This window comes from Cricetulus griseus, chromosome 8 (assembly GCF_003668045.3).
Source record: "Cricetulus griseus strain 17A/GY chromosome 8, alternate assembly CriGri-PICRH-1.0, whole genome shotgun sequence".
NCBI classification, from domain to species: Eukaryota; Metazoa; Chordata; class Mammalia; order Rodentia; family Cricetidae; genus Cricetulus; species Cricetulus griseus.
The window spans coordinates 46,143,897-46,215,985 of record NC_048601.1 but is presented as its reverse complement, the minus strand read 5'-3'; the positions used below and the strand labels follow the sequence as shown (position 1 = coordinate 46,215,985).

Sequence of the window (72,089 nt, the reverse complement as noted above, 5' to 3'; positions counted from 1 at the left end):
CCCTTGAGTTCCTTTACATCCCTCTCCTACCTGCTTTCTACTGTGTGGTGCTGCTATAAGTCAGATTTCAGCACACACTTCTTTGGTTTTCCAACATTTTAGGACATAAACTGTGTTAGGTCTTCTATTGTTTCCTAAGAGTTCTTCTGCATATAATGAAACCAGACTATGGATGGTAACTACGTATTAGCGGTAAATAAAATCCACTAGTGTAATAAAGATCCTTGGCTTTGTAAAAACAGTGTGGCAGCCGTGTGGTGGAGAGCGGCTCATATGCTCCAGGGACTTTCAAATAGGCTGAACTCCAAGACTTCCCCAAATATCATCTCCATAGTAAAGAGAATGTGCTACTGTCTAGACAGGTTTGCGAAATCTACTAGAACCTGGAGGATTTGTGTCACTGGCAACGTTTCCAAAAAGAAATGAGTGCTTAGATTTTCCCAAAATTCATGCTTGTGAACAAATTTGTAGCCAAATCTGAAAACATCATGTGTAAACTTTCACACCCAATGGATTCCAAGTACTCCATGTCTCCAGATTTCTTTTTCCTACATACTGAGCCCATGCTAATTTTTCTATGATTAAGAAAAATATTATATATTAACAGTAGAGTGAAAGATGAAGGCCTCTGTTATATAACAGTTTCCTCTGAGACTGATGCATTCCGTCCTGGAGGGATACATTTTAAACACAAATGTTAACAACTCAAAAAAGCTTCAGGAAGTTGCTGAAATCGACAAGATTCACTAGGCCGCTCCCTGCCAAAGTAAGCATTAGAAGCTAAGAGGTCCTCTCAGACCCAGGGAAGCTGAGTTGCAAAGAAGGCTCTGAGATCAGACCAACTGCTTCAAAGAAGCAGGAACCAGCCAAGCCTCCTAACAGAGGTTTAGACCAACCGAGTCACTTGGAAAGGACACTTTCCAACCTGTTGAACTATCTGCAGGCTGTGCAATCTGTTCCTGGTTCTCAGCTTTTGTGAGCTGTCATCCACGCCAGAGTGGCCTTGATGGAACAGCTGTCTGAGTCACAGAAGTCAATGTCTCTCATTCTCAACTGTGTTAGTCTGCAATCATTAATAACACTGCAAAAGACACTTCCTTGCCCTCTACAACCAGTAGTAGCACGGACCACAGACTTCCACATGGTTTCTGGTGACAGCACAGGACCATGGAACTTAACGTTGTCTCCCAGTGGCAACACAGACCATGGACATCAACACTGCCCTTGGCTGCAGCATGGCCCTCAGCACCATCATGGCCCTCTGCAGCAGCATAGACCACGGTATGTCCTTATTCTTAGGAGACAAAGAATGAGGACTTAGCAGCTGAAGTATGTGCTGTCTGCAGTAAGACATGAAGGTTGGAATAAAGGAAGGAAGAAATGATCTATAGTGTTAGACATTGGAAATACACATGATGAGTAAATGTATGTTTATCGTATTGCTTCCTATAGTGGAAATTTACCAATACGGAGTTAGGTAGAAATACAAGGGTATTTAATAGGGAAAAGCCTTACTTACAGAGCGACCTAGCCAGCCTGCGTGGCAGCAGTCTGTACGCAAGCCCAAAAGAGAAACTGCAAGCGCAAACGCAGTCACACTACATCATTCTGACCACGCCCTCACAAGCGTGGTCAGGCATATCTGTAGCCAGCCCCTAAGAAGGTAAGAAGGGCTGGCTACAGCTTCCTGTCAACTTTTGTGAATTAACAAGAAATTTGAAGAAAATCACATAGGATTTAGGCTGCTTTCCAGCTCTGCCTTGTATCAGCTTAATAAGTTATTGCAATTCTCTGAATCTTGATCTTCTCATCTGTAAGGATAGAATCACAATAATTTTTATTTCAAAGGATTGTTATTAAATGTACACCAGACAATGCCTAAAGCATTAGTGTGCTATATAGACTGGTATCTATTGCTGTCCATATGACCATTGATGCTTTTTAAAGACATAAAGGGGTCATGGAGAGCAGCTGAGGCTTGACATTGCATGATGGCATCAGTCCCCCTGCAGAGAGGTCAGGAGAGACCATTAGTGAAAGTGCAGGCCTCAATTCTATGGATGTGCTAAGATCGAAGTAGTCATGGGAAGAAGGCAAGGCACATGGCAGTCTTAAGCAGATGAGGCCTGGGTGTGCAGGAAAGGTAGCTGAAGAAGCCATGGGGAGCAAGCCAATGAGCAGCTGTCCTCCACTGTCTCTGCATCCCTACTCCTGCTTGAATTTCTGCCCTGACTTCCTTTGATGATGGACTGTAACCTGAAAGCCAAATAAACCCTTTCCTTCCCCAAGCATCTTTCAGTCATGATGTTTATCACAGCAATGGAAAGGAAACAAGAAAATGGCTACACTTATAAATCAGATACTAATGGATTTGAGCAGGTTTCTGAGACACCAAACACTGCTGTCATTAAAAGGCTGCATGCACAAAGGTTAGAGATATTTGGGAGCCAATCATTGGCTTTAGTCTTGTTAAGGTCACAGGAAATGGTAACAATGGTAACAGCGGTGTTCTGGTTGGTCTTGTACATATTTAAGTTTGTTTTCTTGTCAACGTCACACAATCTAGAGTTATCTGGGAAGAGGAACCTCAATTGAGAAAATGTCTCCACCAGATTGCCCATAGGCATGACTGTGGGGCAATTTCTTTATTAGTGATTGATGTGAGGGGATCTAGCCCACTGTGGGTGGTACCACCCTTGGACAAATGGTCCTGGAGTGCATAGGAAGGCAAACAGAGCAAGCCACAGAAAGCAAGCCAATAAGCAAATTTCCCCCAGCTCTTCCTTGGTCTCTGCTTGAGTCCTGTCTCTGGGTTTCTGCCTTGAGTTCTTGCCTTGACTTTGCTCAGTGATGGAGTATGACCTGAGAGTTGTAAACTAAAAGAAACCCTTTACTCTCCAAGTTACTTTTGGGCCTGGTGTTTTATCATAGCAATAAAAACCAAGGACAAGCAGCTTCTACCACTTGAAGCCTGCTGTGTGCCAAGTTATGTTTATATTAACTAAGTTATGTTTCTTCTCTAACTTTGGATGAATATAGCTGGGCCTAATATTTCTTCTCTGATAAAACTGAGCTATTAAGAACTGCCAAAGTGCTCCTTCCTCATGTGAGGCCCAAATGAGATAAGTGAATGTGTTTGAAACTGTAAAGTGCTCTGCAGATGCAAAGTGCCATTAGCCTCCTTTGAAATATCACCTGGAAGAAGCAGAGGGAAGGTTGTTTGCAGCCTTCTCTAGAAACTCTTCCTGTGGCAGCCTGTGAAGACAGATGTGCTGGGAACCTGGTGTGAGATGAAAAACATGTTTTTCTGGTGAAATTGCAAGAGATGTACTGTCTGTTGCTTCCCAGTGTTCTACAATTTGAGTCTCTCTGCCTCTGTTCTTTTCATCACGAGAACATCATTTGCAGCTAGATTCTAGAAGTCTGCTATATTATTTATCCTGACGGAGCATCTTGGGAGAATCATATACACCACTAAGGACCTGGCCAGAATGAAAATAAGTAAACAGCCAGCATGTTGTGTTTGTATTGGTAATAAAATATTATTGCTATTTTTCAACCTCAAAATTTATGGGTGTCTTATTTGTCACATCACTAAATCAATCACTTTTTAAAAAATCATGACTTGAAGATTATTTTTCCTGTTTCTCAGTATTTGTATCATTTTAAATGCTGCTGATTTTCTACAGCCATATCAAAACGCCAAAAGGCAGGTGTGACGAAAAGGCAACCCCAAATTGAAATTCAATGACACTGAGTGTGTCACATAGAAAATATTATTTTCCCACATCCCTAGTATTTATACTTGGTGGTTCTGTGCAACCTAGGACTCAGAATCTGAAAATTAAGTCAAAAATTTAAGGTATTACTAAGATCATAGTCCATGGTGCTATTTATCTTCTTATTACAGACCAATGATGTTTAGCGATATTCACGAAGTCCCATATTTTAAAACTACACTTTAATATATCTCACTAGCAAATTAAAGGAACCGCATAAAAACAGGCACCTTTAAAAAGAATGCTGGTGTGTGGAGCAGCTCAGTGATAAACGTACAGTCAGTGGGTGGAATCTACTGTCCCATAAAAATGCATCAAATGCTATTTTGTCACTGTCAGCAAGAAAGTTAACATGGTCATGATGGCTTAACCTGGGTTCCTGGAACTTAGAAATCTGAGGAGAGAGGATTGCCTCAAGTTCAAGGCCAACCTGTACTACATAGATTTTTCAAGATCCTGCCAACAAATAATAAATAAATTTGGTTTAAAAATCCAAATGCTGGCATTGCCTAGAAAAGTTTATTGGGTTTGTTATTATTTTTAATTGTGCATGCGTGTGTGTGTGTGTGTGTGTGTGTGTGTGTGTGTGTGTGTGTATTGCACATGCAAAAGCCATAGCCACAGTGCAGATGTTGAAGTCATAGAACGACCTCAAATAAATGTTGGTCTTTGCTTTCGACCTTCTTCAGACAGGGTTGCTTGTTGATCATTGCTGCATTCACCAGGCCAGCTGGTCCTCCAGCTTCAGGGATTGTCCCATCTCCATCTCCCATCTTGCTGTAGTAATGTTGGGGCCACACACCTACTCTGCCATATCCAGCTATACAAGGGTTTTGAGGATCCAAACTCAGCCAGGTCCTCATTCTTGTGTAGCAAACTCTACCCATTGGGCAACTTCCCAGTCCCAATGGGTTCATTTTTAAAATTGAGCTACTGAAACATGTTTACTAGAATATTATGTCTTATATATTAATGCACCACATTCCCATATGCACATTAAAAACTCACAGGCAGTTGAAAGTAGAGGAACTGTGGATTTCTAACTGGTGATCATAAACCATTTGGTTTATGGATGAAGAAAACTATTTTTTAAAATATTTTTAATTTTTTATTAATTTATTTTATATTCCAATCCCAGTTCCCCCTCCCTCCGCTCCTCCCATTCCCCCACCCCCACCTCCCATCCATTCCACAGAGAGAGTAAGGCCTCCCCTAGGAAGTCTACTAAGTCTGTCCCTTCATCTCATTGAGGCAGGACCAAGGCACATCACCCTGGACATCCCTGTGTCTCAGTTGAGCAAGGAAGGTATCTCTCCATATAGAATGGGCTCCACTAAGTCAGTTTGTGCATTAGTGTTAGATCTTGGACCCACTGCCAGTGGCCTCATATATTGTCCCATCACACCATTGTCACCTATATTAAGGGAATCTAGTTCTGTGTTATGCAGGTTCCCCATTTGTCAGAGCTGAGTCAGTGATCTCTCACTAGCTTGGGTCAGCTGATTCTGTGGGTTTCCCCATCATGGTCTTGATTCCTTTGTTCATATTATCACTCCTCTCTCATTTTGATTGTACTACAGGAGCTTGGCCCATTGGTTAGCTATGGATTTCTGCATCTGCTTCCATCTGTTTCTGGAAGAGGGTTCTAGCTTCTCTAGGGTTGTGGATGGTAGGCTGGGTATCTTTTGCTTTATGTCTGATATTCACTTATAAGTGAGTACATACTGTTTGTCTTTCTGGTTTTGGGTTACTTCACTCACTCAGGATGTTTTATTCTAGTTCTGTCCATTTGCCTGAAAATTTTAGCATGTCATTGTTTCTTACCACTGAGTAGTACTCCATTGTGTAAACATACCACATTTTCTTTATCCATTCTTCAGTTGAGAAGCATCTAGGTTGTTTCCAAGATCTAGCTATTATGAATAATGTTGCTATGAACATAGTTGAGCAAATGTCCTTGTGGTGTGAATGTGCCTCCTTTGGGTGTATGCCCAAAAGTGGTATTGCAGGGTCTTGAGGTAGGTTGATCCCTAATTTTCTGAGAAATTTCCATACTGTATAAATTTGCACTCCCACCAGCAAGGGAGGAGTGTCTCCCCTTTCTCCACATCCTCTGTCATAAGCTGTCACTGGTGGTTTTGAAGCTGCTGCTCCGGGCCTAGAATGAAATATTTTTAATAATAATGGATTGTTCTGTATGTTCTGAGTGCATGGTCCATGCATCAGGCTAGCTGGATCTTTTGGCATAATTGTTATGTGTTTGCCATGAACAGCACACAGGTGGTAACTTCAAAAGGCCAACCTGACACTTCCTCTCCCGTAAAACACCAAGTGCTACACTCTGGAAGTGAAGACCTGTTTGGAAGTCCTGAGTAATTTATTGACGGAGATGTAGAAAGGGAAGTTTGAGAATCATAAATCGAGGGAACCCCTGATAACATGTGGTTTCACCAAATGACACAATATCCAGCCGGGAAGGATAAGCCTTCTTCATCCCTCTCAGAGAGGATACTTACTTTTGTGGCCAGTTGTTGCCTCTGTTTTGCAAGTGGTCAGCTTTGCCTGAGCCATGGTATAGCAATCCCCCTCTCTCATCTGTAATCTGCTAGAGTTCATGGAGATTGAGGTTAGAGAGCCCCTGCTGTGTGGGGCTGCAACCACAGTCTGAAGTCCCAAATTTGTTAGGAGCTCATGGAGCATGCCTTTCTATCAAGGATGCTGCAGTCTGAGAACAGCTAGCTGTTTTGTTCCATAGATAAAGATTACAGACAGGATACATAAATTACTGTAGAGCAACAGCCTCAGAAATGCATACATTTCAGAACAACATGGAAAGGGTTCATTTTGTACTAAATGTCATCAACCATCAACCTTAGAGAGACCTTCCTTCCCCGATTGCAACAGGATCCCTCAATTGTGTTACCTGAGATCCAGGGTTCAGTATCTGCAGGTGCTGAACCAGTATTTCAGAGTGTGGCTATCAACTTGCTTTAACCCCTCTGACTACTCTCCTTAGGAAACACAAAAATGGGAGAATGAAGGACAAAAAGGAGAGGAGGGAGGGATAAGTCCTGGGGGAGGAAGGGTTGTGTTCCCTGCCTTTGTTTACTTAGGAAAATTATATCCACACAATACACGCTTTCAGCTCTCCCTTGTCTACCAGAAACCAGAAAGGAACTGGAAGGCCCCTACTCTCATGTTGGAGCAATCTGTTATATAGACATTAAGAACCTAACTAGGAATCAAGCTGTAACACATGCATATTCTTTCATTTAGCAATTCCACATGCATGAGTTTCCCCTAAGGGAAACTCAGGTGATTCATCAAAGGGCCTCACCGAATTTTGTACCAGAGCAAAGGAAAATAGTATGATATCCATCAATAGCCGGGCATTGGTGGCGCACACCTTTAATCCCAGCACTCGGGAGGCAGAGGCAGGAGGATCTCTGTGAGTTAGAGACCAGCCTGGTCTACAAGAGCTAGTTCCAGGACAGCCTCCAAAACCACAGAGAAACCCTGTCTCGAAAAACCAAAAAAAAAAAAAAAAGTATGATATCCATCAACAGAGGATTGATTAGATAATTATGATTAGCTGACCTGTGCAGAGATGCAACAGCATGTTATATTCATTTGGATTTTAGTTAGCTAATAATTAATTAAGATGAATGTTGATGAAGCAGTAATTGCTAAGTGAAAAATACAATATAGAATAAAAGGCTGCCAAGCCAGCCCACTGTGTCTGACTCAGTGACAGGAGAGCTAATCTGTGATATGCGGGTCACTGCCCTTCTATGAGTGACAGTGGTGTGATTTCAATTTTCTTTATTTTGACTCACCATTTTCGGAGGGTGTTAGAAAGACTATGTTGCATTTTGATAATTAAAAATTTGTATTCCAGACCAGTCTGGTCTACAAGAGCTAGTTCCAGGAAAGCCTCCAAAGCCACAGAGAAACCCTGCCTTGAAACCCCATCCCCACCCTCACCCCCACCCCCGCCACCAAAAAATGTGTTTTTATTCAGAAAAATAGTGTTCTCTCTATAAAATTCACACTCTCCTTAAGTACTTGCTTAGAGGAGGGAAAGCTATACAGCTTGGCTATGTTGACATCAGAAAACTCCAGGGCCTACGAGGTGAGGCTGTGGCATAGGCTGAACTTTGTGATTATATTGCTTGGCCATAAAGATCATAGGCATTAGCTTATGCATGTCATGAGATGTTAATTCTATTCTAAATTTTATCCCATTTATATTATTAGTGTCACTTCCACCATGTCCCCAATGCTCACCTGATGCTGCAGGGATATTGTAGCATTCCTGTTTTATAATGAGGAATCATGCTCCATTTCCTTGTTAAAGACGATTGAGTACTATACTTACGTCAAGAGTTCTTCAGAGAGGACAATAAGCTGAGGACATAAAATGCTCAAGACACGGCCTGTATATACTGAGTTCTCACGGTGCGAGCTGTTATTGATGTGGTCAACAAGACTAATTCGGCTTAGCTTCACAAAGCTCAAATGAGCCTTGTGTTCCTAATCACACTGTTGAAATTCTCTTTGAAATGACAGAGCTGTGGCAACTCCCACTGGAAGCAGGAAGTTCTGTGAAGTGCCATTTTATCGATGAAATAACTCAGTTAAGTTTTGTTTGACAGTCCAGAGATTATTAGGCATGTGACTGTTTCCGGATATTCATCGTATCCAAACTGGACTAATGCAATAGTGTTGGGACTTGCAGCTAAATAAGAGGGAATGGTTCCCTGGGAATAGTTCACTTATCACAGGAGTGGAGTTGTTATCCAGTGTATGGTTCTCACTTGCTTCCCTTTATAGTGTGGAGGGCCTCATCAGATGATAGTGTTGGGTTCTTAGATTTCCCCACCTCCAGAAAGGGGTGAGCCAAATGAATTTCTACTATTTATAAGCTGTCTAGTCTGTGCCACTCCGTTGCGTCACAGCAAACAGAAATGCATTAAAACTTCTTATGGAAGCTGGAAATGTGCACTTTGTAGGGAATGCATGTTGATCTCCTCTTCTGCCCTTTCCCCTTAGCAAAAATAACTTGCTTTTTAAATCTAAATTAAAGCTAAAGAAAAAAATCCTAAGTTTAGATCCATACTGCTAAGCGTATAGCAACTTGAGTAATATTTCTTCATGTTTACTCAGAAAATTAAATAAGATGGAGTAGATACTAAAAATCACATTGGTAACTATATTATCTATCCAATGGAATTCTGTCCTATTATTCAATTTTAAATTAGAAATATATTCCTGATATGAGCAAATGATCACAGCATGCAATAGAAATTAAAAACTGGCAGACAACAAGATAACATAGAACTGCAAGACAAAATGGGAATAATAAATAATGATATTTATTGTTTACCTTGTGACAGGCAAATGTATTAGGTGATGTGTGTGTGTTTGTGTGTAGATACAAACATACATACATACATACATACATACATACATACATACATACATACATGCATACATAGACAGACAGATAGATAATAGATAGATATAGATATTTCCTGTTCACTCCACAGAACAACCCTAGGGGGTAGGGGGGATTGTTTTCCCCCACATTAGAGCTGAATAAAGTGAACTATGAATAATTTGCCAAAGGTCCAGCTGGAATCAGAATATAAGTGTGAATATATCTGAGTTCCAAGTATTTGACCGTATAGGGAGGATGAGTGTATGTGGGGGAAAGGTGTGTCTGGAGAAAGAGAAAAGGGAAGAAGTGGAGAAGGGAGGAAAAGGAAGAGGAAGAGGAGGAGAAGGGGGTAAAAGAGAGAGAGAGAGAGGAAGGAAAAGAGGAAGAAGGAGGGAAGAAAAGAGGCAGAGGAGGAAGAGTTGAGGAAAGGTTGGTGCCACAGCAGACGATAAACATCAAGAGGAGACAGCGCTTCTCATTGTCTTTCCAAATCAGTTTCTTATCACTGCTAAACCCAGTTACTTAACAACAAGTTGTTGAAGTCAGCCCCCTAGGAATGGCATTTTTATAGACAGGCCTGGTATTCTGTGCAGTCTGGGGAAACCATCTTCGATAACTATGCTTTGGGTTTTGAGTGAGTGAGTTTATTAAAGAGTATATAGAAAGAATTGTTGTGGAGTATTGTTGTGGAGTTGAAGTTGTGAAGTATTAGTTGGAGATGTGTTACATTTGTTCATGCTGTGGAATATTTGTTAAATGATGTAAAGATGTGTCACATTCTTTATGTTACATTTCTTTAACTGTGAAGCTGTGTTACTTTGCCTGCCTGAAACACCTGATTGGCCTAATAAAGAGCTGAATATGGGCAATAACTAGGCAGGAGATGGATAGGCAGGGTTGCCAGACAGAGAGAATAAATACAAGCAAGAAGAGGGAGGAGGAAGGAAAGGAGAAGGAGAGGAGGACATCAGAGGCCAGTCACCCAGTTACACAACCAGCATTGTAATAAGAAAGAAATACAGGTAATTAGAATAGAGGAAGATAAAAATCCAGAGGCAAAAGGTAGACTGGTTAATTTAAGAAAAGCTGGCTAGAAACAATGCAAGCGAAGGCTAGAAATTCATAAGAAGGAGTACATCTCCTTGTATTTATTTGGGAGCTGGGTGGTGGGCCCCTAAAGAGCAAAGAGAAAAAAAAAAAAGACTCAACTACAGAGATGGAAGCCACAAATAGATAACCAATCATCAAAATAGGAGTATACACTATACAGCAAACATGACTGAAGTAGCCTGATTGACAGAGCAAATAAAGGTGCAACAATGAAATCAGGAACTTATAAATACCCAACAAACATCTGTAGCATGATAAATAAAAGACCCAGAGACTGATATTGGGGTTCAAGCTTCAAGCTGAAGATCAGAAAAGCAAAGCATATGGCTACTAGCTCTTACCTTAATTCAAACCAAAGGGGCGACCCCCAGACTGCTCCTGGCTTCACTGCTCCTCAGATTCACTCAGACTGCTATGCTCTCCTCAATGTGACTAGAGACTAATTCTCAGACTGAATGCCTCTACCTTTTATACCTCTCAAATCCTGAGATTAAAGGCATGAGCTCTGATTCACTCTCCAATAGCCCAGGGTGGTCTTGGACTCAGAAATCCATCTGCCTTTCTCCTGAGTCCTGGGATTAAAGGTGTGAGCCACCACTGTCTAGTTTCAATAGTTGCTGGGATTAAAGGTGTGTATCAACTCGGCCTGATCTCTATATCTTTGATTTCTTATTTCCTCAGGCAAGCTCTAATAAATCATAAATGATATATCACCACAAGAAGCTGAGACTGGGTTCCTACTGAGCTTTCTTGCCACTGGTGAACTTACTATTGCTGAACTTTTCCATTGTAGACATTTTTATATCATAGGATACATTCTGTTGGAAATGGCTTGTCTTCTGTCTGTTCCCAGTGACACGATGTTTTCATTCTTGGGCTATTTTGCCATTCAGTTCCTTCCCTGCTAGAGTTATGCAGACCAGCCTATCACCTGTTACGATAAATCTTTTTGCCAAAAGCCGCCTGAGCCCCACAGCCACGTGTAAGCTTTACACCAGCCGTCTGCCCAAGTTAGGCCCAAATGAATACACAGAAACTTGTATTAGGTACAAAGCTGCTTGGCCAATGACTAGGACTTCTCATCTGCTAACTCAGTCTTAACTATCATAAACCTATATATTTTATAAGACTTATCTTATCGGACACCTTATTGGCATCCCTCCTTGCTGGGATCACATCTTGCCGCTGGAGCAGGAGGGGAAAAAAAGGGGCACTTCCTGTTTCTCCTTTGCTTAAATATGAGTCTCCTTGCTATGTCACTTCCTGCCTGGATCACATTTCTCTACTACATTTCCCAGAATCCTCTTTGACTCCTAGTCCCGTCTACTTGCTGTCTCATTGACCAAACAGTATTTTATTTAACAATCAATAAGATAAATATACACAGAAGTACTTCCCCATCAATCACCAGATAAGAGATCTTAAGAGTTCAACTTGAGACAAATAATCTCAGATCTAACAGTGGGGGGTATGCTGCTTCCAAAGCCAGCTTCTCTATAAATATGACAATTCACTGGTATAATGTACATCATGACTGGTGGTGAAGACTTCCCTTGCAACTGACCAGGGAAGATCTCCCGGCCCCTTCAGCAGTGGGGAGACCTTAGCTACCTGTCACCCCAGCAGCTGGAGGGCCTACAGGAGTGGCCTCAGAGAATGACCTTTCTGTGACCCACAATGACAGTTTATGGAAGCATTCACGTGGACCTAGCGGTATCTAGGATCCTGTCATTAACTGTGTCTAGTTTTCCAGACACCCTCTATGGCATCTTGCCTTCCATGGAAGTTCCTCATCAAGTCTTTGGTCATCAACAAGTTCCATATGCCATCTCCACAAATGTAACAAGTGTTCAAATGTAACAGCTCTCTAATGGACTTCCTTAAATACCTGTGGGGAAGTAAAAGCCTACCCTACCTTGTAAAAACAAGTCACAGTTCAGGACGTTGTTCCAGGCACTTATTACCGTCTGAGCTGTAAGACAGGCTGTGGGTTAATAGTAATGTGAGGCTCTAGGAATTGCCTCTCTTCTGGTAAAGCTAGTTATTTTCCTGCTTCAGACAGTCTATTAGAATTCAACAAATTAGATCACAGTGGGAGCATCCTCGAAGCTCTTCCAATTTTAGCTTTTAAAATTGCACTTATTAGTGAATTACTGCATTAAAAAATAATGTTTACAGTGATGGCCACATCACGTATTCATTCAATCTATGAAAATTTAAAATATATTAGTATAGTGAAATTAGCACAAATTTACATGTTGGTACCCTTTTAGTAACCTTGTAGGATACAGATGGTATCTATAAAAGATGAGGCAGTAATAGTCGTAGGTATACTCCTTAATCCCAGCAGAATCTCCACTGCTTTGGGAGGCAGGCCAATCAGGGTCATACAGTGAGACTCTGTCTCAAAATAAATACATAAATAGACTGAATACATACTGTACTTCGGGAATAAATTTAATTTTTTCCAGAAGTAATTTTGGTTTTGAACATTTTGGGGGGGACAGAGTCTCACCCTGTCTCAAGATAGACTAGAATCCACTGTGTACCCCAGGATGACCTTGAATTTAAGGCAATCCTCTCGCCTTAGCCACCCAATGCTGGAATTACTGGTGCTAGCCACCAGGCCAATCTGCACCCAATTGTTTTAAGCAGCATCTCCTTCCTCTTATCTTGTCCATCCTCATCACTAGTACCTTAAGGCAGTGGTTCATTACCCATGTGGGTCAATTTGTAACAATGAAAATACATCCTGCATATCAGATATTTACATTGTGACTTAAAGCAGTAGCAAAATTAGAGTTATGAAATAGCAACAAAAATAATCTTATTTTTGAGGTCACCACAACATAAGGAGCTGTATTAAAGGGTTACAACATTAGGAAAGATTGAGAACCACAGTTTTAAGGTATGACTCTATTGTTATTATAATAAATTAATTTCCATGTTTCCCAGATAGATGGCTACCAGTTAGTGTTAAACACTATTGGCAATGAATTCAAGGGAGCAGCTGCTTTTCTTGCTTAGATTTGTGAAGCTTACGTCATCTTCTGTTAATATTGCATGTCCATCTCCTCAGGGGACCCAGTGGTGCTTTACTCCAAAATATCTTTCCTTTCCACTAGGCTTTCTAAGATATCTGAAAACTCATTTTAACTGAGCATGTGTATAAGTGTGTGTCCATGGGTCTGTGTGTCCGTGTGTGTGTGTGTGTGTGTGTGTGTGTGTGTGTGTGTGTCTGGGTGTGTCAGTAGCAATGGAATATGAAGCATGGTGGCAGTTTCAATGATATTAAGAGGACTCAGGCTTGTTTTTCCTACACAGAATTTTAACATTGACTTTGTAAAACAGAAATCTGAATATGTTGTTTTTCCATGCTTCACATCCCCTGGCAACTTCCTGTTATAAGGAAAAGTCCAAATTTCATGGTAACAAGACATTGAAATTCTCAGATTCTTCTGGTTTTCATCCTTCCTCCCAGATCATCCCCCTTTGCTCCAGACAGAGGTAGCCCTTGCTCCAGGCCGCCCTCTGTGTCTTTGGGTTCTGCACTGCACATTCCATTGGCCTTGAATTAAAAATTGTATTTGTAAAGATCATTTTAGCAATTGTTGTTTTAGAAGCAGGGTCTTATATAGTCCAGGCTAGCCTTGAAATCACTGCATAGCCAAGATTGGCTTTGAATTTCTGATCCTCCTGCCCCCACCACTTCAGAGCCAGATTTACAGACATATGCTACTGTGCCCAGTTGACGAAGTGCTAACTATTGAACTCATGGGTTTGTACATGCTAGACAGCATTCTACCAACTGAGCTACACTCTCACACCTCATAAATATTATTGTTGCATCGGGACTCAATATATACAGGTATGTTTCTAGTCATAATTCCCCAATAATATAGCAAAGCAAGAATTTGTATAACATTTCCATTGTCAAAGCAGGACAAATAACTTGGGGCTGAGTTAAAGTATGCAGGAGGATGTGTGTAGGTGATACACAGACATAAAGACGTGTTATACAATGGACTTGAGCATCTGAAGATTTTAATAACCCAGAAGGAATCTAGAAGAACCAAACCAATATATTGGCACATATTCCTGGTACATGGTGCTAGATTTCAAAAAGATGGTTTCTTCCAAATTTCTCATGTACTTTGACCATATTGGCATACCCACCCCTCTTCTAATCCCTCCTTTCCCCCTTTATAACCTCCTTCCCACCTCATTTCTTCTTTCATGACATATATATGTGATTTGATGTGTCTATATAGGATCCAGGATGCACAAATAAGAAAAGTCTTTTTCTGAGTCTGGCTTATTCTAGTTAATGTAATGATCTGAAGCTGCATCTGTTTTCTTTAAGCAATACAGTTTCATTCTTCTTTATGGATGGATGAATTTCTTGTTGTCATAAATGTCACATATTCTTTATCCATTCCTCTGTTGATGGACATCTAGGCCGATTCCATAATGCGGCTGATGTCAATAGTGCCCCAATAAACACAAATGTGATATGTGATATGTACATCTTGAACATAACACTCTAATGTCACTTCCTCTGTCACAACATCTGTGACCCCCCTGAGCCAGATTTAGCAGTGCTTTCTCTTCCACATCTTCAGGATATCTTAATGTGTCTATAGGCAGTTATCAACCCATAAAATGAAACAAGCTCTTTAAACATCCAAATACAAACACAGCCTAAGTTGAGGCAATTGCTTTATATACTTTCCTAGTCCCAAGACTTAGCACAGTTCTGGAACACAGTATTCCCATAAATGTGGTGAATAAGTGGCAGACAAAGATATAGTCTTAGAATTCAAGTTACTCTTGACATGAGACCAAAAATAAGCAGGACTCCAATGAATTTCCCATCAAACAGGAATGGAATTCCTGTAGAATCGCTGTGTATATATTTGAGCGCACATTTATGTGCTTAGCATCCATCAATTTTCCCAAAGGAAATTGGGATGCAGGTTACAAGTCTCCAGTATAACTCAGTCTTCTCAAAAAGCTAAAGCATATCATTTTTCTGTCGCAAGATTAAAACAAAAACAAACAAAGGAAAAATAACAAAACAAAACAAATAGCAGAGCACAAAGGGACTTTGGCTTAAGTAGCTTGCAAGGCCCTGAAAGTCTAGAACCTGGCTCATTTACTCCCATGTCCAGAGTGGGATTATCAAATGACAAGGGGGTGTGGGTGGTGGCAAGTGAGGTAGATTCTTCTCTCTTCCTGTTGAGTCATGGCTCCAACCAGAGGAAGTGACCTTAATTTGTGGATAGCGTGTAGTTTGAAATTGGAAGCTACATCACAGCCTCACTCGATCGTTGTGGCTTTTCCTTTCTAGCCTCATAAATTTCCCTTATGTTTGCAGCCAGAGTGAGTTATTCACCATTTCCCAATCTGGTGTTTGTGCAGCATCACAGGCAAAAGTTAATATGCGCTCTGGCTGCCCCAGGGACTCCAGTGTAGCAGTAATGATAGAATTCATCTATCAGTGTGGTCTCTAAAAAGCACCTCCAGGCCAGATTCTTGAACAAAAGGCAGAGGGGAGCAGAAAAGATCTGTTGGTACCACCACCATTATCTAAATGGATGCAAATGAAGCCAAATTGAAAATGTCTGGCCTTAGCAGACTGATAAGAATCAACAAACCTGCCATTTGCATGTTTTATTGTAATGGTGAATCCAGACACAATGATTGAGCAGGGATACAAGCGCATCAGGAAGGTAATGGATCCTCACATTTATTTTCAGTCTTGATGGGGAGTGGAAAGCGGCTAGGCTTTCTGAACATTTGTGAGCTTCCAAGCTGGGAGAGTGTGTCGACAGTTTAGAAGAACTTGGCATCTGTGCCAGTGAGCTGAGTCCCACTAGCCATCTTTTCCTGTTAGTTCATGTCAAATGGTGGCTTTCTGTGCCGAGTAACTAACTTTTATTGAACACTAAGTCTAATTCTGGTACAGCACTAAGTTCTTTACACACATTTCATGGCTCAAGTCTCCTGTCACTGTGGCAGAGTCCATCTTCATTCCAACTTTACAGGGAGAAGGCGAGCTAGTAACCCAGTTCACATAGTAAATGGGTGACTCCAGATATATACATTTGGCTGATTCCAAAGTCAGAATTGTGGGCACATTAAGTCATTTCTTTTTTCTACTGTCAAATCATCTGTTTACCAACTATTTCATTTGGTAAAATTTATTGAGCATTTATCATAAGGTAGTTATTAAGTACATGAATAAAAGGCAATATAAATACTGCACCAGACTCCAAATCCTTATCTGTAGTAAATATGCTAGAAATAACAAAAAATTAGATTTCTTTATTTTATACAAACATCAGCAGGAATATTTTCTTGTCATCTTATTCCTTCTCAGCTACGTCATTGTTCCTCCTCCTCCTTCTCCTCATTATCATCATCAGCAGGACTTTTTATTGAATCTTTAATATGTGGCTGGCACTAAACAAATTGCCTTTTGCCTCCGGTAGCCCCTGAGGTAGTCTGAGTACACAGTGTGAGTAAAGAAATTATCACACAGAACCTGTGCCACCCAGGTCCTAATGGCAGAGGCAGCGTTTAATTCCAGGATTGCCTGATCTTGAAGCTTCATATATTAATAACACATATGTACATAATCACATTTGTGCATTTTCATGTGGGCATATTCATGGGTATATGTTCATGTGTGCATATCCATGTTTGTGCACAAGCATGAGGAGATCAGAAGCACAAAGGATAACCTTGAGTATCCTTCCTCGAGTGCTGTTCACCTGTTTGTTTTGTTGTATTCTGAATCACAGTCTGGCCTGGAACTTGCCAAGTGGGCTAGGATGGATGGCCAGTGAGCCCCAGAGAACCTACTGACCCCATATCACCAATTCTGGGATTAGAAGTCAGCACCACCACATCTGGCTGTTTGCACATGGGTACTGAGATCAGACTCAGGTCTTTGTTGTTGTAATTGCAAGCACTTCACTGTCCAAGCTATCTTCTTTGTCCCCAAAGACCCATATTTTAATAAGAGTATTCCCTGAGGATGCAGAGGACGTGCTAAGAAAATAATATCCAGTTAAAGATTTTTTTAAGAAAATGTATTATTTGAGAGTTTCATATATGTGTATAATGTGTTTTGATCAAACCCACACTCTACTCCCTCTCCTCCAACTCCTCCCGCCCCCACCTCCACTTTTCTCTCCCAGCTGCATGTACTCTTTTTAAAATCCGCTGGATACGGTATGTGCATGGGTACAGGACCATCCACTGGATCATGGGCAGCCTAGCACAAGTCACATCCTTGAAGAAAACCGATACTCTCCTTCCCCACAAAGCCAATACTCGCCAGTACTCCTTAATCAGGGGTGGGACTTCATGAGTCTCTCCCCTTTTTATTGTGGCAATTTGACTGGCTTGATCTTGTACAGGTCTTGAGCATACAGTTATAGCTGCAGTGACTTCACACGCGCAGCGGCCCTGTTGTGTCTGAAGAAGTCTGTCTCACAGGAGTCCTCTACAACCTCTGGCTTTTACAATCTTTTGCCTCCTCTTCTGCAACAACTCCTGAGCCTTGGAGGTGGGATGTGTGACATAGCTGTCCCATTTAGAGCTGAGTACCACACGGTCCCCTATTGCACATGGATCACTTGAGAGTTTCTGTTTTATTTGTTATCAGCTTCAAAAACAAGCTTCTCTGGCATGAATAGAAAGCTTCACTAGTCTGTGGGGGCTAAAGATGAGTATAAAAATGGTAATTTAATACCATTTTCCAGCAGGATTGGGGAGATGGTTTAACAGGTAGGCACAGTTGCTACTTCTGTAAGTGACCTTGGTTTGGTTTGTAGTAGCTACATGGCAGCTCACCACTGCCTGTAATTCAAGTTCCAGGGGATCCAATTCCTTCCTCTCCGGCCTTCTTGGGCACCTGCAGCCTTGTGGTGCACATAAACTCACACAAGTACAAGCACATGCAAGTAAAACAAAAGAAGCAAACAAATAAAAAACCTGTCCTAGTTACTCTATTGCTGGACAAAACCCAGAGGACTATATCTCTTATCATAAAAATGCCTGCCCATTCATGTTCATTGCCAGAAAATGGAGACAGCTTAGATGTGCACCGAGTGATGAATGGATAATGAAAATGTGCTATGCTTGCACAATGGAATGCGATTCGGCTGCTAGGAAAAATAAAATTACGAAATTTGCAGGTAAATAGATGGAACGGGGGATAATTATTCTGAGTGAGGTGACCCAGACACAGAAAGACAAACACTGCAAGTTTGCTTTTTAGCTGGATCCTACCTTTGAGTCTTTAGATATTATGTTTAAGTTGGAGCACTTGTCAAAGTTAGGAAACCAGAAAAGGGCCATGAGAAGCGGGGACATCTTAAGAGGGGGATAGTAGAGCACAGATTGCAGTTTGAAATGAAGGGAGGGGAAATAATGGGGCAGAGGGTTAAATGCAGTTGTAGATGGAAGGGAAGGATGGAAGAGGGGTGTAGGGAAGAGATACCAACACTAAAGACCTTTGAAAAAGCTACATGGAAACCTACTGTTTTAGGAGCTTCCCAAAACACATTTATATACACATAAAGAGTTTAGATATGCTATGGGAGACGTCTCTCCCAGATGGATAGGATATCAAACGAAAAGCCTAGGATTAGGTGTATGTGTGTGAGTTACCTCTTCTGCACTTGTTAGTCAATGTCTTAGTTAGGGTTTCTATTGCTATGAACAGACATTTAATTGGGTTGGCTTACAGTTCCGAGGTTCAGTCTATTATCGTCATGACAGGAAGTCTGGTGGTATACATACAGACATGGTGCTAAAGAAGTAGCTGAGATTTCTACATCTTGTAGGCAACAGGAAGTTGACTGTTACACTGAGTGAAGCTTAAGCATAGGAAATCTCAGAGCCCACCCCTAGAGTGACACACTTTCTCTAACAAGGTCACACCTACTTCAACAAGGTTACATTTCCCAATAGTGCCACTCCCTATGAGTGCATGGGGGCCAATTACATTCAATCTACCACATTCCACTCCTTGACCCCATAAGCTCCCAACAATATCATAGAGCAAGATGCATTTAGTCTAACTTCAAAAGTCCCCATAGTCCATCACAGTCTCAACAATGTTTAAAAGTCTAAAATTCAAAGTTTCCTCTGAGAGTCATTGAATCTTTTAACTGTAAAATAAAAATAAAAATAGATCACATACTTCCAACATATAATGGCACAGGATATATATTACTGTTCCAAAATGTAGGGAAGGGAGCATAATGAGGAAATACCGGAACAAAGCAAGGCCAAAAACCAGCTGGGCAAACTTCCAACCCTGCATCTCTACCTGTGATGTTGAAACACTCTTCAGATGTCCAACTCTGCTCAGCTTTGTCCACAGCAACACACTTCTTTCTCTTTGTGTGGTTCTATTCCCTAATAGTAGCTTCCCTCAGCAGGTATCCCATGATTCTGGCATCTCTAACATCTTGAGTTCTTCAAGGCAATATAGGATTCAACTTCTCAGCTTCACAAAATGGCCTCTCTACTAGGCCTCCATTCAGGAACATCCCTGACACAACACATGCCTGGCATCAGGAACTTTCCTTAATCTCATGGGCAAATTCCATAGCCCCTTTCTTCTATTCTTAACTCCAGAACCATGTGGCTGAAACTGCTAAGTTCTGCTGCTTGTTGGGCCTGGAATATGACCCCCTCATTCAATTATATCTTCACCAGCTTTCTATCTTTGCTTCGTAAGCTTGACTATCCTGAAACTTGCTCTGGCCTCAAACTCAGAGATCTGCCAGCCTCTGTCTTCCAGTGCTAAAATTAAAGGTGTGTATTCCACACCTGGCTCTGAGCTTTCTTTTAGTTCCTTTTCACAAGTTGGAAACTGATGTGGGATAATGCTCTTGTTCACTGTAAAGATTTGTCACTCACATTGATTTAATAAAATGATGGTTGGCCAATAGCCAGGAAGGAAGTATGGGTGGGGCCACCAGACTAGGAGAATTCTGGGAAGAGAAAAGGCAGAGACATAGTCACCAGCCAGATACAGAAGAAGCAAGGTGAGAATGCCTTACTGAGAAAAGGTACCAAGCCATATGGCTAAACATAGATACGAATTATGGGTTAATTTAATTTGTAAGAGTTTGTTAGTAATAAACCTGAGCAATAGGCCAAACAGATTATAATTAATGTAAGCCTCTGTGTGTTTATTTGGTACTGAACAGCTGCAGGACCAGGCCAGACAGAAACTTCCACCAACGGGAAACTTAGCCAGCCAGGTGGGATCTTGCCTTGAAGTTGTCACTCTATTCCATTTCTTAATCCTTTTATCTCCTTGAACACGGGACTTAGCTCCATTCCACTTGCTGATGCTCTTTTTCTCCTCAAAATTTACAATAATTTACCCTGCTCAACTTGCTCCTTTTCGTTATAAATCTTCATTAGAGTTACCACTAGTACACACAAAGGAGTCTATTCTATGCTGTTTTGATATTTCCTGTGCCAACTGAATTAATCCAAAACTCTTCACCTTAGCCTAGGCAGACTCTTTCAGACAAGGGCATAAAAGCAGCCACATTCTTCACCAAAACGTCACAAGAATGATCTATAGGCAACATACTAAAATTCTTCTCTGAAACCTCTTAAGTCATCTCCACACAGTTCATCAAATCACACCCAGCACCACTGTCTTCCATGTTCTTACTAATATGGATCATTAACCAACACTGGATGAGTTCAGTTGCATTTCTAACAACCCCAAGGTCCATATCCCTTCAAACAAAAACATGGTCAGGCCTACCACAACAGTACCCCAGTCCCTGGTAGCAAATTCTGTCTTAGTTGGGATTTCTACTGCTCTGAAGAGACACCATAACCACGGCAACTCTTATAAGGAAAGCATTTAAGTGAGGTAGCTCCCCTACAGTTTCAGAGGTTCAGTCCATTGTCATCATAGCAGGAGCGTGGCAGTGTGCAGGCAGATTTGGTGCTGGAGAAGTAGCTGAGAGTCCTACATCTTGCAGACAACAGGAAATGGACTGTGACACTGAGCAAAGCTTAAGCCTAGGAAACCCCAAAGCCTGCCCCCCACAGTAATACACTTCTTACAAGGCTACACCTCCCAATAGCGCCACTCCCCTGTGAGCTTATGGGGGCCAATTATATTCGAACTACCCCAGTCAGTAAAGTTCCAAAGACCCCCTTGACCATAACGCTTTATTGCTGAAGACACCACACTCTTGAGTCTTAGGACATGGAGAGACCAAGCTGGTATTGATGTGGCTGTTTCATTCCCACCAGCTGTCTTCATAGCACTGGAAAGTTCTACACATGCTAGTGAGGGAGAAAAGTCGTTCACAGTCTTACCCAACTGTGACCCCTGTGAGCCATGATAATGACTGGTCTCGTAGCATATGCCCCTGGGTGTGATAGTGACTCAAATGTTTTGGGAGCAATGATTTCTGGGTTTGCTTTAAAGAGTTGCATGTAACAAAAGCTGTTGCATACTGAGGGCTTTATTTCTATAGATCCTTGATGCTGATATCACCTTCTCTCATTGAGAGGCCATGCTGTCCCTCCTGAAGGCCTGTCTTGTCACTCTTATTTTGTACAGAAGGAAACCGAAGCTCAGAAAAAAAATGAGTGACTCACCCCAGCTCCCCATACAACAAGTGTAACATTTAAGCCCAGCTTCCTTGGCTCTAAAGCCTAACATTTTACTTTGTGCATCCAGCATCCTCCCAATAGCAATGTTTGTTACCAAAAGACAAAGCTTTCCAAAGGGTATCCACAAAATTAACAGCTTGAAGGATCCAGGTTGCTACTTAACAAGGACTTCCTTGTCCTAAGACTCATGAGGTTTTATTTTCCTCCTATTTTTAAGATGCTTGATAAAATGATGGTAGTGGTGGTGGTGGTGAAGATGGCGTGTGTATGTCTCTGCGTGCGTGCGCGCGCACGTGTGTCTCTGTGTGTGTGTGTGTGTGTGTGTGTGTGTGTGTGTGTGTGGTGTGTGTGTGTGTGTGTGTGTAGCCAAGAGTAAAAACAAAGAAGGATGTTTAGAGATAAAAGAATTGCCAAGGATCTGGTAGACCCTAGTTGAGCTACTTAATAGGCTGTAAAGGTCTGGCTTTCACACACTGATAAGAGCTTGCTTCTGGAAGGGTAAGCAGCCAGGGTGAGTCACTTGCAAGGAGAACTTCTGTGTTTAGTTTACCCTTTCACCTTACATATCCCGAAACAAAAGACTTGCCACTCATGGCCTTCCCTGGAATGTTGCTGTGCTTCAGATTTAAACTCAGCTCCAGAGGTTAGGACGGAACATCGGAAGGCCTACTATGAGAGGGACAAGATTATTTAGGGTGCACAATCATGAAGACCTGAGTTTGACCCCCAGTATCCTTGTAAAGAAATAAGCACAGTGGCACATGTTTATCCTCCCAGCACTGGGAAGATAGAAGTAGGTGGCTTTCTAGAGTTCTCTGGACAGCCAGCTTGAACTAATTGGTGAGCCCCAGGCTCCACTGAGATACCCTGTCTCAAAAAGCAAGGTGGTCCTTGCCGGAAGAATGACATCCGAAGTTAACTGGTCTCTGGCCTCCACATGCACACGCATGTATACACACATGTATACACATACACAAACACATATGCACACACACATACACACTTCTGCAACAGACACATACACACAATCAGTAACAATGAAAACAAGTCTTGGTTGAAGAACATGCAGGCCATACTTAACCAATGGATGGCTCTGACTGTGGCTGGGTCACATAAAACAGACTACATTATGGAAGATCTACTGAAAGGCAGATTGTAATTGTGTTGACTTCAAGAAATGTGAAAGGATTAGCCACACAGGGGAAAAAACCCATTCAACCCCCAGGGAAGGGATCTTAAAAGTCATCTCTCAAAGTGGCAACAAGATAAAGGCAGATGGCCACTTAATTGGGTTTGGGGTATCATTCATTGCTTTCCTTTCAGTCTTTGTGTATGATAATATCATGCAATGTCAAAATGTATGAACTTATGTGTGTGTGTGAAATTTTGCATGTGTATAAGCGTATACGTGTGTATAGGTCCATGTTCCAATGTATGCATATGCATGTAGAAGCCCAAAGTTGATGTTGGATGTCTTCCTCGCTCACTCTCTACTTCATTATTGAGACAGGGTCTCTTACTGAACCCGAAGCTTGCAGAGTCAGTTAGTCTAGCTAATTAGCTTGTCCCAGAGATTCCATGCCCTTGCCTCTGGAATGCTAGAATTACAGGCAACTGCTTGTGGTCCTCATGCTTTTATGCAAACACTTTATCCATGAGTCATCTCTCTTGATCTACCTTGGTTTTTGATGTAGGGTCTCTCACTGGCCTGGAACTTGCCAAATAGTCTAGGCTGGCTGTCCAGTGTGTCCCTGTCTCTAATTCCCCAGCACTGAGACTACCACTTGCCTTTTGCACATGGGTTCTGGGGATTAACCTCAGTTTCTCACGCTTGTGATTCCAGCAATGACAGGACAGGGGGTGGAGACAGGAAGCTCTCTGGGCTAGTCCAGTATCAACATTGTGACTCATATATAACTACAGTTCCAGTGGATCCTCTCCTGACCCCTGAGGGCTTTTGCACTAATATGGCGCACAGACAATCATTAAGATAAAACCAAATAAATATTTTTTAAATGGAAGGAATATCAATAATAGGTTTTTTTGAAGTATCAGCAATTATTACTGCTACAGAACAAGTCTATATCTTTACAAAGAGACCTTCTGTACCTGACAGTGTATTAGACATCTGGGGACCAAGTGGTAGAGAGGGTAAGGTGATTTCTATTTGCAGGAACTTGGGGGAAACCTATGAGCTTTTTTTCGTTATAGAAAACCTTCACAGACTTGTCTATTTGGGACATTGTCTCCCTATTATGTGGTGACTCCATTTAGATTCCTTTAATTATATTACAGGAAGCTTCTATAGCAGTAGGTTTCCATTTGACTTCTCAAAGATCCTTTAATGTTAAATATTACTCCATATATCCCCTCCTCTACCTGCTCTTCCATCCCCCTGCCTATTTAATGCTCCTAGTTTCCCCTTTATCTTTTTACAACACTGTACTCTATTTCCCCTTCCTTAGAAGATTCCCCTCTCCCACCCATCCCTTATTAACTCCCTATGGTCTATGGCTATTTTAAATAAAACACACATATCTAAAGCACAAAAGCTAACACCCATGTATAAGGAAAACATGCAATGTTTATCTCTAGGTCTGGGTTACCTCATTCAGGATGGGTGTTCCCTGCTCCATCCATTTACTGGCAAATTTCATAATTTATCTTTTAACAGCTGAATAATATTCCATTGTATAAATGGACCACATTTTCATTATCCATTCTTTAGTCAATGGAGCTGGATGCTTCCACTTCCTGACTATTGTGAATAGAGCAGCAAAGAACATAGATGAGCAATTATCTCTGGAGTAAGATGAAGAGGCCTTACAGCATTAGGTCAAGGAAGCTGCAACTCAGTGTCAGCTTGGCCAGATTCCCAGGCATTTGTGTCTGGACCAGTTATGCAAATCCTCTGTATCTGCAGTCTGGTGTGAGACTGTTAGGTGAGGATGTTAAGTACACAATGCATGCTAGTTATCATTACCATTACTTTATAAGGAAAGGTGGTATGATTTGAGTGTAAAGTGCTCCCTGCAGTTTCATGCATTTGAATACGTGGTCCTTGGTCAGGGCTCTACTTGGGGAGGTTGTAGAAACTTCAGGAGTTGGCACCTAACTGGAGGAAGTGGGCCATTGGAAATACTGATGGGGTGGAGGTTTTGTCTGTGCCAGCTTTTGCTGGAGCTCTCTTTGCTTCTGGATCCATGAAGATTTAACAAGCAAAGTCCCAGATTCCCTCTACCATGTCTCTCCTGCTGCACTGACCTGTGTCCCCTTGAACAGTGAGCCAAAGTGAATCCTTCCTCCCTTAAGTCACTTCTGTCAGGTATTTTATTATCCCTCCCACATAAGAATTTTAGTGTCTTTTTTTTAACAAAGCCCAATGTTTTCAATATTCTAATAGTTGAAAAATCCATCACTTTATGCTTTGTTTTTGCCCCCAGTTTGTTACTGAGTCACAGGATGTCTGTTATCAATTCCAGCCTAGAAGCCACTGGTGAGCTTGGGAAAGCTGTCATGACTGAAGTGTTTATTGCATTGAGTCTAAGGGAGATAGCCAACAGCCTGACAGCTGCAGGAACTTAATGGAGATGGAGCTCTCAGGGGAGCCTGCTGTTGCATCCCAGAGCTAGCATCAGAGACAGCATGGGGGCATTTGCTGCACCTGGATCCTGGGAAATGGGGACAGCAGCAGGAAGAAGCTTTAGCTGTCACCTGCCCTGTCTATGGGCACTGCAGGAAGTGCATTGGGTGTGGAGAGGAAGCAGTGAGAATGGCAGGAAGCCTAAATCCTGATAATGCCCAAGGGTGGTGAAGTGAGCTTCAGCCTTCCCTGCCAGTGAGTTCCTATGCTGGGAGATTAGCAAGAGAGAGGTAATGAGACCCCTGTGCTGCCCACTGGGAAACTGGTGTTGTACAGTTCACTCTTTTTTCGGGTTGACTGGAGTCCCTGAACTGGAGACATGATGTAGCCTCCTCACACTGGAAGCACAGGGCATATAAGGCTTTGCAAGTCTGTTAGGTATTAGGAAGGTTTCAGCCTCAGAGCTTTCTGGATCAGCCACACAGACACAATGCAGCCAGAGTCACATTTAATGAAGGCAGATATGAAGTCAGGGAATGGGGCTCCTCTCTTCCCCCACCCCCACTCCTTTTCTTTCCTGATGAGGAAGGACTGAGGAGATGGATTCAAAGCAAAGGTGCTATGCATGTGCAAAAGGCAGTGCTAGTACATACATATGGTACATACATTTATTGTTGAGTAAAAATAGACTCAGGCCCAGGGAGGTGACTTAGTGACAGAATGTTGACTATGTACATGGCTCTGAGTGGTATCCCTAGCACCACAAAACTAAATAAATAATCAAATAAATAAAGTCAAGAAGTCTTACTAGCCAGGCATGATAGCACACATCTACACTCCAGCACTCATGAGACTGAGGAATAAGTTCAAGGCCAACTGGATGGCCTAGTGAAACTCTGCTCAGGAAAGGAAGTATTGAACAAATATAAAACTTATACAGGACTCTCCCCCACCCCCACCCAGCCTACTTATCCTTTCTGCACTTTGCACGAATATACACCATTTGCTCAGAACCTCTATAGACTGGGAGGCAGCCTCATGGAGGAGATATAGGGCTGAATTTTATACCTGTCCCACCCAGGTTTACATCACATTCGTGTTGCTTCTTGGGAGAATCCTGTGTACTTATCCATCACTTGCTTTTGTATTTTAAATTTGAAAAGAATGTTGTAAGATGAGCCATGTAATATATGCATCTTAGAGACATTTAAAAAGCACACAAAATGATGTCTTGCCCATGGTAAGCTTGATGTAAGTGTTTGGAAAATAATCTGTGCGGAAGCTCTCTGTCTTACTTGGAATGAACTGGATATTGTAGCACCAAGTACTCTAATAACTGCTTGACCTTTCCAAGGAGCAGAGCTCAGTTCCAGAGTGAATTACACATTTTATACAGTTCTTCTCAGGGATGCGGAGCTCCAGCTAATGAGTAGAGAACTATTCCCACTGTGGTTCCCTGCACTGTCTGGGACTTCTCCCTAGAAACATGAGACACAGTGAGTATCAGCAGGAGTATGTGAAAGAGAGAAGGTGAGTACCAACAGGAGTATGTGCAAGAGAGACGGTTCAATTTGGAAAATCCTTTTGCTGTTGTTTGTTTTTAAATTAGGATCTCACTATATATCTCAGGTTGGCTCCAAGTCCCTCTGTAGTCCAGGCTAGTCTTGAACTTACAGTGATCCTCCTGTGTCAACCTCCCAAGTGCTGTGATTACAGGTGTGCACCACCACAGCTAGCCAGGAAATCTTGATTTTAAAAATGTCATGAAGCTTATTTTTCCTGGGTCTTTAATATACTGACATGCACTCCAATTTCCAATGAAGGCTATTCAGAACTCAAGTCACTAGTGTGATGTCCACTATACCCTGGTGAACTCTGCTTTATACTGTGCACAGCCATTTCAATGACATAATCCTTTGGAAGCAGAGGGATAATGGTATTGGAAGTCCTGCTGATCTCAGACCTAGCAGAAAATCTTAAGGTTCACTAGTTTCCATAATTGTTTTAGAAAATTCTTTCCCAGTGTTTTCCTCCCTGGAATGCAAATGATTCTGTTTGTGAACTGGCACCTGGGCCTTCCTTCTTGTGGGTGGTGACATCAGGGGTTCATAAACAGCAAGAGACAGAGATGAAAGGAAGGTGTTAGAACCCTGAACATTTTAAAGCATTGGTGCATATATTCATGTTCAGTGCTGTGCAGCAAATTACTCTGAAGAGCTCCATATCACAAAAAACAAAAACAAAAACCTTTTATGTCTTGAAGTTTCTAAGTGTGACTTACCTGGGTTCTCTGCTTTTATGCACTTGGGGGTGGAGTTCTCATCAGAGGCTCCATTGGGGGGAAAAATAACTGGCTCCCAAGCTATGCATGCAGTAGAGTAGCACCCTCCCAATCAACAGTTTTACTTTTTATGATTTTTGGTTACCTATGATCAGTTGTGGTCTGAAAATATTTAAATAAATATGAGATTATAGAAATAAACAATCTATGCATTTTAATCATTGTAATCGGCATGAAGAAATCTCATATCATCTTGTTTTATCCCACCAGATTCATTTCTTGGTCTGGTGGATCGAGACTGTATATGCTACTCTCCTTCTATGAGCTCTGCTCTCTCATTTAACAGACTGACTCACAGTATGATAGTGCTCCCATTAAATAAAACGTAGTTTGCTTCATGTTCCAGAATAGAGATGCTGGCCATTTCATTACAGGATGTCTTAGTTAGGGTTTCTGTTGCTGTGAAGAGACACCATGACCACAGCAACTCTTCTAAAGGAAAACATTTAATCAGAGCTGGCTTACAGTTTCAGAGGCTTCGTTTATTATCATCATGGTGGGAATCGTGGCAGTGTACAGACAGACATGGGACTGGAGAAGGAGCTGAGGGTTCTATATCTTGGTCCACAGGCAACAGGAAGTGAGCTGTCACACTGGGCACGGCTTCAGCATATATTGGCCCTCAAAGCCTGTCTCCACAGTAACACATTTCCTCCAACAGGGCCACACCTACTGCAACAAGGCCACACCTCCTAATCATGCCACTCCCTATAGGCCAAGCATTCAAACTTATGAGTGTATGGGGGCCACACCTATTCAAATCACCACACAGGATATTATTAAACTTGTTATATTTAGTTATTATTGTTGTTTATCTCTTCTTGTGCCCAACTTGTAAAGTTTATCTTAGGTATGTGTGGATGGGGGCACACACGATATAGATTATGGTACTCTCTCTGGTCTCACAGATCTACTGGAACAGATCTTGCACCAGTAAAGACACAACACTAGATTCATTTCCTTGTATCTGTGTGTGAACATGATAGCAGCTCTCGTCTTCCAACCAGCAGGATCTCCCCACTCTGCCTAGTGGCTGTCTTTCATAATGCACCATAATCATAAGAGTGACAGCCCCGACTTTTGACATATTCTGTGGGTTAGAAGCTGGTCATATGTCCCAGACTTGCTCGCCAAGAGGGAATTACGTAAGGTGTGGTTCTTGGGACCTTTAAAGGTGTGTCTGCCATAGAACGTTTTTACAATCCTGACTGAGACATGACTTTTCTTTGGCAGAACTAAAATCAGATTAAACCAGTCATTTCGTTTTGTTCTGTGTGTCAGGGATACAGGCTAGCTTTTGGGGGTGACACACACTCGTTGAAGCACTGAGCTTGTACATGGGTTCTGGGTTCTGACCTCAGGTCCTTGTGCCTTGATTAACTAAGCCATCTCAGCAGCCATTAGAGTTCTGTTTTATTATTTAATTATCTATTTTTAAATTTAGATAGTACCTTCCTGCTCAGTTTCTCTTGTCTCCACATCTTAAAACAGAAAAGTAAGAACCACATTGCCTGGCTTTCTATATAGCCATTCCCAGGAGTCTCGAGGTAGACCCTGGTTTATCTGTGTGGTGGACGCGAGTCGAGAGCTGACCTATGTGAAGCCATGCCTTCCTGTCTGGATAACCTTTGGCAAATGGCTTCTCTGATTGGTGTCTTCACATGTAAAATGGGGATAAGAAGGCTAAGCTTTGCTCCCTGTATGAAAGCCTCAGTGAAATGGATTTCTCAACTCCTGGTCTCTAGGCCCAGCAAGATCTCTCTGCTTTTCCCTCCATTCGTTCTTTCCCACTCAGCATTCACAACTGTGTAGACTCTGCTGCAGTGGCTTCATCACCCACCACTTCTCATTGTCTATGCTTTTGCATCTGCTCTTCCCTAGCTGAACTGTGCCTGTAGATTCCATGACCCTCGAGTCCTCCTCAAGAGGGACTCACTCAAAGGGTGACAACGTCACAGTGCCCATCCTGACGCTATGCCCTGCCCTATAAGACTCATCACCTGCCTTCTTTGCTCCACAACAGATGTCATCTGAGTCTCTTTAGAAACATGTGCACACATTTCATCTTTTGTCCTTAATCAGGGCACCAGCTTTGAGGAGGCAGAGTGATTTCCCATCACTCCCTGCCTGATACGTTTGTTGAATGAAATGGTGTCATTTTGTAACATGCATGTACATTGGATATGTGCCATTTTACACAGGCACAGTTTCTGAGATATGGTCTAAACCAGACAGAAGACAGTCAGTATGAAAAGAGAGTCAAAATACTGTAATATTCAAAGTAAATACAACTGGAGTTCTGGCCAAAATAATAGATTTAATTAGTTCAGAATTAATGCAGATTCTGGATTCCCTTTTAATGCTAACATTTCCCTCTTCTTTTCTTTCTTATTTTTTTTTAAGGAAAGGAAGGAAGGAAGGACAGAGAGAGAGAGAGAGGGAGAGAGAGAGAGAGAGAGAGAGAGAGAGAGAGAGAGAGAGAGAATATTACCTTTGGTCAGGATCCCAGTGTGTAGCCATGGCTGGTCTGGGGACTCTGTGTGTAGACCAGGCTGGCCTTGAATTTGCAGTCATCCCCCTGCCTCTGCCTCCTAAGTTCTGTAATTGCAGGCAGGTGCACCTTGCCTCAGTTTAATTTTTTTCTCATTGTTAGTATTTGGCTCTTTTTTTTGGGGGGGGGGTTCAAGACAAGGTCTCTATGTATAGACTTGGCTGTCCTGGCACTTGCTCTGAAGACCAGGCTGGCCTAGAATTCACAGAGATCTGTTTGCCTCTCCCTCCCCAGTGCTGGGATTCAAGTCATGCGCCACCACTACCTGACTGTTAGTACTAAGTTCTTAAAGGAAAGGAAGATGAGAGAGATTTGTAGCAGAAACAATGGAATTTTTCTTTGGCAAACGTTAATAGTTAATTGAATTGAAATAATAGCAAGATCTAATGATGATGTTATTAGGAATTCATGCTGTAATAAAGAACTGAGGGAACACCGCTTCAGCTTTAAAAAAAAAAAAAAAAAAAAAAAGCTATTCTTAGGGTTGGGGAGCTGGTTGTGTCATTAAAGTGATTGCCACAGAGCCACAAGACCTGAGTTCTATCCTCAGCACCCAATATTAAAAGCCTGTAACACCAGTACCAGGAAAGATAAAATAGTGGGATCCCTAGGGCTTGCAGCTCAGCTAGTCTAACCAAATCACTCCAGTTCAGTGATAGACTCTGACTCAAAGAAATAAGGGGAGAGTGATAAAAGACACACTTGAACTGTGGCCTACACACACACACACACACACACACACACACACACACACACACACACACACACACTAGAAATAACACTATTCTCATCAGTACAAATTCATCTAAGTTATCAAAAAATTAATCTGTAATTACAATACTGGCTTATTGAAATCAATTTGGGATATTTAGAGTTGGTTTAAAATGATTTTTATTTTCCAAAGGATTGAGACCAATTGCTTCTGCAATAGTAAGAAATAAGCGATTCAAATTGATTTTTTTAAAACTTTAATTTGAGGAGGTGGGAAGGAAGAAGGCAGGAAATTACAAAACCCTTTGTCAGACACTGCCACCTGCTGGCCAATATTCAAAGTGCCGTTTCAGGCTCATGAGTGAAATTAACTCCGTGCTGATATTTCCAGTTATTAAAGCTCCTGTAAAACCTGAAGTTAGGATCACGATTACATGTGAATATTAATTAGTTATACATAAAATTTAATCTATCAAAATTCTTAAATGAATTCTCTATAGTGCAAAAGAAATGCCAGTTCCAGATTTTTTTTTAAAAAAAATATTCCATTAAAAAGTGATTATCCCTATCATTTAGCCATCTGTATGGGGTAAAATCAGCAAATGAAACAGCCTGGAGGCCTGCCCTCCCCACGGTTTACCAGATGAGGGCTAAATCGCTTTAATTTTCTTGGTCAAGTGCCCCTCACAGCACTCGCTCTTGGCTCCATGTGGATGTAATCAAAGCTGACAAGTGAGATGTGAACAGCGGCTGCTCCCCCAGACAGGTGTTGCTGACTGCAGAGTCCGGTGCTTCGGATGCTGTCCTTGGCGGCTCAGGGCTTCGTGATTATCATCAAACACAAAACTTTCCCATGGTTGTTCAGATGGGAGACCAGAATCTGGGATTGTGACTAAAGACCTTGCAGACCGCTCTTCTTTGCGAAAAGCCGCGTGAGTTCGCTGAACTCCCACTTTCCTGTCGTCCCTGAGTTGGAAAGCAAATTCTCTCCCGCGTGAGATTAACAAGGGTTCACTAACAGTGTGTGTTCTGTCATCCCTGGAGTTAACCGCCACAATGTGTTCACAAGCAGCCTTCTCGTTCAGTCTAATGTTCCCGAATGATTTGCACTGGCCTCTTGAAAAAGGACAGGTGTTGGAAGCAATCCGTGTGGTTCTGTTATCATGCCCAGCTCCTCTATAAGTGAGATTAATGAGACTGGTGGCTCCTTGCTTGGGGTTTCCTAATGCACAGACTAGCATTTCTGAGCTCCCTTGATAGTACATGGTTGTGCAGTTGTTTTGTTCCTAAGGTACCCCTAAACCTTCATGGGATTTTCAGAACAGAGACTGAGTATGTGGCTCAGACAGTAAAGGGTTTACCTAGTAGACACAAAGATCTGAATTCTACCCCAGAACCCATATAAAATTGCTCCACATGGTGGGGCAAGCTTGTGACCCCAACCAGAGGAGGCCGAGACAGGTGGAACTCTGGAGCTCACAGGCCAGACATTGTAGATGAATTTCAAGCTCCAGGCTAATAGATATCTTGACCCAAAGGAGTTGGGAGGGGGGCATTTCTGAGGATGACAACCAAAATTGTCCTCTGGCTTGGACATGTTCTCTCTCTCTCTCTCTCTCTCTCTCTCTCTCTCTCTCTCTCTCTCTCTCTCTCTCTCTCTCTCTCTCTCTCACACACACACACACACACACACACACACACACACACACACAAAGATCAAATGGGCTGGTATCCAATTCACAGCACTGTTGTAGGGATGAATTAAGGCAGGCACAGTTCCGGGTACAGGGTGTCTGGTGCACATAGACATTAACGTCAATGGATGATCAGAATAGAGGTCAGGATTATCACTACAACACGATGGCAGATGCAGTCTGGCTCTGTGAATGGGCTGGTTGTGGTCCACTGAGCGGCTGGCAGTCTCTTTCTCAACTGGTCTCCACTAGCTCCTGTAACTGCCCTGCTGATGCTCTTGCAGTTATGGAAACTTGCTTTCTTTTGCCTGAGGGGGCTGGGCTGTGACCTTCCAGAGGTCAAGTGTTTACCAGCAGCCCTTCACCACCAGCAGAGTAAAATGCTTCAATCAAGGGCTGGTAGCTCACAATAGGATTTAGAAGAGTAACAGTTAGGGGGTTAAGAAACTCCCATAATGCAGAGGGAAATGTAGAAGCATTCCTTGCCATTCACTTATTTAACCCTGGAATATAGTTTAATTAAAAAGCAATTCAGAATAGAGTGAATATGGTCAAATATGTATGTTACAAATGCACAATGAAATCCATTATTATGCACAATTGATGTGCTAGTAAAAACTTTTTTTAAAAAAAAGAAAAAAAGCCTGCTTTTGCTGAGCTAACTAGACTTGTTTCTTGAGATAGGATCCATGTATCCCAGGCTGGCCTTGAACTCACTGCAGAATTGGGGATGAGTTTGACTTCTTGATCCTCCTGTGTCTACCTCCTGAATGCTGGAGTTACAGGCATAAGACAGCATACCCAGTTTGCATGGTTCTGGGGACTGAACTCAAGACCTCATGCATGCTAGGCAAGCATTTACCACCTGACCCACATTCCCACTCCTGAGCCAATTAGACTTTAGTTGCTTTCTAATCTTGAAGCCTTTTATTTAGTAAAGCATGTGTTAAAATTGAAGAAAGGGCACAGGCTTGGAAATCTCAAAGTCTTCATTGTAAATCTTCTTGAGTGGATCTTTTTTTTAATTTTTTTAATTAGAAACAAGATTGATTTACATGACAATCCCAGTTCCCTTCTCCCTCCCATCCTCCCCTACCACCCCCCCAACTAAAACCATACCTATCACATATCCTATCTTCTATTCTTCACCTGACTCAACCTTTCTGCTCCCTCATGACCTCTGCATCCTTCCTCTTCTTCCCTTCTCATTCTCGTAGCTCCCTCCCCCCTCTTCCCATGCTCTCAATTTGCTCAGGGGATCTTGACCCTTTCCCCTTCTCCAAAGGACAATGTTTGTCTCTTTTAGGGTCCTCCTTGTTTATTAGTTTCTCTGGCAGTGTGGATTGTAGACTGATAATCCTTTACTCTATGTCTAAAATCCACATATGAGTGAGTACATACCATGTTTGTCTTTTTGTGATTGGATTACCTCGCTCAGAATGGTTTCTTCTAGTTCCATCCATTTTCCTGCAAATTTCAAGATTCTATTGTTTTTTTTTCCATTGAGTAGTACTCCATTGTGTAAATGTACCACGTTTTCTCTATCCATTCTTCGGTAGAGGGGCCTCTAAATTGCTTCCAGTTTCTGGATATTACAAATGTGCTGCTATGAGCATCGTTGAACAGATGTCCTTGTTGTATGAACGTGCTTCTTTTGGGTATATGCCTAACAGTGGACTTGCTGGATCTTGTGGTAGACTGATTCCCATTTTCTTGAGGAGTCACCATAATGATTTCCAAAGTGGCTGTACAAGTTGGCACTCCCACCAGCAGTGGAGAAGTGTTCCTCTTTCTCCACATCCTCTCCAACATGAATTGTCATTGGTGTTTTTGATTCTGGCCATTCTGACAGGAGTAAGATGGTATCTCACAGTTGTTTTGATTTGCATTTCCCTGATGGCTAAGGATGTTGAACACTTTATGTGTCTTTCAGCCATTTTAGATTCCTCTATTGAGAATTGTCTATTTAGTTCTGTACCCCATTTTTTAATTGGATTGTTTGGTGTTTTGGAGACTAGCTTCTTGAGTTCTTTGTATATTTTGGAGATCAGCCCTCTGTCAGATGTGGGGTTGGTGAATATCTTTTCCCAGTCTGTGGACTGCCATTTTGTCTTGCTGACTGTGTCCTTTACCTTACAGAAGCTTCTCAGTTTCAGGAGGTCCCGTTTATCAATTGTTGATCTCAGTGTCTGTACTACTGGTGTTATGTTCAGGAAGCAGTCTTCTGTACCAATTAATTCAAGGGTATTTCCTGCTTTGTCTTCTAATAGGTTCAGTGTGGCTGGGTTTATGTTGAGGCCTTGGATCCATTTTGACTTAAGTTTTATGCAGGGTAAAAGGCTTGGGTCTATCTGTAGTCTTCTACGTGTTTGCATCCAGTTATGCCAGCACCATTTGTTGAAGATGTTCTCTTTGTTCCAGTGTATAAATTTGGATTGTTTGTCAAAAATCAGGTGTTCATAGGTGTGTGGGTTAATATCAGAGTTTTCAACTCTATTCCATTGGTCTACCTGTCTATTTTTGTGTCAATGCCAAGCTGTTTTCAGAACTATAGCTCTGTAATAGAGCTTGAAGTCAGGGATGGTAATGCCTCCAGAAGATGTTCTATTGTACAGGGTTGTTTTGGCTATCCTGGGTCTTTTGTTTCTCCATATAAAGTTGAGAATTGTTCTTTCAAGGTCTGTGAAGAATTGTGTTGGCATTTTGATGGAGATTGCATTGAATCTGTAGATTGCTTTCGGCAAAATTGTCATTTTTACTATGTTGATCCTACTTATCCAAGAGCATGGGAGATCTTTCTGTTTTCTGGTATCTTCTTTAATTTCTTTCTTTAGAGACTCAAAATTATTATGGTACAGGTCTTTCACTTTTTTGGTTAGTGTTACCCCAAGGTATTTTATGTTGTTTGTGGCCATTGTAAAGGGTGATGTTTTTCTGATTTCTTTCTCCACCAATGTGTCATTGGTATATAGTAGGCTACAGAATTTTTTGAGTTAATCTTGTATCCTGCCACTTTGCTGAAGGTGTTTTATCAGCTGTAGGAGTTCCCTGGTAGAGTTTTTTGGGTCACTTATATAGACTATCATATCATCTGCAAATAGTGATAATTTGACTTCTTTGAGTGGATCTTAAGATATGATCTTAGAGAATTAAAGATCTGCTGAACATTCCAATTTTTATTATGTAATATTCCAATTTTAATTCTGGCTTTGTAGAGAGGGGTGTTGAAGTAACCAAGAGGGTTATGAGGGTAAGAAAAGGGTCCTATCTCATGGCATTTATATTAGTGTGTAAGAAGATAGGAAACAGCTTTGAGGTGGAAAGAGATGGGACAATCTGAGCCTGAGGCAGGTTGCTGCAACTCCACGTAGGTCTGTTCCTTGGCCATGGAGACCTTTCTCAATGATCTCATCTAAAATCACCACACATGCTCCTTGTGTCCATACTTTACTGTGTGAAAGGTTTGGATGGTCGCTCTCCAAAGACAGGCCCACAGTGTAATTCCTGGAACCAATGGATATGATCTCTCTCTCTCTCTCTCTCTCTCTCTCTCTCTCTCTGTCTCTGTCTCTCTGTCTCTGTCTCTGTCTCTCTCTCTCTCTCTCTCTCTCTCTCTCCATCCCTTCCTCCCTCTCTTTCTCCCTCGCCCCCATGGGGTTCTTTCCAGATATACTAACTGTAGACTCTTGTCCTCCAGTGTTAATCAGGGGAACCCAACCACAGTCACAATCCTTGTGTGTTATAAGAGTCACAAAAAGAGAAGTTGACATAAAGATGAAGCAGAGTTTGGAGTTGCATAGCCATCAGGTGATGTCTAGAGTCGATGGAAGAGGCAAGAGGTTACTCTCTTGATGGGGGATGTACTTCTATGTATGTTTATCTTATTGATTGTTTAAAAAAGTTCTGCTTGGCCAATGAAATGGCAAGTTAGGCAGGACTGGGAGTCAAAGAGGATTCTGGGAAATGTAGTAGAGAAGCGATGTTCCAGACAGGAAGTGACATAGCAAGGAGACTCATATCTAAGCGGGGAAACAGGAAGTGGCCCCTTTTTCCCCTCCGCTCCTGCTCCAGCGGCACAATGTGATCCACCGGCAAGGAGGGACGCCAATAAGGTATCCAATAAGATAAGTCTTATAAAATATATAGATTTATGATAATTGAGACTGAGCTAACAGATGAGGAATCCTAGTCATTGGCCAAGCAGCTCTGAACTTAATACAAGTTTCTGTGTATTCATTTGGGTCTAACTCAGTGGACGGCTGGCGTAAAGCTCACACGTGGCAATGGGGCTCAGGCAGCTTTTGGCAGAAAGATTTATCCTAACACTCTCTTCTAGAGATGCTTTGATGACACCCTCATTTCAGGCCAGGAGAATCTTGACTTAGGAAAATCTTTTTTGTTGTTGGAAGACATCAGCTTGTGATAACTCATTATCGCAGCCTCAGGACTCTGATCCTGCCTGCTTCATGTTTGCCCGTGTTCTGGTTCCTCCCACTGGATAAGAAGCTCTCCCTTCCTGCAAGGACTCCTCGGAGATCTCTGCTCTCTCTCCAGATACTACAGCCAACTCCCCCCAGATTCTGACTTCTGAGGAGGGCCACCCTAAAGAGGAGGGCCAGCCCCAACTGCTCTTTCCTTTGGCTGCCTGAAAGAATCACTGACCTTCTCTGTGTGGGCAGAGCTTGGTTCAAAGTCAAGATACACAGGGCGGAGCTTAGGTGGGGGAACAGAAACCCTCCTAGACATTTAAACAGAGATTTAGTGGAGTGTTGTTAGTACACAGATGCAGGAGAACTTACACAGCCACATTCACCCACAAACCCTCCAGGAGGGAGCTGGGGGTCATCAACATTTAGGAGAGCACACAGCAGAAGGGGATAAGCTAAGGTTTTCTGAGAAGGCTCAAGGTTAGTCCTGGGAACACCGGAGTCCAAGGGTGGAGCTGGCTCCTGCTGCTTGCCTAAAATGTTAGTGCTGCCACCCAGTCACAGGGGCTGGAAGCAGAGAGTCAAAAGCCTTTGTTCCGAAGCCTCCTGCTTGTCATGCCTACCTGCCTTCCAAGCCCATCCTTGGCTTCCCAGAAACAGAACCTAGCAGGAAAACCCCGACAAAGTCTATTGGGAAATTTATCTTGGGTGTAACCACAGGACAGGATAGACAGGGCTGGATTTAGACCTGAGAGATAACAGCTTGATTACTCATGTAAATGATGATCGATTGTGCTTTGGGGCCTGTCATTAGCAAATGTAACAAGGATGAATCGCATGCAGCTTTGTGTGTATGTAACTCATTTTTTTTTTTTTTTTGGTTTTTTCGAGGCAGGGTTTCTCTGTGGCTTTGGAGGCTGTCCTGGAATAGCTCTTGTAGACCAGGCTGGTCTCGAACTGACAGAGATCCTCCTGCCTCTGCCTCCCGAGTGCTGGGATTAAAGGCGTGTGCCACCAATGCCCGGCTTTATGTATACTAACTTAATCATTTGTGTAATTCTTGGTTTGTTCCATGTCTGTCTACCTCACTGGATTTCAAGCACCACATGTTACATATCTTTCCCCTGTGGTAGCCCCAGGATCTAACAAGGGCTATCAGAGTTGGCTGCTTCTAAACAGTTAACTGACTCGTGCTTTTCTGGGACTTTGTCTGTGTTGATTGATGCCTTGGAGGGCTATGCCATCCCATGCCTTGTAGGAAGAAGTCTTCTCTCCTCTCATAATTATGATATAACCCTTGTTTTTCATGCTGTTATTCCAGAGGAGGGGCCGGGAGTGAAGAGACAAGTTGGCAGGTGGCTGCTTGCAGTCTAAATTAACTTCATTCAGCTGTCCACACCAGCCCATTATTGTCAAACCTCCAGTGTCTGCTTCTTTCTCTCATGTCAATGTGCTCTCGGACTCCCTTGAGTCACTTTAGTTTGGGAAATTCCTTTAGATTTTTCTTTATGAGGGCTCAAAGTGGGGGATTTTCCACAGATGACTGTGTGCAAGTGTTGTCAATAGCAGGAGACCCTGCCCAACACAACTGCCAGAAGCCCTAGGAGCTGTCCAAACCCCTGCTTAGGAACCTCTCTATTCAGGGAAAGATGGACCCTCAGAGCTCAGTTAGTAGTGTGTTTGTCTGAAAAGCATGAGGACCTAATTTTAAAAGGGGAGGGGGGTGACAATTGGCTTAGTGGTAAAGGCATTTGCTGCCAAACCAGATAATCTGAGATTGATCCCCAGCATCCACATGTTAGGGGAGAACCAACTCATACCAGTTGTCCTCTGACCTCCACGGGTGAACCTTGGTGCATGTACACACACACACACACACACACACACACACACACACACACACAGAGAGAGAGAGAGAGAGAGAGAGAGAGAGAGAGAGAGAGAGAGAGAGAAGAGAGAGAGGGGAGAGAGAGAGAGAGAGAGAGAGAGAGAGAGAGAGAGAGAGATCACTGGTGATGGGATGATGTTCGGTAAGTAAGGGTACTTGCTGTGCAAACATGAAAAACTGAATGCAAATCCCTAGCATTTGCCAAATGCCAAACCAAATGCCAAAAGCCAGTCAATGGTTTTAGTATCTATGTCCCAGTATTGGGGGATGGAGACAGCTGGATCCTGGGAGCTCCATCTCCATGGTGGGAAAGCTTAGCTGGAACTGTGAGCTTCCCAAGCAGTGATCCATTTGTGAAGGGGAGGACTGAGTCATGGCTTCTTACACTAGGAGTGGGGTTAGATCAAGTAGCCAATATCCAGAGCTTGGTATACAGAAAATAAACAGGAGACAACAGGGAGAAATCTTCTGGATTCCAATGTATTTATACTCTAGTAGACTACCCCAAATGACTCCTTTTTCATTTTAATCATTTTACCTCCCTCTGGGGAAAGGGAGCACCAATAAATGAAGCACACATTTCCCAGACCAAACTTTTCTGAAAGTGTTTAATAAGTCCTTGGCCTGCAAAGTCAGTGTGACTCATTCTGAGTCCTTTAATGGGAGTTGTGATAGTCTTCAAAGAAAAAAGATCCCATAAAAATCAGAGTAGACAATAGAAAAATATGACTATGTGAGGCTGGAGAGTTGTCACAGTGGTTAAGATCATGGACTCCTCTTTTGGAGGACCCAGGTTCAATTCCCAGAGCCCACATGGCTCCCAAGGGTCTATAACTCCGGTCCTGGTGCATCCAAGCCCCTCTTCTGGCCTCCTTGAGCACTGCATGAATTGATGCATGCATGCGGTGTACATTCATGCAGGCAAAACACCCACACACATAAAATATCAAAAGAAATACATCTTTCAAAAGTTTTAAAAGATGAGATAAACCTTTAAAATGTGAATGTGTGGATGCAACAAAAATATCTGAACTAAAATAAAATCCAAAGGAGTGATTTGATTGGCCAGGCATGGGCCAATGGATTCTCCCATGATGGTAAGCACACTCATTTGAGACACCAGGAGGGAAGTGAAGGTACATACAACTTAGAGGACTGCTCATCCACCCACCACAGCTCCAAAAGCTTCCAAATCCCACCCTCTTAGAGAGAAATCCACCCACACATGCAGGTGAGGTTTCTTGCTCAGTGCAACAAGCAACGTTCTCAATTTTCACTGTCATCATCATGTCATCTGTGATTTCAGTTGACAACCACCACACAGGGAGATTGAGAGCTGCGCTGTAGGGCCTGAGTATGGGTTCAGGGTGCCCATCTTTAAATTCAGAATTCTTACCCTTCATCCCAGTTGCCTTCTCTATAGCAGCAGTTAAAAACAAGCAGAGGGAAAGAGAAGCTACAAAGTTGGACCGGTTTCCCAGGTGGCATTTGTGTTGATTCAAACAAAACAGCACTGTTTTATCTCAACAGTCCAAGGACATGACAGATTCTGCCTGATAGCCAGCAGTAATGTAAGCTCAAGAAATAATGTCGTCCGCAGTTTCTCTGGGGAAAGTGATGCTTGTCAGCCTGAAGAAACGACCACGCCATCCTACGCCCAGATGCTTCCGTTCTGTTTAAACTGTACGCATCTTGGAAACCGAGCTCTTTGAGGGCTCCCAAGACTAACAGTTCTCATTCATTTCTTGTCTTCAAACAGGCACCCTGCTGACAGGCTTCCAGGGCCCTCAGCCTTAGCAAACACGTCATTTTCTTTCACAATGAGAAGATAAACGTGACCCAAGGCATGAGTGACTTACTGGCGTCCATTGCTGGGTTGCTGGGTGTCACTCAAAGTGCCTCTCTGGGAGAATGTGTTTCCAGGCAAAGAAAGTGTCACAGCTTGCAGTTAAAGTAAAGTTTGCTTACCCCCACTTGTCAAAACAGCCCATTCCATTGAATAAAGGAGACATCAGACACTGTCTAAATGAGTAGTTAAAAAGAGGGCCTGAGGCGGGGGTGGGGTGGGGTGGTAAGATCCATTCCTCCATATGCCTGAAGAGAGGTCCCAGTTTCTACTTTTCACTGCTGAGATGCTATGAAATCAGATGTATTTACTTAATACCAGAGAAAAGAACATAGCAAATAAGAGATGGGGTGGGGGGAGGGAGAGACAGACAGCAAAGATGTGCAAATGGTACTAAGGTATGGGATGACATTCTCTAAGTGTGTGAATGTGCACACACCCATGTGTGCACACATATGCTAAGCCAACCCTGGTCTCTTACATGCTAAGCCTGAGCTCAGCCCCTGACTTATGCTCTGAATATATATATATATATATATATATATATATATATATATATATGAATAAGTCTTGTTCTGTAGTCCAGACTAGCTTGGAACTCACAATCCTCCTGCCTTAGCCTCCCTAGCATTTAGATTAAAGGTATAGCACTCAATGCCTGGCATCATTTTTATAGCCTATTTTCCTCATATTAAAAAAAAATAAAAGCCTTGTTATTTCAATGACTTAATTAGTCAACACCATTCAGAAAAGTTGTACAAAACACAGAAAGTGATTAATACCGGCCGCTGGGAGTACCTGCTATGTGCCGGGTGTTATTCTAAGTATGCTGATTTATTCAGTTCTTTGATTTGCATGGTGATAGCTATTGTGACTATCCTGCCTTAACTGATGGGTGCTCCTGCCCCACATGCAGAGTTGGGAAGCCTCTCTTGAAGATCACCAAGCTTCTCCGCTGCCAGGAGGCTACATTCCCAAATCTATACTGGTATCACCCCCCCCCCACGATTCCCTAAAGTCAGTAAGGAAGCAGTGGGCCCCATTCTACCTGACCTCTCCATCACTCCCTGCCTCAGGCTATCACTGTCCTGAGAGAGGGAGACCAGCTCATCTCTATTTGCCTAGCACTTGACCATGTTCAAGCTCAAAGTCCTGTTTTCCCAGGAAGCCCTCTGTCCTAGGCAGACTGGGATGGCTATCCACTTCATAAAGAGGATTCCCCATGGGGAATGGCATCTTGTTTACCTTTCCCATGAATATGGAAATGGATTTAATAACTTTGTACACATACAAGGTCTTGGATTTGGGGCTCAATGGGAACACTGAAGCAGATTGTCCTTTTGGGTAGAAGTTTATTATTTATTCAGCCTATGGACAAAGAGACAGGCAGCAGGGCAGGGTCTTTGAGGAGATTTCAGGCCCTGAGGCAGAGTGGGGGACCCTTCTTATAGGCCTCAGAGGAAGAGTGGGGTGCCATATAGTCAGGTTGTCTCTTGGTTCCCTGAGCTGCAGGAAGATGGGAATAATAGGGGTACATGATTTGGGTGTATCCATTATGGGGGTAGGGAGGTGGATCACCACCATATCCCTCTGATGTCCTAGAGTCAGGCAGCCTGGTCTTTGGGAATGAAATTCACAAAACATCAAGGTGGCCATTTTATGTCTGTACTTAGTGGTGTTTGATAAATTCAGCTTTGTACAGTCGTCATCTCGTCTTAATTCCAAGAGATCAAATATTCAGCTGTATTTTCAAGTGTTCAAAGGAAACCTGTAAGACTTGTCTACTTGTCTACAGCTGGATAATTGATGTTGGGGTTGTGATCAAGTTCATGTGAGCCATCTGAAGCTCTTGGAAGAACATGAGTAGAGGGAGAAAGGGAACTCCAGGATTCATTTCCTGCTTTCATGGAAAACACTGAGTCAACATCTAGGACTTGGCAATTTTAATTTCCTAACACTAGTCCAAATAAATGAATAAGCATGATGCTGTATCTCTCCCCCAGCATTTCTCATTCCTCACCTCCAACCTATTAGTGTTCTTCCCTAAGGAACAGTCCACGTGGGTGCCTAGTCACAAGCTGGAGATGGACTAGAAAGAAGGGAAGTCAACAACACTGTTAAATGCAGCCTCAGGGGAAGGAAAAGAAATGTAAAGCAGAGGCCTTTCCCAGGCTATAGGTCAATCCAGAGAGCAGCACGTGCTAGAACACACTTCCTTTCCCAGAACCCAGGGAATCCAAGTATGCAAAATCAGAGCTTGCTGGCTTAAGAGGCATGAGCACACTGTCACATGTGCGCACGTGGAGGTCAGAGGCCACTGTTAGGTGTCTTCCTCTATTGTTTTCCATGTTTGTTTGTTCCTTTGTTCACCCCCAGCACATCTCTTGTTGAGCCTGAAAGATCACCTGACTGGTGAGCTCCAAGGAGCCTCTTGTCTGCACCTTCTCAGTGTTAGGGCTCTAGTCCGCTGTGCCTGGAATTTTACATGAGTGCTGAGGATCTGAACCCAGGTCTTCATGCTTGTCAGGACTTTATTATTGATTGAACCATCTCCCCAGCTCTGAGCAAAATGCACTTTCAAATAGGTCTTATCATCTAAGAGAAAAATTTCAAAACAGTTCTTGGACTGGACATCAGAATAACAAGCCAAACAGAGGCTCTCTGAGACAAATGGGGACATGTGGTCTCTCCCCTTGTGGAGGAGCATCTTGCTAGGCGGCTGAAAGCCATCACTCCTCAGCAACATCTAAGAGCAGGGGAGAAGAGGCAAAACATGTTGAGAAATAAACCCTTAAACAGAGAAAATCAACTAGGGCCCAGCCAAGCCAAGGATTGAAACAGCCAGGAAGATTAAAATCAGTTGATTGCAACATGTAATAGGGGAGTGAGAAGTGAAAAGCCAGAAAAGACACGAGAAAATATAAACCCAGCCAAATGAATGGATCGCAAAAACCTGGGGCCTGTCACACAAGCAGAAACATAGCATTCCAGGGAGAGCCTGGGCTAGACCAATGGAGTCCGGGGGCTGTAAAAAAGACAATACATTTCAAAGTGGAAGCAAGGTCTAAATGGATGTCAGATGACTCATGAGAGGGTCAGCAGATGACTCGGGAATGGAGCTCATGAGAAGACAAGTTAACTGAGAAGCAAAGAAGTTATACAAATAAAAACCACCTGCTGGGCTGGGGTGATGATTCAGCCAGTAAAGTGCTTGCTCTGCAAGCTCCAGGGCCTAAGTTTGCACCCTGGAAATAATGTTAAAAAAAAAAAAATGAGAGGGCTTGAATGTAATTCTAATCCCAGCACTGGGGAGGGGGAGACAAGCAGATCCCTGAGGCTTGCTGGCCAGACAGTCTAGAAAACTCTGAGACCCTGTATCAAAAAACAAGATGAACAACACCCGAGGTTGATCTCTGACCTTCTTAGGCATGTGCACATACATATGTGTGTGCTAATGCATACATGAATACACACAAGAACTGTTAGAAATGAATAGTTATGGTTTATTTTTAGCTTTAACCGTTTAGAACTCATCAAATAATTGCAAAGATGCAGGAGGTACTGGCGCCCTATCTTCCATAGGTGGCAGCTGCTATGTAGGCACTCTCCGTTCATCCCAGGGTTGTAAAGGCAGTTGGCTACAAGACTGAGCCCATGTGTCAGAAAAGGAGGAAACTGCAGGTCCCAAGATATGCAGTAGATGAGGCTGAGTGTCCTGAACCAATGGGATGGGACTTCAGGGCCAGTCGGTGCTAGACACTGGGGAGATCGTATCTCCAAAGAGCTCAGCCAGTGAGAACACAACAGGACAGAGAAAGCAGTTTGGGATATAAGAAAAATCTGTTTGGGGCCAAATCCCTGCACCAGCCACCTTTGCCCTTTCTCTGGGCCAACACCGGAGTTTACAAGGTCATAAACTACTTCCCTTTCAGCACGCTGAGTCTCCAGTACTCTTATGAAGTGAGGGTCATTCTCTCTCTCTCTCTCTCTCTCTCTCTCTCTCTCTCTCTCTCTCTCTCTTACACACACACACACACACACACACACACACACACACACACACACACACACATCGTCATCTACTGATTCAGGGTCTGGTCCAGCAGAAGGCTTCTTGTGGTTTCTCAAGTCACAGACAGAGGAACAAATGGCAAATACCACTTGGAGCAGGGCCCCCTCCTTTGGAATGGGTAAACAGCTCTCTCTCTCTCTCTCTCTCTCTCTCTCTCTCTCTCTCTCTCTCTGTGTGTGTGTGTGTGTGTGTGTGTGTGTGTGTGTGTGTGTGTGTGTATGTGCAGAACTGAGCAAGAGTAATGAGGAGTTGCTTAAAGGTTAGCAAAGGTATTCTCTAATTCCCAGTACCCTTGACTCCTAGCCCATGACTCACAACAGCCTAACTCACAGCCCCTGACTCAGAGCCCGCCTGACTCACAGCTCCCCTTGACTCACGGCCCCCAACTCACATACTCCAGACTCACAGCCCCTCTGATTCCCAGACTGTATTCTGTCTGTTTAATGGACCCTCCCTGGGCTCAGTTCTGTGTGGGCTTCAAGTAAATACCACCTGCTTCTCAGCTGCGGCTGGCGCAAATAGCATATATGGAAGGGGATCTGAATAGGTTCGTTAGGGAAAGTGGGAGGGAGGGATGAAGGACAGAATCTGCAGGGTGCATCAACAACCCTGGAGTCCTTTTGAGGGATCTCTGAATCCTCTGGGTTGGAATATTCTGCAAGAAATTTGGTCCCTTTTTTGCTCATTTGTGACTGAGCTCGCCTTCCCTCTTGCATCAGCATCTCAAATGCAGCTGTTTCCCTCTGTGGCTGAATGACCTTGTGCATATCCTTTTGGTTGTAGCTTTCCTGTCCCCGAGTGGAGGAAAATTGCAGCTCTCTCCATGGTGAACGGAGATGACAGAGAATCACTGGGAAGTCTCAGGGACTGTCTGCCATGCGGTAAGTGCTAACAGTAGATGGCGCTCCTTCTCCTTTGCCAGAACAGAAAAGAACTAGTTAAAGGACCAGTAAGAGTCCTCAATGGAACAGTATGAAGCCACTGACACTGACATTCAGTCTTTTGCCTCTAATGTCAACATAGATGCTCCTCTCAGCCTGCACCAAGTGCTTGCCTCAGGCCCCGCTTGGGGGAAATCCATGTGTTGGGATGGTTAAAATGTGAGACGCCCTTCATGGGCTCCTGTGTTAGAACACTAGCGATCTCCAGGTGGTGATACCATTTGCGGAGGTTGCGGAAACCTTTAGAGGAAGTGAGGTCCAGGGGGATGTGGGTAAGCAGAGTCTACCTCACACCCCCACTCCTGCAGCCACAGCCACTCCTCCTGCCGTACCTTCCCTTTCATGATGCACTATACTCTCTCAAACGGGGAGCTGCCTCTTTTAAACTGTTCCCATCAGGTGTCTGTCACCGTGACAACAAAAGTAGTTAGTGCTTCCGCCATTACTCAGCATGGACTGTCTGCCAGACAGTCTGCAAAGAGGGGAAAGCTACCACAGCATGTCTACTATGGAAGAAAGAGGGTGGGTGGGGGTGGTTTGGAGTGGGTGGGAGATCTTCTAAGTATAGTATCGTAAACAGCATCAGTAGAAATATCCCCCCTACTCCTTCCTCATATAGAAAGCAAAGGGAATATGGATCCAGACACCAGACTTTTGGTTAAACTCAGAGATGAGATGGAAGCTGTGTGATAGCACATGTCTATAACCTCAGCATTTGGGAGGCTGAGGCAGGGGGATTGGTATGACTTCAAGGACAATTTGGTCTGCTTATTGAGTTCTAGTCCATCCTGGGATACCGAGGGAGGCTCCATCTGAAAAACTCTGCGACAGAGTGCTTACTCAGCATATGCAAAGTGTTCAAGGCCCAACACCACAAAAATAAACAACACCAAAAGCAGCTGGATGTCCTAGATGGTGTACCAGCTTTGTCGTGCCAAAAGATGAAGGTTCTTGGCGTCATACTTCTTAGGCAGAGGCTCTAACTGAGCATGCAGAAATGAAGAGGTGGCTGCAATGTTAGTATAAGATGAAGATAAATACACGCTTAGGGACATCTAATAAAGTGTAAAGTCTAGGCAGGTTTACTTGCTTGTACCGTGACTAAGAGAGAATCAATTCCCTTCTTCGTTCCTCAGCATTCGATATGCCCAGTCACACATTTTCCTGTCTTTAGCAACTTCCTTAGGGATGGGCACTGAAGTCTTCCGTAGACCCCCGTCCTTCAGTGGGAGGCAGAGAGGGGGATATGGGAGCACAGACAAGTTACACATCACAGAAATCAGGGACCCTGAGTAGAGGCAAAGCCCCTCTCCATCCGGGGTCTACAGAGTAGAGGAAGGTGGGTTGAGCTGGGCCATTGTTGTTGTTTTAATGAGAGTGACTGGATAATACAACCTTCTCAGTGGCCAAACATCATCTTATATTTCTGGTTGTGAGCCTTGCCTTTAGCGGCTGAGCCATCTCTCCAGCCCCAAACATTATCTTTATTGAAGGGATGAGCATGTTGAGACCCAGGAAGTAAGAATGACTGGTTGCAAAGGAGGATTTGAAACTAATTCTGACCCTGAAGTGTTACATGACAGGATGTTAGCAAGTGTTGTCTCTAAACCCTATCAGAGAAGATTAATTCTTCCTTCTACGTCTTATTTGTCTTCAAACACGACCCCTGCTCTCTCACACACATCACACATCACCGATTAATTCAATGAGCAAAAGGAAACCTAGATTACCATGAGTGGGGTAATTGTGTTGTGATTTGCTGTATTAAGTGGGGCAACACTGAGATGCAATCAATGTGATTTGAATATTAATAATATGTGGACAAAACAGTTAGGAAGCTTGGGGAAATGTCCCAAGCAAGTCTGGTTTGGCATTGAAATTCTGCACTGGGAGACTTGGCTGCCTCAGAACTGTATCGGTGAAATTCCACAGGGAGGCAGCATATCCTCATAGTGACTGCAACTTTAAGGCGCTTAGAATGCTAACTTTTGTTTCTAGGGGCAGCAGAAGGGATCTCAGGCCCCAGCATCTATCCAGACCCTTCTCATTTATCATCTCAAAGTATAGCTGGATGTTGAGGGCACAGCTTTGTGTGGCCAAGACAGTGATGCCACTGTGTCCACACCGGGGACTAGCTGTATACCACATACCCAATGTTTTATGGCATTTAACCTCCCTGCAGTCCCGGAGCAGCATCTGGTGGCCTGTCTGTCATTGATTCTCACCCAAGGACAATATGGCTCAGAGTCATGTCCCATGTGACCCGGGAACCTGGATTTGCCATAATTTCTTTGGCAAAGTCTTTGGACCCTGAGGTGATGGAAGGAAAGGTTCCTCCCAGACTGGTTTTGTGAAATCCATGCTTATGGCTTAGATGCGAATTTGAAAGATCAGCAGCGAGAGGGTGGTAGTATTAGTTGGTATTTAAAAGCAGTACCAGGCACGGTGTTAAGACTTTAAGTATGTCATGCCATTTAATCTCCAATCACTGTGTGAACTGTCTCAAAGGGAGTTGTGCGCCCAGCGAAAGCAGGCATTGTGTATGTTCTTGTTTTAATCTGTAGTCTTTGCTATGCTGGTTATTTTGCTCAGCACCGTGACCAAATATCTGATGAAAGCAGTTTATAGGGGAAGAATTAACCTGCTTAGTGGTTGAGAGAACTCATGGTGGAACATGAGGTGGCTGACAAATCAGGAAGTGCCAAGAGATGGCTACTGCTGTCAAGTTGGCTTTTTCCTTTCCCCCTTTTCCTTCCATCTGGTGCCCTTCCTATGGATCAGGCATGCACATTAAGAGGAGGTTTTTGCCCTCAGGGACACATCCTCATATGCATTCCCAGAAGAGTGTCCCCTAGGTAAATCTAAACCCCATGGAGATTAACAACCATGATTAACAACTTATTTATAAACTGTGCACAGTGAAGCAAACAGGACAGAAGTCCCTCTTCCATGTCAAATCATGGCATCAGAGTTCTGGCAAAGACAACAAACACAACAAAGACGTGGAAAGATAACCTAGTTGTATGCAAACAGGGCTGCATGCTGGGTGGCCTCACTTTACACCCTACTCCAAGACCAACATTAATCCATTCACATGATAGGACCTTCTGCCAGCCTAAAAATTTCTCTTCTCTTCTCTTCTCTTCTCTTCTCTTCTCTTCTCTTCTCTTCTCTTCTCTTCTCTTCTCTCCCCTCCTCTCCCCTCCCCTCACCTCCCCTCCTCTCCTATAGATTTATTGTTTATACAGTCTTCTGTCTGCACGTATGCTTGCAGGCCAGAAGAGGGCACCAGATCTCATTACAGATGGCTGTGAGCCACCATGTGGTTGCTGGGAATTGAACTCAGGACCTCTGGAAAAGCAGCCAGTGCTCTTAACCTCTGAGCCATCTCTCCTGCCCCCCTTACATTCTTTTTTAGATGTGTTCATATATTTTATGTACAAGAATTTTTTTTCTGTATGTACGTGAGGAAAGGGAATCAGATCCCATGGCACTATAATTATAGGTAATTGTGAGCCACCATGGGGGTACTGGGAATTGAACAGAACTTCTGAAAGAATAGCAAGTATTCTTGATCACTGAGCCATCTCTCCAACCCCTATAAATTAGGAAGTTATGGTAGTAGAGTTTTAGTGACTTGCCTAAGAACACACAGTCAGCATTCACACTCAGGTTTCTGATCCTGGAGTTCACAGACATGCTCACCCCCTTCAGTGGGATCAGGGTGAGAGGAGGATTGGATGTTGCTAAAATATTTATAATTCAACATTGAATGAGCATGGGTACTAGCCAGAGCAGAGGATATCTGTAGAAGCCTGTGTATCCCAGCTACATAGTAGCCTAGTCTCAGATGAGAACACCTAACTCAGCCTAAGAGGGAAATGCTGATTGATTGATTGATTGATTGATTGACTTCATGAATGATTGATTGAATTTGCTACTGGTCTGCAGATGAACCTGGACATTTCACTTGAAGATAGAATTAAAGGACTGCGGAGATAACTGAGTCGGCAAAGTGCATACCTTGCAAGGACAAGGACCTGAGTTCAGTTCCTAGAATCTGTGTGTAAAGGCTAGAGTTGAGGCCTCTTGGGCTCTATCACCCCCCACACACACACACACACACTGCTTTGGCATGTCTGGTGGCTTTGCCTTTGTTCAGCTCATGTTTAGGTGATAATGTTGGTAAGACTTTATGGTTATAGCTTCTGACATGACTAGACAATATCTCAAAAACAAAGAAGAAACATGGCTAAGCATGATGGCACATGCTTGTAATTCCAGCCCCTGGAAGGTGGAGACCAGTACATCCTTGCAGTCCACTGGACAGTCAGCCTAATGCAATGAGTGAACCCCACATCTCGGTGAGAGACTCTGCCTTTTATTTTAAAAATAAAAAGATGGATAGGTCCTGAAGGACAATACTAAATAAAGTTGTCTTCTTGCCTCCCTTTGCATGTAGGGCATCAGCATGTACACACATGCACACCTGCAGACACACACGGTCCAACACAAACACAAACAAAATTTCCAAAAAAAAAAAAAGCCTTAGGGGAAAAAAGCAAACAGTAGGCACCTAAAGTTCTCACTAAGCCTCTAAGTACCTTGCCTATGGTCCCACCATAAAGTGATTGGTTAAGGAGTGGCTTAGTAACCTCTGTGTTGTTGTGATGTGACCCTCACAGATGCTGCTTCCCTTTGGAGAGTATATTCTTGGCTGCTGGCTTCAGCCTGTCCCCAGTGATAGGGCATGGAGGGGCAGCTCCATTCGTGGCATTGGTAGCAGCCGGTGAGGGCAGCTGTTCACATCACAGTTGACCAGAAAGTAGAGAAAAAGGCAGGAAGTGGGGGGCCAGGTGTGCCCTTCAAATACTAACTTATAGCAGCCCGTTTTAGGCTCTACCTACAAAATCCCAGCATCTCCCAAAATGGTACCCCCAGGCTGGGAAGCAAGCACTCAAAGGACAATCTTGGGGGCAATTCAAACTAAAACCCTACCAGGGAATCACATGAAGAGTTTCAGTTTCTAGAGTCTGGGCTTTTCTCCTTTCTTGGAGACATCTTTTGTGGCCGTGTTCCTAATGCTACATCTTTGCTACCTTCCGACTTAAGAGGATAATTTTTAAATCCACACATACAAGATGCCAGAAAGATGTCCATGTTCCTTGTGGGGGCCTTTGGTGATATGGGAAGTGGCATGCCAATGTTGATGCTTCTTTAAGAGATAATTTCATGATTCAGGGGAAAACATCATAGGGTCTTAAGAATGAACTGTCCCTGGGGATGTGGGGACCTCTCAACAGGATAGAGATGTTGGAAGTGTTGAGATGAATGAGCAGACATTAATAAAGCAAAGGCTGGCCTCTGTCTCTCACTCCATACCATCCTGCATGCAAACAAACAGTCAGCCCCTGGAGTACCATGGTATACCTGCAGTTTTCAGATTATCCCCTGGCTGCATGAAAAAGCTGTTTCTCCCCAAGGATGAGCCACAGGAAGTTCCTTTTTAATTATCTGGAATTATTAAGATTACATTTAGTAGTGACTAATTGTTTCCTATTTGGGCTCTCAAAAGTGCTTAATTATACTCAGAGAATAATGTGTTCTGGCTTTATAAATAAACCTGGATATTGCCTAAGTCATTTTTAAAATCCCCGAAGGGAATATGCCCTAATATGAATGAAGTCAGTGTCTACTCCATTCCCAGGATGGCTGTGTATCCTTACAGCAGTCTATAAAATGAACACTACAATGCTTACCTCTTGGGAATCATGAAGGTTGACCAACAATAACCAGCCATTGGCCAAGCTCCAAGTCCCACGTGCTTTATATGTTTCAACTTGTTTTCTTTGCTACAATTCTATTAGGTCTCACCTAAGGCAATCCACAAATGGAGAGACTAGGATGCTTCATCTTTTCGTTTGTTTGATGCTCAGTCTTGATTGCTGACTCTATGGGATTAGAATCACCATAGAAACAGGTGAGTCTTTGGAGAAGTTTCTAGAATAGGTTAACTGAGGCAGGAAGAGTCATCATAAATGTGCTCTGCACCATTCTGTAGATAAGGGGCCGCAGACTGGGAAAACAAACAAACAAAAACCAGAGGAAGCCAGCTGAGCGACAGCGCTCATCTTTCCCTCAGCTTCCTGACTCCAGATGGAATGGGACTAACTGCCACCATCACTGTCACCTCCCTACCATGATGGACTCTACCTTCAAACTGTGATCCCAAACAAACTCTTCACTGTGAGTCCAAACAAACTCTTCCTTCCTCAAGTTGCTTCTCGTTAAGTATTTAGTCACAGTGGTGAGAAAAGTAACTGATCCAGACTGAATCGCAGAGATACGAAGACTTCGCCCAGGTTTCCCAGCAAATACACACTGGGTGTGAGATTTCACCTGTCTGCCTCTGTGTGCTTCCTGCTCCAGGAAATAAGAGGTCTAAATGGCAGAGATAGTGTCATAACATCTCACAGGAGACAAAAGCAGTGACACACACACACACACACACACACACACACACACACACACACACACACACACACACACACTCCTATCACACACATGCAACCTCCACTGCCACTACACACATTTGTTTTAAAAACAAGTCATTTCAGGTGAGAGTATCGATGAAACGTGATTGACTCTGAGTTGGCATTTTTTGAAGCAGGATGGGAAATATAAAGAGAGTCATTTATTATTTCATCTGCTTTTGCTTCTGTCCATCGTGCAAAAGTTTTCAGGGATGAATGTGTTATTTCTTGCACTCCTAAAACTGGCTACACACTGTGACATAAAAGTTGCAAAGCAATCTGGCCTGAGAATCTTTTGTGTTTGATTCTGAAAGGAGGGGCTCAATGTTCATTAAATACCCACAGACACTCAGAAAAGAAAACCTGCTCTGGAGTGAATGGCTCTCCCTCCCCTGGCTTCCGTAGTTAACACTTACATAAGCTCTTTGTAGAGCTCGAACATACCTCACCCTACCTTTCACAGTTCACCCAGGACGTCGTTAAAGCAGATGGCATTACTTCTGCTTCTCAAGATGAGAAATAATCAAAACAAAGAGATGGTGACTTTTTTCCAAACTCCTGTAGGGAAAAATGGGCTGGGGGGGGGGGGCATGAATCGAGTCTCTAAAACCTGGTGTTAGGGAGATAGCTCAGAGGGTAAGAGTCCGTGTAAGCATAGAGAGCTGATTTTAATCCCTGGCACACATGTAAAAAGCCAGGTATGGCTCTTCATACCTGTGAGCCCAGTACTGGGAAGGGAGAGATGAGTAGATCCTGGAAGCCCCTGGCCAGCCAGCCTAGATTAAGTATTCAACTTCTGGCTCAGTGGGAGACCCTGTCTCAAGGCAATAAAGCCAATTGACAGATAAGAGCATTCAGTGTCTTCCTTTGGCCATTGCCTGCATCTCACAGGTATGACACACACACACACACACACACACACACACACACACACACACACACACACACTCTTGAAGTGAGGGGTGAAACACAGCAACAATCATTTCAAAAATCACATCTAGCTAAGAGTGAAGTGGCAGGCGTGTAATCCCAGAATTTGGGAGGAGAGTTTCTAAAACCTAAGCCACATAATGACCTTCCCAGAAGTCTTTGCATATACTGGGGCTCTAATGAGCCTTTGAGATTCTACTGATTGGCTGGTCTCAGTTTTTCAGGAAATGCAATTAAGATAGTTGGACATACATAAATGGAAAGGTACACACCTCTCGAGCTCTCTTTCTTCTCGTTCATTTTCCTAAACGTTTGTCATTTCTTCTAAAGACAAAAAAAAAAAAAAAAAAAAAAAAAAAAAAAGCTGACCTAGGGCTAGCAGCCAGCTCTACCCATGGAGCTATTGTAAAGTTCACATAAAGGGGCTGCCTTAACCCCCATACACATTTTTTTTTTAAGTTTTTTGAGACAGGGTTTCTATGTGTAGCCCTGGCTATCCTGGAACTCACTCTGCAGACCAGGCTGACCCCAAACGCTCACAGATCTGCCTGACTGCCTCCTGAGTGCTGGGATTAAGAACCTGGCTATACCACCATGCCAGGCCACGCCCTACCCTTCTATGAAGACAGAGCAAGATGGAATTTTCCCAAACTTTGAATTCCTTCAGCAACTATAGTTGTATCTAGTGTCTAGATTGAAGTCCCTTAGTGTTCCCCAGGGCAAGAAGCCTTTTTGTGTGAACTTTTGAAAACAGTGCCTCATGTCTTACCTCTTCTTCTTCTGTGGAATCACAATGCCCATTGTAAAGATAAAAAGTAGAAATGTCCATTTTCAAGACAAAAGTGCCTCGGGGCCTACTGGCAGATGAACAAAAAATATTGGGCCCCTGCTAGCCTCTGCTGGCCTAGCCATCACCACCCAAACTAAGAGGTTCAAGTAGACATTATTAACAGCAAAGTTTGCCTAGTAAAACACAGACTGATAAAACTCCTGTTCCTGATAAGTTTTGAAACAAATGGTGTATAAAACACAGAGATGAACATTTCTGTCAACTGCCCCACCACCTCAGTCTTTGTTGAGAAAAAGATGAATGTGAGTGGCAGATGCTGTGTAAAGTCTTAGCCAGCCAATGAGGAAAGGGAGAAGGGGCCGTCATTGGCATTATGAAAACTGTTCTCTGTTCTCTGAGTCAGTGCGCCCACCATTTTGTTTAGGTTGGCTCCCAGTTCCACAGAAATGAAAATAACTGGCCTCATTGTCATTACCTGAGTCTCTTGGATTTGTTGTTGCATACTGTGGGTCCTCCTGCCCACACCTTAAGCCTATTGATGGAAGGATGAAGACACTCACTTTCTGAGCCCCCTCGTGGTGGCCAGGCTCTGCGCTGTTGTGGGAGCCCTGCATGTGGCCTCTGTGAGGCCCTTAGCTCCACAAACCTCACTGAAGCAGGCTGTTCCTTGGCTTCAACTGAAGCAGAGGGATAGATTTGTCATTGGTGAGCTATGTAGACAGGAGAGAGAATACCATTCTCTTCCTCTTCCTTCCTCCTCCTCTTCTTCCTCCCATCTCTTCCTCCTGTACCCTTCCTCCTCCTCTTCTTCCTCTGCCTCCATCTCCTTTCTCAGTTTTCTCCTTTGTAAACAAATCTACAATATTTTCAGAAAGAATATACTTTGTTGTGTATATTTTATCTTTAACTTGCTTTGATTATTGCAGCTGAGGAAACTAAGGCAGAAAGATTTTATGGAGGATTCGAGGTGAGTCCCGTGACTTCAGAGAGCTTGTGATCCTGACATATCCAATCTTGTCCTAGCTGCAGAGTCTCTCTGGCTTTTGCTGGTGTTTGACAGGGGCTGGTGGCAAGCACTACTTTCTTCCCTCTTGTCCCCCATCTTCCACACTCAAGCAAACAATAAGCTTACCTGAGCCAGAAGCCTGTACTACAGACTCACTGCTGGTACAAATGAACAGAAACACATGTTTGTACCACTTCTGGGTCTCTGGAGTCTAGCATGGCCTTTACCCAAGCCTAGACCTTGGCATATCTCACCTGAGCCAGAATTCATACTAGTCTATTCTTTCCTTCCTCACTGTCTAAGGTATAGGAAGAAAGGTGAACTGCTAGTCTTGACTTAAAAACAACATTTCCCCCTTTTTGTCTAAATAAAGAGGGAAGGTTTAAAACTCTAACACAGTACAACTATAAACAGTAAGAACAATTATCAGGTAAGAATTACATTCACAAAGTCCAGTCTATGAATTGGCAGATTCAGAGAAAATACTCCATTATCTATCCTATGTTGATGAGACCAAATTTTGTACCTAATTCACTTTCTATCCTAACTTATATTACAAACCCAGAACTATCTTTTTAGATATCAAAACATTTTTTAGCTAAACAATTTAAGCTTTTATGACTCTCAACTTTATGCACTTTACACCTCTTTTGTGAATTTCTTTTCTGAGTTTTGTGACAAGGAAAACTGTAATTATAACTATCTAGTTTACAACCCCATCAGAGATCTAAGATGGATATAATATTGCCTAAGTAAACAGGATGTGCAGAGCAAACAACTTCCAAAACTACAGAAATGGCAGAGACATCTGGCTGCCTGGACAGTCACCTAAGATTCCTCTGTAATGTTGGGCATCCATCTTTGACATACAGGCTTAGTTTATATGATAGACTTTTCTGTGAAGCAGGAATTTTAAAGGACTGCCTACCTTGTTTTGGCAAAGTTCAGCAGTCTCCTTCTGTGTCCAATTTGGACAACATACTGTCAGCAGTCAAGACAGGGGTAGTTTCTTTCCCAGTGGCTAACTTTGCAACAATGAAAGCAAACTCCATATGGAGGTTCTTTGATGCCCATCATCCTTTTTTGAAGTTAATTGGTGCTGCCAAGAGCAGACATGTCTCACTGTCATAAACAGCCTTATGTTATTAAAACTTCTTAAATGCCTTATTGTGTAGATCTCTGAAGTGTTTGAAAACATAGCTAACACGACCACAAATTTGATTGTTAGATGACTAACTACTAACCTGTACTCCTAAATAGTTTGTAATAATAACTTCCAAGGACTAAAAATTTACATATATTATTAAATGAGCTGCATAGATATAATACCTTAAGCAAGAGTAAGAACATATATACAGTATAACAAAATAACCTTAAATTTGTATTAATATACAAAAATCCATACAAATGTATAATATAATGACTAGCAGTTGCTTTTTTAGTTTAGAAGGACATTCAGTAATCTACCCTTTTATCCTATTATTCCTGTATCCCCCATCCTTTTTTTTTCAGAACAAGATCTTAGGATCTAATCTCCTTTGATTAGTTTCCTCCCTGACCATGACCATTAACAACTTGTAACTAATCCCACTAAACAATGATGAACATCCATAATCCACAAAACAACCCAAACCACCCACCCCACCTTTTGGGAATGTGGGTGTCATGTTCTTAAAATTACTTCCTGTTGTCTTGGGGTAACCGCATCTTTGGGGGACCCTGGGAAAATTGAGATAATGATAAAGCCCCGGGAAAGCTAGTTTAGATTAAATGGCCACACTGTTTGATCTACTGTCACCTCTTCTAATATCTAGTTCAGGTCTAATATTTATCAATCTTGATGGTATGTATCAATAGTTCTTCTACTTTTGTGGAAACAAAAGCAAAACCTCTTCCCCAAGGTAACACATATCCTTATTATCATTCAGAGGTCAACACATCCTTAAAGTATACAGGCTGATTTAATTCAGCAGTTTTTTTTCTACTAGCCAATGTCTCGCTAAAGCTGTCTTTCCTTTCTCATTAGCATTTAAAATATTTAAAGTTAGAAAAGCACTATATCTGATCCACATGCACTGTGTTATGGTATTTCCCATCCTCACATGGCTTAATTTTTTAAAAATACTATTTATTCTCTCATTAAATACTTTATTATTTTTAAACTATTTATATTTTTATGAATGTCCATATCACACCACACTCTTGCAGCTCAGAAGACTAAGGACAGTACCCTGCTGTTGAGTAATGACCTGACAAGAGTCTAGCCTGCCTCTAAGGACTCACACTTAACCAATCACTAAACTACTCGGGAATGTGACCAGTTTCTTTAGGAAAATCCCAGGATGGGAGGAAAGGAGAGCTGAACATTAAAATTCACATCATTGTTGCCACTTGTGAGACCAAGTGAGAGTTCCCTCCCCACAGACCTCCCTTTGTTTATTTGGCATACAAATCAATTGGGTTGTAGTAGGCACTCTTTGGGTACAGTGCTCTTGCTCTCTCTCCTCTCTCTCTCTCTTTAAGTTTGAGGAGTCCTGAAATGTGTACAAGTTGCAGGACTCTTTTTTGTTTTGTTTTGTTTGAGACAGGGTTTCTCTGTGTAACAGCTCTTGCTATCCTGAAACTCATAGAGAATTGACTGCCTCTGCCTCCCAAGTGCTGGTATTAAAGGCATGCACCACCACCACCCAGCTGGAGGACTCCTTTTAAGAAAGATTGAGTGGGGAGAGGAATAGAGGAGAACAAGAAAAGGGACCAATCAATAGAGGGAGCTACTGTAGGTTTAAAGAGAAATCTGGCACTGGGGAATTGTACAGAGATCCACATGGATGACCCCAACTAGGAACCTAAGCAATAGTGGAGAGGCTACCTTAAATGACCTTCCCCTATAATGAGAATGATGACTACCCTAAATGCCATCCTAGAGCCTTCATCCAGTAGCTGATGGAAGCAGAAGCAGGCACCCACAGCTAAGCACTGAGCCATACTCCTGGAATCCAGTTTCAGAGAGGGAGGAGTGGCCAACAAAGGGGTCAAGACCACGCTAGGAAAACCTGGAGAAATTGATGACCTCAGAAAGTGGGAACTCATGAACCCCAGTCTGACAGCTAGGGAACCAACATAGGACCAAACCAGGCCCCCTGAACCGCCTTCATCCAGTAGCTGATGGAAGCAGAAGCAGGCACCCACAGCTAAGCACTGAGCCATACTCCTGGAATCCAGTTTCAGAGAGGGAGGAGTGGCCAACAAAGGGGTCAAGACCACGCTAGGAAAACCTGGAGAAATTGATGACCTCAGAAAGTGGGAACTCATGAACCCCAGTCTGACAGCTAGGGAACCAACATAGGACCAAACCAGGCCCCCTGAACCGCCTTCATCCAGTAGCTGATGGAAGCAGAAGCAGGCACCCACAGCTAAGCACTGAGCCATACTCCTGGAATCCAGTCATAGAGAGGGAGGAGGGATGAGCAAAGCAGTCAAGACCGTGCTGGAGAAACCCACAGAACCAGCTGACCTGACCTAGTGAGAGCACATGGACCCCCAGTCCTAAAGCTGGGGAACCAGCTTTGGACTGAACCAAACCCTCTGACTGTGGGTGCCAGTTAGGAGGACTGGGCCGGCTATGGGACTTCTAACAGTGGGACCAATATCTATCCCTAGTGCACAAATGGACTTTGGAAGCCCATTCTCTATGGAGGGAATACTATTTCAGCCCAGATATCTGGAGGAGGGCCTAGGCCCTTCCCCAAATGATGTGACAGACTTTGATGATTCCCCCATGGAAGGCCTTACTGTCCTTGGGAAGTGGGTAGGGGTGGTTTGGGGGGTTGGTAGGGGGCATGGGAGGATGGGAGGGAGAGGGAATGGGGAGATTCATATGTAAAGTAATTGTTTCTAAATTTAAAAAAAGGGCCAGGTGTTTGTGGCTCATGCCTTTAATCCCAGCACTCTGGAGGCAGATGTAGTTGGATCTCTGTGAGTTCAAGGCCAGGCTGGTCTACCGATCGAGTTCCAGGACTGCCTCCAAAACAATACAGAGAAACCTGTCTCAAAATCAAAATAAATAAATAAATAAATAAATAAATAAATAAATAAATAAATAAATATCAATTTAAAAAAAGGAAAAAAAGAAAGAAATTCAGTGTCACAAATATACTTTGAGTATGAGTACTGGGTAGGGTATCTCAGTGATTGAGACCTTCTTGTAATATGAGTTGAATTTCCTAAAAATGATGACAACAGCAAGATGTAAGTATATTCATAGCATGAGAAAGGGTCAAGTGTTCAAATCCAGTGGCTGTCTCTGGGGCATCTTGGGACCCTCTGAATGTCTCTTCTCTCAGTGTTTGCTTGGTTCTTCCCCTGTAGAAATACAGGGCTCCGTGACTCAGGTATATACTCTGATCAGTTAGCATCTGTGCTCTCTCTACTTGTTAGACAAAGTGGGTGAATTCAGAAGCTCCATGTGTCATGCAACTGAATGTTTGCCTAAACTCTGTGGTTTAGAAAACATCCCTTTGCTGGAGACAGTAAATGTTTACAAGATCAGCCACAGTAGACATGACCCACCCTCTCACTGTTCCACTGGTCTTCCATGCTTCCTCATACAGAGCAGCCTGGACTTGGAGGTGAGCTCTTAAGCAGTTTTCCGATATCCCCAGATGCCTAATGTCTAGAAGCTTGGGATTTGTGTGCTATTGCCACCTTTCTTGTAAGATCCCTGTGGAACGTTTCTTGCTGGTGAAAGTGCCAGTCTGGCTTGATCACTGCTAGCCTATGACCAATCTGTCTGGAGTAAAGGCAGAGGGTCACCTCTATGTTTTTGCCTATTATACCATACACACCTGAATTTGTTTTAACTAGAGTTATGAAAGAGTCTACTTTATGGCCTATGAGCATATATGATAGGCTCATCCCAAGGACTTTTGACTTGACATTGTAGGATAGGCATATCACTGTTCCAATGTATGAAGAAGGCTGTGGAGTCTCAAAGTAGCTGTGAATTTTAACCCTGCCATGCATCTGTACACAGGTGGCTAGGGAACCTACCTCTGATGCTGTTGTTCCAAAGCCGAACCTGGTTCTGTCTCCAAGCACAGCAAAGTGGTATGGCTGGGGTTTAGAAAAAGCAAGCTCTTGGCTCTGGGACATGCTCTACTGGTCTTCACTGTGCATTTATAGGCTAGTTGCTCTTAGATCTAACCCAAGAACCCCAAATAACAGGGCACAAGCAGGTCTTATCTCCCAGGATCAGGGGGCTAGTTGAAGGAAATAATTATCTGAATAATACACTACAAAATGTTAATGTCTATATTATCTATATACATAACAGACCCATCATTATTTTGGACCTTTGCCATCTACTGGTTGTTCAACTATAAAAATTCAATAAATGAATATAATAGGAATTCATATTGGTCAAGATTGGGAACATTAGCAGACACTGTAAAACAAAGCAAATGGAAACAAATCAAATGAGCTCAATATGCTCTTACTTTAGTTTTAACATCTTGGATAATAATCCATTTAGGGAAATACACATTTCACATACATATAGACTCATCACATCACACACACCAGGCACGATGAATGATTCTCAGATCTAAGCGTGAGTAGGGTACTGGGTGGGGCTTTCAATGAGACTCAAGACTTCCTTTTGAATTGTCACTGACATCACACTAGCAGACTAATTTTTGAATTGATCGGTTTTCGGGTGTATCTTGGAGCTAAAAAACGGAGAACAGTATCTCTTCCCTTCTCACCTTTCTAGTGTAACTTTCAAGTACAAATATAGATGGAAGTGCTGCTGTTGCTAACATGACACACTTTCACAGAGGCTAAGATTAGACTGTTTCAGGAGAGGAACTCGAAAGGCTGTGGTCCAACCCGGGAGGCCCCGCTCTGCTTTTCCATACACTAAAATAAAATCGACTAAGACAAATCCACTAAGACACCTAAGTTTGCTCATCACCTACTATGTGCTACAGATGAGTCAGGAGGGTATCATGGAGACATCCCTGCTTAATGCATTTTCAACATTTTGAAGAAGGATGACATCTATAGAGGGAATTTTACCAACCAGGCAGCTAGTGCCCCAGAACCTGGACTGGGAGAGTTATAACTCCACTTGGGGGGGGGGGGGCAGCTGACGAATTTACTAGAACTGTAGGATTAGACTCAGAGCAATCAAACCCAACACTGCAAAGCTTTATCTGGGAGCAGGGGTCCAACTCTGGCACAACTCACATTTCTTCTGCATTCTAATCTCTTCTTAAACTTTAGCTTTCTCCAATTCCCAGGTCACGTGCCCTGGGCTTGCCACCTAGAACTATGAAGCGACTATCTTCTGCTCAGAAGCCAAGATGAGCATGTGCTGCCATTTCTGAGTCTGAATTCCAACCTTAGGGCTTATTATTCAGGTTGATTTACACATCCAGCCCTGAGCTGACATGCCAAGATAATACTGTACGAGCCAAGATCACCACTAGGGGAACATTCTCTGTGACCATGCATGCCAGGCAAAGTCAGATGTGTCCAGAAAGGAGGGTTCAGAAGTCAGTTTGTCCTCTCCACAGTAGCAATATGATTTTATTATTAGTAATGTTTAAGGGCTATATAATAAAGTTAGGCAGTAGACTGTCAAATAATAAAACAATGCCATTAACCACATAGCGAGATTCTTAGGAGTAGGCAGGTTCATTCAGACATTTAAGTATTCTGAGTAGCCTTGTAATACAATCATTGTACTTTCTTCATGGTATGAGATGGCTGCTATAGATTTAAACAAGATAGTTGCTGTTGAGTTAGACAAGACTTCCTCACATTTCTTTTAGCATGGGCAAAGAACTCTATGGTGCAAGAGCAGGTCTTGATTATTCCTTGGATGCATCATGTACAAGAGTTCTTTTGTCCAGAAGCCCTCCCAATAAACCTACCCTGGGATTACTTTGATCAACTCTAGGTTGTAGGATAAGACCAGCTTCAAAGGATTCTGGAAGAGGAGGTATGTGGCTTAGGATCAGGCTTAAGAAATAGGGGGCTGAGAATTGGTGATTGAAGAGTCAGTCAAATATCCGAAGCAATGATTAGATACCAAAGAATAGCCACATAGATGCCAGTAAGATTTTCTGTAAGGAGGAAATGCTTTTTATCTTCACTATGTCACATTGCATGGCCTCTGGCCAGTTGTGTCCATAGGACTGAGAAACTGAATTTCACATTTGTATTTAAATTTAACTAATTTAAATACAAATAGGCATATATGAGAATTTGACCACCATTGGGCAGTGTAAAGCTATGTACTATCTTCTTGGCAATGTCTACCTGGAGATCAGAGATAGAACAGAGAACTGGAGCCTATGAGTGCACAGACTTCATAGGAACTAGGAACTTGAAATGGATCCAAAGGAGATTGGGCTAGCCCTAACACAGGGAACCAGAAGCCAATGATAGTGTCACAGTGCTTAATCCCATCACTTGGAATGTTGAGGCAAGCAGATCATAACTTCAAAACCAGCATGCACTGCATAGCAAGAGAGACTTCATCTGAAACATCAACTTAAAATAAAATTTAAAGACAGGAAAGAAAAGAAAATCAAAGGGGGAAAAGTAGGCAATCTTATTTAAGGGGAGCTAGTTAACTCAGGCTTGCAGTAGTAGGGTTTTTGTGGAAGAATGAGAAAAAGCTGAAAAGTAGGTACAAGTCAGGAAGCAGGAATTTTCTAAGGTCAGCTTAGACAACTGGCAACTTGAAGAGTTGAAAAGGGAGTAAACTATGAAAGCATACTCACCAGAAAAGGGATTAATCCATAATGGAGGATAAGGTAGGGAGAAGGCCAGAACCTTGGCTTTGATAGGATTGTTCATGCTGTGGCACTCATGAAACAAAGAAGCACGTGGCTCCTAGGCAGAGGAACAAGATTCCTGGTCAGTAGGCGTGGCCCAGAGACTTCTGATGCCCCGGGTGTTTCCGAAATCCCCAAATGGAGGTCTCCAGCCTGTCAAACCCTCAGTCCTAAGCACTAGCTCACAGCCCAGATCTCCTAAGTTAGCAGCCAGCCTTGCATGAACTACATAGGAATGTATGTGAAAAAGGGAGGGCCCGGGGTGAAATATCTTAGGTAAGAAATTAGAAATCAATTAGAGACAGCTGAGATAAAATGTTATTTCAAATTTTGAGAATAGTGATGCCAGAAATACAAATAGTAACCTTAGGGGCTGGAGAGATGGTTCAGCAGTTTAAGAGTACTGGCTTCTCTTCTAGAGCACCCGGGTTCAATTCCCAGTACCCACGTGGTAGCTCAAACTGTCTGTAACACCAGTTCCAGGGGAATCTGGCATGCCCACACAGACATACATGCAGGCAAAACACCAACACACAGAAAATAAAAATAAACAAATTATTAAAAAATAGCAACACGAAGTGGTTATGAGGTGACATAATGACTTGGAATTAAGTGCTAATAGGTGACCTGTTTCATCAATCCATGGCTCTGGCACACATTCTGTTACATGGTTCTCCACACACACATTTAGTATGCTTAATCATGTGATTTGCTTAGCCAATGAGACATTAATACTATGCAGGTAGAGGCTTGATAACGAGGCTTGACCTCTAGGAGTCAGGCAGTGTGCTGGGAGGAAGCTCAGCTAGACTGATTGTTGTTGAACATGGGTAAAAGAGGCAGAGTGAGTGGGGTGCCTTATATGTTATCTGCTAAGCTTGGTCAATTCAAGAATTGATAATGAGTAAGGACTCATCTTTGCTTTAAGCTAATATGCTTTGGACATTTTGCTGGCGGTGACAGGTAATAGAAACAAAATCCACAGTGGTCCTCAGTGACAGACACCTCAAGTTCAGCGATCTGAGCTTTAAATTTAACTGCAACAGCAGCATATGCCATGGGTTGATATGACTTGAGTGTGTTCCCCAAAGGTTTATGTCTTGGAAGCTTGGTGTTGCCATGGTGCATGGTGGACACCTTAAGCAGTAGGGCCTACAGGAGGGTAAATTATGTCATGGGGCTCCCCTTTGATTAATGGGTGAATGTTGAGGCTGAAGAGAGATGGCTTAGTGGTCAAGAAGAGAAAGGACAAAGACCCTCCCCTCGCAACACATGAACAGAGAAGTGGAGGGTTTAAGAGTAGGATTGCCACGAACAGAAATAATTTAAGAAATACTCTTAACTGAATTCAGTCTCTTCTTCTTTTCTGAGTCTTTCTAACTCTCTCTCCTTGATAGAAGCAATTAGCTACGTCTCGTGGAAAGAGTCATAACATGACAAGACAGAAGCCCTGGTAATTAGGAGGTTCCTCATTATCACTCATCTTTTGAACAGTACAGACTGAGAAGCAATTGCCAGTTGCAAATTGGTCAAGCTGCCAATTGTCCCAGCATTCCTGAAGCCTGTCCTTTGGATCAGGAAGAGAAGAGAACAAAGCTGCAGAGTTGTGAGGGTCCCTCTCTTGAATACACTGAACCTGGGGGCTCAAGCCAAATAAACAAGCCATCTTAAGATCTGGAGCCGAAGTTCTGCTTCGAAGTCTGAGCTCTGAGAGTTTTTAGTCACCAGTCTCCATAGAAGAGCCTAAATTTCCAAGTTACATTATTCATGTCTGTTTAATACATAAATCACTCAACATGCTATAACTGAAGCAGCAAAGGCAACTCTGTTCTTTTTGTTCTGTCTTTCACATGTGTGTGTGGTGTGAATGCATGGATAATATATGTATATTTGGATGAATGTGGGTGCACTGTGTGTGAGTGAATTAGTCAAGGGTCTCTAAATGATTGGAGAGAGAGGAAAAGAGAGGGGGGAGGAGAAAGGAGATAAAGAGGAAGAGGAGAAAAGAGATTGATGAGCCTGGCTTACTGGCTGTGGCTTGGCCAGTAGTGAGCATCTCATGATGGAAAGACCAAGAATTCAACAATTCTCCAGTCCAGGAGAAAGGATGTTTCTGCAGTTCTAACCTGAGGCTGGAGTCCTGGAGGACTACTGGAGAGTTGCTGATTGTCGGTCTGTGTTGGGATCCTGAAGAAGTAAGTTCCAATACAGGTAAAGGAATGCCTTAGGAACAGGATAGATTGACTTGTCAGTCAGAGTGAGGGCCCCTGAGATCAACCTTAGGAAATACATGAATGTATTGAAAGGACTTGGAGCTATGGAGAGAATAGAAATTCCCACCTCCATTCATCTGGAAAAGAGCCTAGTACTGGGTTAATGAATAAGGTCTTGGCTTAGGATGGTGTGGTACACCTGTAATCCCAACACTAGACTACATAGCAAGTACAAGGCCAGCCGAGGCTACATTGTGTGATCCTCGAGAAAGAGAGGAAGAAGGAAAGAGGGGGGAAGGCAAAACATTGGAGAAGAAGAGAGACATCTGCTTCTGTTGGTCCCTTGTTTCAGTAGGCACAAGCAGAGAAGATGTACTCCAGGGGTCCTAAAGTGGGGGAGTTAGCAGTTCCCTGAAACACACTACTAAGTCAGGATCGATTAAATATCAACTGATGCATCCTGCAATGAGCCAGATCTACGGCCTCTGAGAGCATCAACTTTATCATCTATTTCTTGATTTCTCTGCTTATAATGCATTCCATTAGCCTGAGGTCTTGAGAGTCTTGTTAAACATTATGGCCTTGCCTGCTTTCATTTTGAGTTAACTGGGTCGTCTGACTATACTTAAAGTGAGTGATTTGAAGAGAAGCAGTAGTGAACTGACATCTGTCCCTAATGGTTCCTGGGTCACATGTCAGATAGACCACATATTTTTTATTACATATTCTTCCTCCAAGATCTCACAAAACAACAACACAGGGTGAGTAAGTATGTGATTAATCAGAAAAGCAGATGTGGTTGGCACCCCACTAGTATCTTTAGGATTTACTGTGCCACTGAATAACCATAGCAGGCATACAAGAAAATGAGGGGAATCAAAACCTAATTTGTGCAAAACGAAGAAAAGGAGAGAAAACAAATAGCAAACACACCAAAAAAAATCTCCAAATTAAAGAGCGAAACTACTCAGAATGAAGGAAGCATTGTGTCCAGAGGCTAAAATAAGACCCACATCAGAGTTAATGTAGCTGGGTGCCACATTGATTTCTCCTAGGACTAAGATACTTAATTTCATTTTTAACAGAGTCAGATTGATAGCTGATGACCCAAAGGTGACACTACACCTTTGTATGTTACACTCTACTCTTTTGTAGAGATCAAGAATCAAATGCTGTCCAATATGGAACCAGGGCATGAAGGTCCTGCCTATATCCCATGAATGCCTTTCCCTTCTGAGAGTTACCATGCAGTGGGCTAATGTTTCTGTTGTATCCATAATTCAACTTTGTCCTGATTCCCCCCTCACACCTTTAAAAAAACTGTTACAAGTGTTTATGTTAGGAGGTGCACTCTTGAGTGGGTGTTGCGTGGCTAAGACTATGGCTGGAGGCCAAAGTGGAAAAGACAGTGGAAAGAGCCAAAGCTGTGGTCATGTCTCACTCACAGAAAGCTGGTCTACAATTTGTCTGTGGGTGACATCCATGGACACATGAAGACTCACACTGAAAGTCATGGACAGGTAGGTGCCACTGATGTTGGGTACAATGCCACAAATCTGGAGAACCTCACAGCTGAGGTGCTAGAGTTGGCAGGTAATGTTTCCAAGGATCTCAAAGTAAAGCACATCACTCCACATCACTTGCAGCTTGAAATCTTAGGTGATGAAAAGTTTGGTTAACTTATCAAGGCTACCAGGACCTGGGCACTGTGATCCTGTACATCCACAAATTTCTGATTGGAAAGAAGGGATGGTGGAAAACTGTTTAGGAAGTGATTCAACCAACCTGCTCTCCCTCACTGTCTGTAACTGGGACAAAGGACACCAGTGAGATGTGTGGATTTTTTGGGGGGTGGGGTGTGTGGGTACAGGGTTTCTCTGTGTAGCCCTGGCTGTCCTGGAACTAGCTCTGGAGACCAGGCTGGCCTTGAACTCACAGAGCTCTGCCTGCCTCTGCCTCCCAATTGCTGGAATTAAAGGTGTGCACTGCCACCACCTGGTGATGTGTGGGATTTTAAAGAACAGTTCAATGGAAAAACACAATTTCTGTAGACAAGATACAAGAAACATATGTATGTTTTTAGAGTCATGACGTTTTTACATAAGTCCCTTTCCCTGTGATGACAGGCATGTGTTGATTGGCCAGGTTTCTTCCTTCTGTTTTATACAGAAATAGAATTAATGAAACATTTTTTTTTACAAAATTAAAATAAAAAATTCCCTCCTTGAAAGGAAACGCAGGAAGAGAGGAAAAGAAGAGAAGGTGGGGACAGAACTAGGAGGAGAACATGAAGTTTGGAAATGAGGAGAAGTTGGAGAAATGGGGAAGGGGTTTGATTCTATCTAAATATATTGTGCCCAAGGATGAAATTACCAAGGGGTGAGTGAACAAGAAAGAGCTGTGTCCAATAAACTTCTTGTAGTGTTATACAGTTGTCTATGTCTGCCTCAGAATCCAGGTTAAGACCTTACTGCAGTGTGCAGTGTGGGAAGGTGCAGTGTGGGAAGCTCCAAGTATCAAGCAACAAGAAAAGGGTCCTAAAAGCTTTAATAAAGAAAAAAATCAAAGAACAGGAAAGAAAATAACACTAGATTTCTCAACACCAACTTTAGAATCTAGAAAAATAAATTATAAACAATGAGGAGGGGGGCTGGAGAGATGGCTCAGAGATTAAGAGCACTGACTGCTCTTCCAGAGGTCCTGAGTTCAATTCCCAGCAACCACATGGTGGCTCACAACCATCTATAATAAGATCTGGTGCCCTCTTCCAGCCTGCAGGAATACATGCAGGCAGAACATTGTATACATAATAAATAAAATCTTAAAAAATAATGAGGAGAAAGTATTTCCTTCTTAGATTTACATTTAATCCTAGATGATAGAGTTCTCCATAGAAATATCCAGCTTCCGTGTGTGATCTCAGTCTGGAATGTCCCTAAGGCCCTGTTATTTCTGGGACACAGCAGAGGATTTAGAAGTAGTACTTGAGGAATCTTTAGGCCATTGGGACCATGTATGTGAATCTTTAGGGGACAGCATCTAATGGGGCAGTTTTAGACCATTGGGACCATATATATGAAAAACATAACAACCCCCCAACCTTTCTTCTCTTTTTCACTTGTTTCTTGGTCCTAAAGTGAGTGGCTTTGCTCTACCACATGCTGCCTAAGGCAATGTTTGCCTTGCCACAGGCCCGGAAGTAATGGGACCAAGTAGTCATGGACCAAACTCTCCAAAGCAGTGAGCTGAAATATAGCCTTTGTCTTTATGAATTTATTATTTCAGGCTTTTATTACAGTGGTAGGAAGCTGACACACTACTTCAATAAGTGGAAAGATGGACCAAAAGCATTTTTCTCATAGGCTAGTGCTCAGTGAGTCCATGCCTCCTTTAGTCTATCTTTAGAAGCAACTGGAAGAAAGTGAAGCAAGGAAGAATGGTGGTGGCCAAAGAGTGTCCTGAATAGGAGCAATCAAGGTGAAAGAGAAGACTAAGAAAGCAGGAGACATGAGGTGTTGGAAGACAGAGGATTATCTCAAAAACTGGCAGAGCAGCAAGGGAATAGTTAGCATCAGAAGGATGGATGGACTAAACATTGAGGGCTCCAGGAACAAAGCAAATCATTATTATTTACAAGGTAATGGTAATACATAAAGTATCTATTAACTTCAGCATGGATATGTATTTATAAACAAATGGTGGCATGATTCCATTGAGCAGAGCCATGTTTTCATCCCCATAGGAAAGTCAGCATTAACTCAGTGAAACCAAGTCTGTGCTGGAATGCCGAGGAAAAGGAAAATGGTGGGAACAGTGGTGAGATGAAGCCTTATGTGGTGGGCTGTGAAGTCAGGGCACATCTCCGAAACAAATGAGCCACAAATCACCGATCTGTGTAAAATATGATGCTTAGAGGAGGTAGGTAAATTTGTAGTGAGGGCAGCAAGTGGAATGAGAGAAGACACTGGGCTGGCTAACAAGTCAGGAGAGCAAGCAGCATTCCTCCACAGAACACATAGCTTGCTTTAGGACCAAGACGTCTCAGAAATGAGTGGATTTCCTAAAACCCTCATGATCCTTTCTCTTTAGATTTGTTTTGTTTTGTTGAGACAAGAGTCTTATATAGCCCAGGCTGGTGTTATCCTCACTTTGAGACTGTAGAAGATCTTGAATTTTCTAATCCTCTTGCTTTCATCTCCCAAGTGTTCGGATTACAGGCATGTTCCACTATGGCCGTTTGTGTTTTTTGTTTGTTTGTTTGTTTCCTTGTTTGTTCATGCAGTGTTGAGGATGGAACACAAGGCCTTGTATGTGCTGCGCAAGAATTCTAGGGACGGAGCTGCATCACCAGCTTCATTAACAACACTTTTACACTTGGTTCCTGCTGACAGGTTTGAAGATGGATGGCAAATCATCTACTCCACCCTTAATGGCCTGTGCTGTGGAAGATACTGCTAACTCAGCACAGCCATGCTTCCTACAACTCATAATGTCCATCAAGGTCACAAAGGTAAGGGATGACAGCACATTAAAATTCTCCAAGGAAGTCTCTGAGGGTCAGATAACTAGACAGTGGCTTCTTCCAGTTCCAAAAGACCTGATGAGTTTGGCCTCCCTTTGTGAAACTTGCCTTACTTAGCTTGAAGGCCCATGTTCCCCGTGTTGTTTGAGTCCTTTGAGAAGCAAATGCCAAGATAGAAGTAAATGAGCCAGTGCTCATTAGGAGAAATGCTGTGAGGGAAATGGAGAGGTTTAGAGAGCCATCAGACCTCATTACAAGCTCATCACCAGTGAGCAGAGAGAAGGTCTGAGGGCAGTCCTAATAAAAGATGGGCAAGGCCACTTTGGAGTGCTGTGAGCCCCCGCAGGGAGCCTGCCTCAGTCATAACCATGTTCACTGGGCAGCCTGGCTTTGGCTCCAGCACTGTGACACATTGCAGAACCCTGCTCCAGGAAGCTGGGGATCTGTGGCTCTGTTTTCCAGGACAGCCACATTTCACAGAGGGAAATGGAAAGAGCTGAAGAAGGGTTCAGACTTGACCATGGTGGGACAGTATTACCATATTGCTACAGACCACCCAGAGAGCGGCTCGGTCCAGACCTCAGGTAGCAGCAGGCAGGCAGGTGCAGTTGGTTGTCTGCTCCTAACAGGCTCGTGTGGCCTATGAGCAGATATGGATAGGGAGGGAGAGGGTAGAGGTGCTAGTGACTTGAACTGAGCAGTGAGGTTAATGGAAGAAATCAGAATCAAGTCTTCGGGCACAAAACTCAGTTTGGGGGAGGACACATCTTCAGATCCCAATTCTAGGGAGGTGGAGACACGGGGATTCTTAGGGCTGGATGGCCAGCCATTGTAGTGTACACGGTGAACTTCAGACCAGTGAGAGACTCTGTTGTAAAACACAAGGTGGAGGCTAGAGAAATTGCCCAATGGTCCAAAACACGAGCTGCTTTCTTAGAGGACTCCTAGTTCAATTCCTACTACTTACTCAAAAGCATCTTCAGCTCCAGTCCCAGAAGATCTGATGCCCTCTGCTGGCTTCTGTCGGCACTAGGAATTCACATAATATACAGACATGCATGCATTCAGGGCCCATGGTACAGCAACATGCATGCGGGCAAAATACACACACATATAAACAAATAATTTTTAAAAATTTAATTGAAAAAAATCTCTCAACAACAAGGTGGATAGCTCCTGCAGAACGATGCTTGACGTTGTCCTCTGAGCTCTTACAAGTGTTCACATCCATGCAATTGCACAATCAGAGCATACACATACTACACAAAACTCTGGTGCTAATGAGAGGGATGCGGCCAAGGGATTTAATGCACACATAGTCCTTGAAGTGCTGGAGTGATGACACAACACACTTTTTTCCCTTCCCTGGCTCAGATGACCCTGTTTTAATCAGCAATTTAATTACTTTAAGAGCTACAATTAGCTAAGCTGACAAAACCCAATTAACCCACTATGTATTTGTTCTTATGCAGTGAAGAGAAAGAAAACTATATGTGAACATAATAAAATTCTTGGCCTTTAGGTGCTGATGGAAGAGTTTTATTTAGCCTTACCAAAGTCAACCAATGTATGTGACATGACCCCTTCCCCCACCAGATGAGCCCATCTTATTCACTGAAGGCATTTGTACAGAATGCTCATTAAACGTCAGTCATTTCACCTAGTATCCTTTTAGAGAAACAGACATGCTTCCTATGCTGGATAGTACAATTGTAGGTTCTAGTTACTATTTTCTCACACACCAGGGTGTAAAATCATTTGGGATACCATGTCTAGAGTCCCCTCCCCCACTGCACAATTACTTAGATCAATAAAATTCATTTGTTGTGTTACTTTTTAAGGGAGATGCGAACAAGCATTGATTCACCCCACATAGGGCATCAATGACAGGCCAAAGAAAGGGTAGCCAAGTCCAGCTTGGTGAACCAATGAGTTTACTGGGCTTTCTTATGGGACTGTGGGTGACACTAAAGCAGTTGCATCACTGAGAGTTCCACTCCAGCATGGTGACCACATAGTGGAAACCGAATTACCAGAGTCCCATCTTTAGTTAACCTTCTATTGCCTATGTGTTGTAGTGCCTCCCAAGAGTGCGGTTGAAAGAAGACATGGGTGGGATGACTCTATTCAGTTCTATTCTGTCTAGAGAGCATTATTAACCTCATCGCTATCAACATAGACATTCCTATTAT

The 72,089-nt window shown here is 42.9% G+C and overlaps 1 long non-coding RNA gene and 1 pseudogene across 2 annotated transcripts; both read left to right on the top strand.

The window, feature by feature from the left end:
• The first annotated feature begins 45,441 nt into the window (after positions 1-45,441).
• LOC107978725 lies at positions 45,442-64,980 on the top strand. 2 transcript variants are annotated; one of them, XR_003487585.2, is made up of 3 exons: positions 45,442-45,665; positions 45,902-45,999; positions 64,560-64,980. It is a non-coding gene; the product is annotated as an uncharacterized LOC107978725 (long non-coding RNA). The 2 variants fall into 2 exon arrangements; XR_003487586.2 differs by lacking the exon at positions 64,560-64,980 and adding an exon at positions 50,344-50,459.
• A 1,658-nt stretch (positions 64,981-66,638) lies between these two features.
• Positions 66,639-67,143, top strand: LOC118239292 (annotated as a pseudogene).
• Positions 67,144-72,089: the final 4,946 nt, after the last annotated feature.